Source organism: Melospiza melodia, chromosome 5 (assembly GCF_035770615.1).
Source record: "Melospiza melodia melodia isolate bMelMel2 chromosome 5, bMelMel2.pri, whole genome shotgun sequence".
NCBI lineage: Eukaryota > Metazoa > Chordata > Aves > Passeriformes > Passerellidae > Melospiza > Melospiza melodia.
This window is the reverse complement of record NC_086198.1, coordinates 67,540,157-67,611,372: the sequence shown is the minus strand read 5'-3', so window position 1 is coordinate 67,611,372 and position 71,216 is coordinate 67,540,157.

Below are 71,216 nucleotides of genomic sequence, written 5' to 3'. Positions count from 1 at the left end.
TCTATCAGTTGGCAAGGTGCGCACACAATCCCAGTGTTGTACAGCTTGCTTCTTCACCTTCCCGAAGCTGCCGCTCTCGCCGGCTGCCGGAGCCCAAGAAGCGGCTTCTTCGCGCAAAGACAATTGTGCCACTCACAGGGCTCTCCTTAGCGCGGCTTCTGCCGAAAGACGCCCGGCAGCGGCTCTTACCTCCTGAGAGTGGCAGCTTCGGGAAGGTGAAGAAGCAAGCTGTACAACACTGGGATTGTGTGCGAACCTTGCCAACTGATAGAAAACAGTACCTTTGCACTCCTGACTTTTCCAATCACATGAACATTCGATTGGAAGCTGTTTTGGACAACTTTTCTTTTCTTCCTGCCAAACACTTGGCAGACATCCGTGCAACTTCTAGAACACTATGGGAGATGTTTTCTGTGCTGGCACGGTTTTTCCTAGCCAGACATAGTGGAAAAGCGTTTTGCTAAGATGTAGACTACATAAGACGCGAAAGACGAAGGTAGGATGCTCTCCGGAGGTAAGAGCCGCTGCCGGGCGTCTTTCGGCAGAAGCCGCGCTAAGGAGAGCCCTGTGAGCGGCACAATTGTCTTTGCGCGAAGAAGCCGCTTCTTGGGCTCCGGCAGCCGGCGAGAGCGGCAGCTTCGGGAAGGTGAAGAAGCAAGCTGTACAACACTGGGATTGTGTGCGCACCTTGCCAACTGATAGAAAACAGTACCTTTGCACTCTCCTGACTTTTCCAATCACAGGAACATTCGATTGGAAGCTGTTTTGGACAACTTTTCTTTTCTTCCTGCCAAACACTTGGCAGACATCCGTGCAACTTCTAGAACACGATGGGAGATGTTTTCTGTGCTGGCACAGTTTTTCCTAGCCAGACATAGTGGAAAAGCTTTTTGCCGAGGTGTAGATGAGAAGAGGAGCTAAAGACGAAGGTAGGATGCTCTCCGGAGGTAAGAGCCGCTGCCGGGCGTCTTTCGGCAGAAGCCGCGCTAAGGAGAGCCCTGTGAGCGGCACAATCGTCTTTGCGTGAAGAAGCCGCTTCTTGGGCTCCGGCAGCCGGCGAGAGCGGCAGCTTCGGGAAGGTGAAGAAGCAAGCTGTACAACACTGGGATTGTGTGCGCACCTTGCCAACTGATAGAAAACAGTACCTTTGCACTCTCCTGACTTTTCCAATCACAGGAACATTCGATTGGAAGCTGTTTTGGACAACTTTTCTTTTCTTCCTGCCAAACACTTGGCAGACATCCGTGCAACTTCTAGAACACGATGGGAGATGTTTTCTGTGCTGGCACAGTTTTTCCTAGCCAGACATAGTGGAAAAGCGTTTTGCCGAGGTGTAGATGAGAAGAGGAGCTAAAGACGAAGGTAGGATGCTCTCCGGAGGTAAGAGCCGCTGCCGGGTGTCTTTCGGCAGAAGCCGCGCTAAGGAGAGCACTGTGAGCGGCACAATCGTCTTTGCGCGAAGAAGCCGCTTCTTGGGCTCCGGCAGCCGGCGAGAGCGGCAGCTTCGGGAAGGTGAAGAAGCAAGCTGTACAACACTGGGATTGTGTGCGCACCTTGCCAACTGATAGAAAACAGTACCTTTGCACTCTCCTGACTTTTCCAATCACAGGAACATTCGATTGGAAGCTGTTTTGGACAACTTTTCTTTTCTTCCTGCCAAACACTTGGCAGACATCCGTGCAACTTCTAGAACACGATGGGAGATGTTTTCTGTGCTGGCACAGTTTTTCCTAGCCAGACATAGTGGAAAAGCTTTTTGCCGAGGTGTAGATGAGAAGAGGAGCTAAAGACGAAGGTAGGATGCTCTCCGGAGGTAAGAGCCGCTGCCGGGCGTCTTTCGGCAGAAGCCGCGCTAAGGAGAGCACTGTGAGCGGCACAATCGTCTTTGCGCGAAGAAGCCGCTTCTTGGGCTCCGGCAGCCGGCGAGAGCGGCAGCTTCGGGAAGGTGAAGAAGCAAGCTGTACAACACTGGGATTGTGTGCGCACCTTGCCAACTGATAGAAAACAGTACCTTTGCACTCTCCTGACTTTTCCAATCACATGAACATTCGATTGGAAGCTGTTTTGGACAACTTTTCTTTTCTTCCTGCCAAACACTTGGCAGACATCCGTGCAACTTCTAGAACACGATGGGAGATGTTTTCTGTGCTGGCACAGTTTTTCCTAGCCAGACATAGTGGAAAAGCGTTTTGCTAAGATGTAGACGACAAGAGAGGCTAAAGAGTGGATGTTAGCAAATGACACCCATCTTCAAAAAAGGCAATTAAGAGGACTCGCCATAGTACAAACCAGCCAGCCTCTTTTTTATCCCCAGGAAGTTGATGAAGCAGCTCTTCCTGGAAATCCTTGCCAGGCACATGACAGATGACCAAATAATGTAGTTAGCATGATTTTTCAGGGGAATTTCATGCTGAACATCACTTTAAACTCCTCTGATGAATCAACTTGACTGGTAGATGAAGGGAATATTATCTGCCTGGGCTTCAGGGAGGTTTTTGACATACCTCTACATGGCATCACACATACATATGGAAGCAATAGTGCAAAGGGGAGGGAATCAGTGTCTTTTCAGTGATGCTGAGGGAAAAGACAAGAGGCAGTGGGCACACACTGAAATACAGGAGATTGCCTTTGAACATCAGTAAATGTTTCTTTACTGTCAGGGTGACTGAACCACGGCACAGACTGCCCAGAAAGATTGTGGAGCCTGGATCTTTGAAGACATTAAAAGTACACCCAGATAGAATCCTGGGCAAGAGGCTCTAGGTATCCTGGTTTAGGCAGGGGGGTTGGGCCTGGTTAGCCCCACAAACCCCTTCCACTCTCTTTCATTCTGTGCTAGTGAATTCTCTTCAAGATGCATTTCAAAGCACTGGCATGACAAAGTTCTGTGCAGACAGAGATCCAAATGGACATGGCATCTAAGTTCCTTAAGCAGTGTTCAAGAAGAATGTAAAACTCTGGCACAAGTGTCTCTTCCCTAACTGAATCCCTTTCATGGGAAAATTCCCAGCTCTAGAAAGATCTTCTGATACGCATGCTTAAGACTGACACTGGCTGAGCAAATTTCTCCCTATGTATATCTAAGACCAGTTAGGATCTTCACCCAAAGTGCAGTCAACATAGTCACAGAATGCCTATTGTTAAGAAGTGACAGCTTCCATCAGAATGGCAGCTATTGGTCCACAAAATGGATTAATGGATGGGAATTATCTACGTGGGTTAAAAACAAAAATAAAGAGTTGGTCTTTATTTATCAATTTCATGGCAATATTGATAAGGGAAGAAAAAGATCTAAGTCCTTGACTTTCTGGACTCGAGGAAAGATTTTAAAAATTCCTTGTAAAAATGTATGATCACAATCAGACTATTGAAACCATTTTAGTTGGGAACAAAGTTCCAAAATTGTCTAGATAGTGGCAAAGAAGCCAAGAAAATAGGAAAGAAACAAAAAGAGAGCAAAAGAGTCAGCTTCAGTGTACAAGCTCGTTCTAGAAGTAGTCTGCTGGGAAAAGGAACCCCCAGCTAAATTTCCAATGTATTCCTGCGCTTGATTCAGTAACTGGTCAATGTAAAAACCAATCCTTTTGTACAACTTCTTCCAGCAACAAAAACTCCAACAGGTTGACACTACCATCATGCCTGTTCCAGACATATTTAAAAGAGAAATGATGATTTTCTTGAAAACCTACTTACATAAAAGTTGCAAGATGGTGGAGGGATTCCCACATCCTCCTTCCTCCATCTGGCTTGAAAGTATATTTGATAAAATATGCAACAAAGCACATGATTTATAAGGGAGAGTCAAATGGATGATTTGGGAATCGATCTCTTGTTGATAGTAAACTTCATATCCACTCGGTGTGACCTTTTTAAAACAAAATGTGGAGCTGAGGCATGAATCTGCCACAACAATTGTAAAGCAAACATACACACTCCCCTTCATATGCCCCCCCCTCCACACACACCTAGGCACACACAGAGATCAGCATAGCAGATCATGAACACCTTGGAAAAGACTGAAATGCTAAATGCCTCTCTTGATGGGCAAAAGAGCTGGTGCAGTAATTCAAATGCCTGGTACAAAAATTCTGTTTAATATTTAGCTCCTATTTAAAACACAGCTTTTCATTTCATTCTATTTACAGAATATTTTCATTTCATTTGTTTCTTTAAAATTACTTAGTTCTCACCTGTTGTATGTCTAGGAATATTTTCTTCCAAAAATAGAAAAAAATAGATGATATCTTTTCAGCAGAAAACATTGGTTGATACAATTTTAAACCATCATGATATGGAAGAATTCTTCTGTCCCTCTCGAAGGTGGAAGAAGCATTTGGATCACAGATCATCTACAATGAAATACTTGACATGTTTAAGATGCTTTCAATCAATTTTGATCGTCAATTGCTTATTTGTTGTAAACAGTAATTTTTCAGTGAAGGGAAAGCGTGTGTGGTATATCTACATGATATGTTCAAAGGCAGTTCCTACTAATGGCCAGGCTGAATTCCAGTAAATAATGTCCCGAATGATATTTTGCCGCCTTCTTTGGCACTTCATGAAATCTTACCCCGATGAAGTGCTGAAACACAGAGATTTTCTCTTAGAGAGTGTCTCATGTTGTAACCTATCCCATGGATTTTATGCTGTAATTCTTATCTCTTTTAAAATTTACTATCTTCTGTACAGTTTTCATGAAACTTTCTGTTACAGTAGTGAATAGCACAGATAAATGTCATTTTGTACAACTTTGAATTTACCCCAAGAGCTGAGAGAAAACTTGATCCTATACTTCAATCCGAGTTTCTTCTATAGTCCAACTTTGTTTCTCTACCATCAAGCTTCTCCTTTGTTGCTGCTCCAAGCCCCGTCCAAGGTGACCTTGAATACTTTCAGGGATGGGACACCCACAACTTCTCTGGGCAACCTGTTCCAGTGTTCCAGCACTCCCACAGTAAAAAAGGCCTTCCTTTCATCTAATATGTGTAGGAAATCATAAATCTAGGCATAGAAGCTTGGAGTGCAAATTTGAAATTCTTTGGATTTGAAGCACATTTTATATGAATACTGACTTACAGATGACTAAAAGATGTTGATGGGCATTTGAGCTGACAAGTTTTGAAAAAGTGCACGGAAATTAAAATTGAAACCACTAAAATTAAAAACTCCTTGCCATTTTCTTTTTCCTCTCCTATTCAAAATTGCATATGTCAGATATCAGTGCTTCATGCAAACCTCTCAGATGCTCTCAGAGAAAAAGCTTTTCTTTCAGACTAAGTTGCGGTTGACGTAGAACACTAGCAGGAGTGAAAGATTTTCTGGGCATTGGGGCAGCCCGTTCTCCTTGGATTTGTGTGCAGAATGCATTTTATCCAAACTGGAAAATAGATCCCAGCTCTGTTCTATTCATCATTCTTACTTCATCAGGCCAGAAGATTCTGTGAAAAGTAGCCTGTGGACCTTGAAGACAGCGCATGTGAACCAGATGAGAGGTGATAGAGAAGTTGAGGGAGAGAAGAAAGAGCATATGGCTGAAACCAGAAAGTATTTCTCCACGTGATCATGGAAGATTGCAGGAGCCACTTGGTACTATCAAACCAGCCCAACTTGGCACTGGTGCCACTATGGGTCTGGGAGCCATGTTGCATATCGTGCATTTTAAGGAGCCAGCTGGCCACACCCAGCCATATGCCCCCAAACACAAACCAAGCCCTTTTCTCTGGCAAACAAAACTCAGCTGCCCTGCTTCTGGATGGCAGATTGCAGGAGCCACTTGGTACTATAACCAGCCCAACTTGGCACTGGTGCCACCTTGGCTCTGGGAACCATCCTGCCTATTGTAGCTTTTCAGGAGCCAGCCGGTCACTCCCAGCCATAGGCCCCCAAACAGAAACCTCGGCCCGTTTCCCTGGCAAACAAAAGTAAGCTGCCCCGCTTCTGGATGGCAGATTGCAGGAGCTACTTAGTACTATCAAATCAGCCCGACTTGGCACAGGTGCCACCTTGGATCTGGGAACCATCCTGTGTATCGTGAATTTTCAGGGGCCAGCCGGCCACTCTCAGCCATATGCCCCCAAACACAAACCACGGACCTTTTCTCTGGCAAACAAAACTCAGCTGCCCCACTTCTGGATGGCAGATTGCAGGAGCCACTTGGGACTATCACACCAGCACAACATGGCACTGCTGCCACCTTGGATCTGGGAACAATCCTGCGTATCGTACATATTCAGGAACCAGCCGAACACTCCCAGCCACAGGCCCCCAAACACAAACAACGGCCCATTTCCCTGGCAAACAAAAGTCAGCTGCCCCGCTTCTGGATGGCAGTTTGCAGGAGCCACTTGGGACTATCAAACCAGCCCGACTTGGTAATGGTACCACCTTGGATCTGGGAACCATCCGGCGTATCGTGGATTTTCAGGGGCCAGCCGGTCATTCCCAGCCATATGCTCCCAAACACAAACCTCGGCCCTTTTCTCTGGCAAACAAAACTCAACTGCCCCTCTTCTGGATGGCAAATTGCAGGACGCACTTGGTACTACAAAAAGAGCCCGACTTGGCAGTGGTGCCACCTTGGCTCTGGGAACCATCCTGCGTATCGAGCATTTTAAGGAGCCAGCCGGCAATTCCCAGCCGTATGCCCCAAAAAGAAACCACGGACCTTTTCTCTGGCAAAAAAAACTCAGCTGTCCCGCTTCTGGATGGCAGATTGCAGGAGTCACTTTGAACCATACAACCAGCCTTACTTGGCACTGGTGCCACCTTGGATCTGGGAACCATCCTGCCTATCGTTGATTTTCAGGGGCCAGCCTACCACTCTCGGCCATAGGCCCCCAAACACAAACCACAGCCCTTTTCTCTAGCAAACAAAATTTAGCTGCCCCGCTTCTGGATGGCAAATTGCAGGAGCCACTGGGTACTACAAAAACAGCCCGACTTGGCACTGGTGCCACCTTGCGTCTGGTTAACATGCGGCGTATCGTGCATTTTAAGGAGCCAGGTGGCCACTCCCAGCCATATGCCCCCAAACACAACCCACGGCCCTTTTCTCTGGCAAACAAAACTCAGCTGCCCCGCTTCTGGATGGCAGATTGCAGGAGGCACTTGGTACTATCAAACCAGCCCGACTTGGCACTGGTGCCACCTTTGGTCTGGGAACCATCCTGCGTATTGTGGATTGTCAGGAGACAGCCGACCACTCTCGGCCACAGACCCCAATCAAAAACAAAGGTCCGTTTCCCTGGCAAAAAAAACTCAGCTGCCCCGCTTCTGGATGGGAGATTGCAGGAGGCACTTGACACTGTCAAACGAGCCCCACTTTGTACTGGTGCCACCTTGGGTCTGGGAACCATGCTGCGTATCGTGGATTTTCAGGAGCCAGCCGGCCACTGCCAGCCACAGGCCCCCAAACAAAAACCACAGCCTTTTTCTCTGGCAAACAAAACTCAGCTGCCCCGCTTCTGGATGGCAGATTGCAGGAGCCACTTGGTACTATCAAACCAGCCCGACTTGGCACTGGTGCCACCTTGGGTCTGGGAACCATCCTGCGTATCGTGGATTTTAAGGAGCCAGCCGGCTACTCCCAGCCACAGGCCCCCAACAAAAACCACGGCCCTTTTTTCTCGCAAACAAAACTTAGCTGCCTCACTTCTGGATGGCAGATTGCAGGAGCCACTTGGTGTAATCAAACCAGCCCGACTTGGCACTGGTGCCACCTTGGGTCTGGGAACCATCCTGCGTATCGTGGATTCTAAGGAGCCAGCCGGCCACTCCCAGCCACAGGCCCCCAAACAAAATCAACGGCGCTGTTCCCTGGAAAACAAAACACGCCTGCCAACTTTTTGATGGAGTTTGCAGGAACCACTTGGTATTATCAAACCAGCCCAACTTGGCACTGGTGCCACCTTGGGTCTGGATACCATGCTGCGTATCGTGGATTCTAAGGAGCCAGCCGGCCACTCCCAGCCACAGGCCCCCAAACACAAACAACGGCGCTTTTCCCTGGAAAACAAAACTCGCCTGCCAACTTTTTGATGGCAGATTGCAGGAGACACTTGGTACTATCAAATCAGCCCAACTTGGCACTGGTGCCACCATGGGTCTGGTCACCATCCTGCCTATCGTAGCTTTTCAGGACCTAGCCGGTCACTCCCAGCCATAGGCGCAAAGACACAAAGCTCGGCCTGTTTCCCTGGCAAACAAATGTAAGCTGCCCCGCTTCTGGATGGCAGATTGCAGGAGCCACTTGGTACTATCAAACCAGCCCGACTTGGCACTGGTGCCACCTCTGGTCTGGGAACCATCCTGCGTATGGTGGATTCTAAGGAGCCAGCCGGCCACTCCCACCCACAGGCCCCCAAACACAAACAACGGCGCTTTTCCCTGGAAAACAAAAGTAAGCTGCCCCACTTCTGGATGGCAGATTGCAGGAGCCACTTGGTACTATCAAACCAGCCCGACTAGGCACTGGTGCCACCATGGGTCTGCTCACCATCCTGCCTATCGTAGCTTTTCAGGAGCCAGCCGGTCACTCCAAGCCATAGGCCCCCAGACAAAAACCTCGGCCCGTTTCCCTGGCAAACAAAAGTAAGCTGCCCCGCTTCTGGATGGCAGATTGCAGGACGCACTTGGTACTATCAAACCAGCCCGACTTGGCACTGGTGCCACCTCTGGTCTCGGAACCATCCTGCGTATCGTGGATTCTAAGGAGCCAGCCGGCCACTCCAAGCCACAGGCCCCCAAACACAAACAACGGCGCTTTTCCCTGGAACACAAAACTCGCCTGCCAACTTTTTGATGGCAGATTGCAGGAGCCACTTGGTACTATCAAACCAGCCCAACTTGGCACTGCTGCCACCATGGGTCTGGTCACCATCCTGCCTATCTTAGCTTTTCAGGAGCCAGCCGGTCACCCTCAGCCATAGGCCCCGAGACAAAAACCTCGGCCCGTTTCCCTGGCAAAAAAAAGTAAGCTACCCCGCTTCTGGATGGCAGATTGCAGGACGCACTTGGTACTATCAAACCAGCCCAACTTGGCACTGGTGCCACCTTGGGTCTGGGAACCATCCTGCGTATCGTGGATTCTAAGGAGCCAGCCGGTCACTCCCAGCCACAGGCCCCCAAACAAAATCAACGGCGCTTTTCCCTGGAAAACAAAACTCGCCTGCCAACATTTTGATGGCAGATTGCAGGAGCCACTTGGTACTATCAAATCAGCCCAACTTGGCACTGGTGCCACCATGGGTCTGGTCACCATCCTGCCTATCGTAGCTTTTCAGGAGCCAGCCGGTCACTCCCAGCTATAGGCCCCCAGACAAAAACCTCGGCCCCTTTCCCTGGCATACAAAAGTAAGCTACCCCGCTTCTGGATGGCAGATTGCAGGAGCCACTTTACACCATCAAACTAGCCCGACTTGGCACTGGTGCCACCTCAGGTCTGGGAACCATCCTGCGTATCGTGGATTCTAAGGAGCCAGCCGGCCACTCCAGCCACAGGCCCCCAGACACAATCAACGGCGCTTTTCCCTGGAAAACAAAACTCGCCTGCCGACTTTTTGATGGCAGATTGCAGGAGCCACTTGGTACTATCAAATCAGCCCAACTTGGCACTGGTGCCACCATGGGTCTGGTCACCATCCTGCCTATCGTAGCTTTTCAGGACCTAGCCGGTCACTCCCAGCCATAGGCCCCCAGACACAAACCTCGGCCCGTTTCCCTGGCAAACAAAAGCAAGCTGCCCCGCTTCTGGATGGCAGATTGCAGGAGCCACTTTGCACCATCAAACTAGCCCAAGTCGGCCCTGGTGCCACCTCAGGTCTGGGAACCATGCTGCGTATCGTGGATTCTAATTAGCCATCCGGCCACTCCCTACCACAGGCCCCCAAACAAAAACAACGGCGCTTTTCCCTGGAAAACAAAACTCGCCAACCAACTATTTGATGGCAGATTGCAGGAGCCACTTGGTACTATCAAACCAGCCCAACTTGGCACTGGTGCCACCATGGGTCTGGTCACCATCCTGCCTATCGTAACTTTTCAGGAGCCAGCCGGTCCCTCCCAGCCATAGGTCCCCAGTCACAAACCTCGGCCCGTTTCCCTGGCAAACAAAAGTAAGCTGCCCCGCTTCTGGATGGCAGATTGCAGGAACCACTTGGTACTATCAAACCAGCCCGACTTGGCATTGGTGCCACCTTGGGTCTGGGAACCATCCTGCGTATCGTGGATTCTAATTAGCCATCCGTCCACTCCCAGCCACAGGCCCCCAAACAAAAACAACGGCGCTTTTCCCTGGAAAACAAAACTCGCCTGCCAACATTTTGATGGCAGACTGCCGGAGCCACTTGGTACTATCAAACCAGCCCAACTTGACACTGGTGCCACCATGGGTCTGGTCACCATCCTGCCTATCGTAGCATTTCAGGAGCCAGCCGGTCACTCCCAGCCATAGGCCCCCAGACAAAAACCTTGGCCCGTTTCCCTGGCAAACAAAAGTAAGTTATCCCGCTACTGGATGGCAGATTGCAGGAGCCACTTTTCACCATCAAACCAGCCCGACTTGGCACTGTTGCCACCTTGGTTCTGGGAACCATGCTGCGTATCGTGGATTATAAGGAGCCAGCCGGCCACTCCCAGCCACAGGCCCCCAAACAGAAACAACGGCGCTTTTCCCTGGAAAACATAATTCGCCGGCCAACTATTTGATGGCAGATTGCAGGAGCCACTTGGTACTATCAAATCAGCCCAACTTGGCACTGGTGCCACCTCAGGTCTGGGAACCATACTGCCTATCGTAGCTTTTCAGGAGCCAGCCGGTCACTCCCAGCCATAGGCGCCCAGACACAAAGCTCGGCCCGTTTCCCTGGCAAACCAAAGTAAGCTGCCCCGCTTCTTGATGGCAGATTGCAGGAACCACTTTTCACCATCAAAGTAGCCCGACTTGGAACTGGTGCCACCTCTGGTCTGGGAACCATGCTGCGTATCGTGGATTCTAAGGAGCCAGCCGGCCACTCCCAGCCACAGGCCCCCAAACAGAAACAACGGCGCTTTTCCCTGGAAAACAAAACCCGCCTGCCAACTTTTTGATGGCAGATTGCAGGAGCCACTTGCTACTATCAAATCAGCCCAACTTGGCACTGGTGCCACCATGGGTCTGGTCACCATCCTGCCTATCGTAGCTTTTCAGGAGCCAGCCGGTCACTCCCAGCCATAGGCCCCCAGACAAAAACCTCGGCCCGTTTCCCTGGCAAACAAAAGTAAGCTGCCCCGCTTCTGCATGGCAGATTGCAGGAACCACTTGGTATTATAAAACCAGCCCGACTTGGCACTGGTGCCACCTCTGGTCTGGGAACCATGCTGCGTATCGGGGATTCTAAGGAGCCAGCCGGCCACTCCCAGCCAAAGGCCCCCAAACACAAACAACGGCGCTTTTCCCTGGAAAACAAAACTCGCCTGCCAACTTTTTGATGGCAGATTGCAGGAGCCACTTGGTACTATCAAACCAGCTCAACTTGGCACTGGTGCCACCATGGGTCTGGTAAACATCCTGCCTATCGTAGCTTTTCAGGAGCCAGCCGGTCACTCCCTGCCATAGGCCCCCAGACACAAAGCTCGGCCCGTTTCCCTGGCAAACAAAAGTAAGCTGCCCCGCTTCTGGATGGCAGATTGTAGGACGCACTTGGTACTATCAAACCAGCCCGACTTGGCACTGGTGCCACCTCTGGTCTGGGAACCATCCTGCGTATCGTGGATTCTAAGGAGCCATCCGGCCACTCCCACCCACAGGCACCCAAACACAAACAACGGCGCTTTTCCCTGGAAAACCAAAGTAAGCTGCCCCGCTTCTGGATGGCAGATTGCAGGAGCCACTTGGTACTATCAAACCAGCCCGACTAGGCACTGGTGCCACCTCTGGTCTGGGAACCATCCCGCGTATCGTGGATTCTAAGGAGCCAGTCGGCAACTCCCAGCCACAGGCCCCCAAACACAAACAACGGCCCGTTTCCCTGGCAAACAAAAGTAAGCTGCCCCGCTTCTGGATGGCAGATTGCAGGAGCCACTTGGTAATATCAAACTAGCCCAACTTGGCACTGGTGCCACCTCTGGTCTGGGAACCATCCTGCGTATCATGGGTTCTAAGGAGCCAGTCGGCAACTAACAGCCACAGGCCCCCAAACGCAAACCTCGGCCCGTTTCCCTGGCAAACAAAATTAAGCTGCCCCGCTTCTGGATGGCAGATTGCAGGACGCACTTGGTACTATCAGACCAGCCCGACTTGGCACTGGTGCCACCTCTGGTCTGGGAACCATCCTGCGTATCGTGGATTCTAAGCATGCAGCCGGCCACTCCCAGCCACAGGCCCCCAAACACAAACAACGGCGCTTTTCCCTGGAAAACAAAACTCGCCTGCCAACTTTTTGATGGCAGATTGCAGGAGCCACTTGGTACTATCAAACCAGCCCAACTTGGCACTGGTGTCACCATGGGTCTGGTCACCATCCTGCCTATGGTAGCTTTTCAGGAGCCAGCCGGTCACCCTCAGCCATAGGCCCCAAGACAAAAACCTCGGCCCGTTTCCCTGGCAAAAATAAGTAAGCTACCCCGGTTCTGGATGGCAGATTGCAGGACGCACTTGGTACTATGAAACCAGCCCAACTTGGCACTGGTGCCACCTTGGGTCTGGGAACCATCCTGCGTATCGTGGATTCTAAGGAGCCAGCCGGTCACTCCCAGCCACAGGCCCCCAAACAAAATCAACGGCGCTTTTCCCTGGAAAACAAAACTCGCCTGCCAACATTTTGATGGCAGATTGCAGGAGCCACTTGCTACTATCAAATCAGCCCAACTTGGCACTGGTGCCACCATGGGTCTGGTCACCATCCTGCCTATCGTAGCTTTTCAGGAGCCAGCCGGTCACTCCCAGCCATAGGCCCCCAGACAAAAACCTCGGCCATTTTCCCTGGCAAACAAAAGTAAGCTACCCCGCTTCTGGATGGCAGATTGCAGGAGCCACTTTGCAGCATCAAACTAGCCCGACTTGGCACTGGTGCCACCTTGGGTCTGGGAACCATCCTGCGTATCGTGGATTCCAATTAGCAAGCCGGCCACTCCCAGCCACAGGCCCCCAAACACAAACAACGGCGCTTTTCCCTGGAAATCAAAACTCGCCTGCCAAATTTTTGATGGCAGATTGCAGGAGCCACTTGGTACTATCAAACCAGCCCAACTTGGCACTGGTGCCACCATGGGTCTGGTCACCATCCTGCCTATCGTAGCTTTTCAGGAGCCAGCCAAACACTCCCAGCCATAGGCCCCCAGACAAAAACCTCGGCCCATTTCCCTGGCAAACAAAAGTAAGCTGCCCCGCTTCTGGATGGCAGATTGCAGGAACCACTTGGTACTATCAAACCAGCCCAACTTGGCACTGGTGCCACCTTGGGTCTGGGAACCATCCTGCGTATCGTGGATTCTAAGGAGCCAGCCGGCCACTCCCAGCCACAGGCCCCCAAATACAACAACAGCGCTTTTCCCTGGAAAACAAAACTCGCCTGCCAACATTTTAATGGCAGATTGCAGGAGGCACTTGGTACTATCAAATCAGCCCAACATGGCACTGGTGCCACCATGGGTCTGCTCACCATCCTGCCTATCGTAGCTGTTCAGGCGCCAGCCGGTCACTCGCAGCCATAGGCCCCCAGAGAAAAACCTCGGCCCTTTTCCCTGGAAAACAAAAGTAAGCTGCCCCGCTTCTGGATGGCAGATTGCAGGAGCCACTTTGCACCATCAAACTGGCCCGACTTGTCACTGGTGCCACCTCAGGTCTGGGAACCATGCTGCGTATCGTGGATTCCAATTAGCAAGCCGGCCACTCCCAGCCACAGGCCCCCAAACACAAACAACGGCGCTTTTCCCTGGAAAACAAAACTCGCCTGCCAACTTTTTGATGGCAGATTGCAGGAGCCACTTGGTACTATCAAACCAGCCCAACTTGGCACTGGTGCCACCATGGGTCTGGTCACCATCCTGCCTATCGTAGCTTTTCAGGAGCCAGCCGGTCACTCCCAGCCATAGGCCCCCAGACACAAACCTCGGCCCGTTTCCCTAGCAAACAAAAGTAAGCTGCCCCGCATCTGGACGGCAGATTGCAGGAATCACTTGGTACTATCAAACCAGCCCAACTTGGCAGTGGTTCCACCTTGGGTCTAGGAACCATCCTGCGTATCGTGGATTCTAAGGAGCCAGCCGGTCACTCCCAGCCACAGGCCCCCAAACACAATCAACGGCGCTTTTCCCTGGAAAACAAAACTCGTCTGCCAACATTTTGATGGCAGATTGCAGGAGCCACTTGCTACTATCAAATCAGCCCAACTTGGCACTGGTGCCACCATGGGTCTGGTCACCATCCTGCCTATCGTAGCTTTTCAGGAGCCAGCCGGTCCCTCCCTGCCATAGGACCCCAGAGAAAAACCTCGGCCCGTTTCCCTGGCAAACAAAAGTAAGCTGCCCCGCTTCTGGATGGCAGATTGCAGGAGCCACTTTGCACCATCAAACTAGCCCGACTTGGCACTGGTGCCACCTCAGGTCTGGGAACCATGCTGCGTATCGTGGAGTCTAAGGAACCAGACGGCCACTCCAGCCACAGGCCCCCAAACACAAACAACGGCGCTTTTCCCTAGATAACAAACTCGCCTGCCAACTTTTTGATGGCAGATTGCAGGAGCCACTTGGTACTATCAAACCAGCCCAACTTGGCACTGGTGCCACCATGGGTCTGGTCACCATCCTGCCTATCGTAGCTTTTCAGGAGCCAGCCGGTCACTCCCAGCCATAGGCCCCCAGACACAAACCTCGGCCCGTTTCCCTGGCAAACAAAAGTAAGCTGTCCCGCTTCTGGATGGCAGATTGCAGGACGCACTTGGTACTATCAAACCAGCCCGACTTGGCACTGGTGCCACCTCTGGTCTGGGAACCATCCTGCGTATCGTGGATTCTAATTAGCCAGCCGGCCACTCCCAGCCACAGGCCCCCAAACACAAACAACGGCGCTTTTCCCTGGAAAACAAAACTCGCCTGCCAACATTTTGATGGCAGATTGCAGGAGCCACTTGGTACTATCAAATAAGCCCAACTTGGCACTGGTGCCACCATGGGTCTGGTCACCATCCTGCCTATCGTAGCTTTTCAGTAGCCAGCAGGTCAGCCCCAGCCATAGGCCCCGAGAAAAAAACATCGGCCCGTTTCCCTTGCAAAAAAAAGTAAGCTACCCCGCTTTGGATGGCAGATTGCAGGACGCACTTGGTAGTATCAAACAAGCCCAACTTGGCACTGGTGCCACCTTGGGTCTGGGAACCATCCTGCGTATCGTGGATTCTGAGGAGCCCGCCGGCCACTCCCTGCCACAGGCACCCAAACAGAAACAACGGCGCTTTTCCCTGGAAAACAAAACTCGCCTGCCAACTTTTTGATGGCGGATTGCAGGAGCCACTTGGTACTATCAAACCAGCCCAACTTGGCACTGGTGCCACCATGGATATGGTCACCATCCTGCCTATCGTAGCTTTTCAGGAACTAGCAGGTCACTCCCAGCCATAGGCGCCCAGACAAAAACCTCGGCCCGTTTCCCTGGCACACAAAAGTAAGCTGCCCCGCTTCTGGATGGCAGATTGCAGGAACCACTTGGTACTATAAAACCAGCCCGACTTGGCACTGGTGCCACGTCAGGTCTGGGAACCATCCTGCGTATCGTGGATTCTAAGGAGCCAGCCGGCCACTCCCACCCACAGGCCCCCAAACACAAACAACGGCGCTTTTCCCTGGAAAACAAAACTCGCCTGCCAACTTTTTGATGGCAGATTGCAGGAGCCACTTGGTACTATCAAACCAGCCCAACTTGGCACTGGTGCCACCATGGGTCTGCTCACCATCCTGCCTATCGTAGCTTTTCAGGAGCCAGCCGGTCACTCCCAGCCATAGGCCCCCAGACACAAACCTCGGCCTGTTTCCCTGGCAAACAAAAGTAAGCTGCCCCGCTTCTGGATGGCAGATTGCAGGACGCACTTGGTACTATCAAACCAGCCCGACTTGTCACTGGTGCCACCTCTGGTCTGGGAACCATGCCGCGTATCGTGGATTCTAAGGAGCCAGCCGGCCACTCCCAGCCACAGGCCCCCAAACACAAACAACGGCGCTTTTCCCTGGAAAACAAAACTCGCCTGCCAACTTTTTGATGGCGGATTGCAGGAGCCACTTGGTACTATCAAAGCAGCCCAACTTGTCACTGGTGCCACAATGGATGTGGTCACCATCCTGCCTATCGTAGCTTTTCAGGACCTCGCCGGTCACTCCCAGCCATAGGCGCCCAGACACAAAGCTCGGTCCGTTTCCCTGGCACACAAAAGTAAGCTGCCCCGCTTCTGGATGGCAGATTGCAGGAACCACTTGGTACTATAAAACCAGCCCGACTTGGCGCTGGTGCCACCTCTGGTCTGGGAACCATCCTGCGTATCGTGGATTCTAAGGAGCCAGCCGGTCACTCCAGCCACAGGCCCCCAGACACAAACAACGGCGCTTTTCCCTGGAAAACAAAACTCGCCTGCCAACTTTTTGATGGCAGATTGCAGGAGCCACTTGGTACTATCAAACCAGCCCAACTTGGCACTGGTGCCACCATGGGTCTGGTCACCATCCTGCCTATCGTAGCTTTTCAGGAGCCAGCCGGTCACTCCCAGCCATAGGCCCCCAGTCACAAACCTCGGCCCGTTTCCCTGGCAAACAAAAGTAAGCTACCCCGCTTCTGGATGGCAGATTGCAGGCGCCACTTGGTACTATCAAACCAGCCCAACTTGGAACTGGTGCCACCTTGGGTCTGGGAACCATGCTGCGTATCGCAGATTCTAACGCGCCAGTCGGCCACTCCCAGCCACAAGCCCCCAAACACAAACAACGGCGCTTTTCTCTGGCAAACAAAACTCAACTGCCCCTCTTCTGGATGGCAAATTGCCGGACGCACTTGGTAGTATAAAAACAGCCCGACTTGGCACTGGTGCCACCTTGGGTCTGGGAACCATCGTGCTTATCGATCTTTTTAATGAGACAGTCGGCCACTCCCAGCCATATGCCCCCGAACACAACCCACGGCCCTTTCCTCTGGCAAACAAAACTCAGCTGCACCGCTTCTGGATGGCAGATTGCAGGAGCCACTTGGTACTATCAAACCAGCACGACTTGGCACTGGTGCCACCTTGGGTCTGGGAACCATCCTGCGTATTGTGGATTGTCAGGAGCCAGCTGAACACTCTCGGCCACAGACCCTAATCAAAAACAACGGCCCGTTTCACAGGCAAACAAAACTCAGCTGCCCCGCTTCTGGATGGCAGATTGCAGGAGGCACTTGACACTGTGAAACCAGCCTCACTTGGCACTGGTGCCACCTTGGGTCTGGGAACCATGCTGCGTATCATGGATTTTCAGGAGCCAGCCGGCCACTCCCAGCCATAGGCCCCCAAACAAAAACCAAAGCCTTTTTCTCTGGCAAACAAAATTCAGCTGCCCCACTTCTGGATGGCAGATTGCAGGAGCCACTTGGGACTATCACACCAGCACAACATGGCACTGGTGCCACCTTGGGTCTGGGAACCATTCTGCGTATCGTGGATTCTAAGGAGCCAGCTGGCCATTCCCAGCCACAGGCCCCAAAACACACACAACGGCGCTTTTCCCTGGAAAACAAAACTCGCCTGCCAACTTTTTGATGGCAGATTGCAGGAGCCACTTGGTACTATCAAACCAGCCCAACTTGGCACTGGTGCCACCATGGGTCTGGTCACCATCCTGCCTATCGTAGCTTTTCAGGAGCCAGCCGGTCACTCCCAGCCATAGGCCCCCAGACACAAACCTCGGCCTGTTTCCCTGGCACACAAAAGTAAGCTACCGCACTTCTGGATGGCAGATTGCAGGAGCCACTTTGCACCATCAAACCAGCTCGACTTGGCACTGGTGCCACCTCTGGTCTGGGAACCATTCTGCGTATCGTGGATTCTAAGGAGCCAGCCGGCCACTCCCAGCCACAGGCCCCCAAACACAAACAACGGCGCTTTTCCCTGGAAAACAAAACTCGCCTGCCAACATTTTGATGGCAGAGTGCAGGAGCCACTTGGTACTATCAAACCAGCCCAACTTGGCACTGGTGCCACCATGGGTCTGGTCACCATCCTGCCTATCGTAGCTTTTCAGGAGCCAGCCGGTCACTCCCAGCCATAGGTCCCCAGACAAATACCTCGGCCCGTTTCCCTGGCAAACAAAAGTAAGCTGCCCCGCTTCTGGATGGCAGATTGCAGGAGCCACTTGTTACTATCAAACCAGCCCAACTTGACACTGGTGCCACCTTGGCTCTGGGAACCATGCTGCGTAACCCGGATTCTAAGACGACAGGCAGCCACTGCCAGCCACCGGCCTCCAAACAAAATCAACGGCGCTTTTCCCTGGAAAACAAAACTCGCCTGACATCTTTTAGATGGCAGATTGCAGGAGCCAGTTGGTACTATCAAACCAGCCCAACTTGGCACTGGTGCAACCTTGGGTCTGGGAACCATCCTGCCTATTGTTGCTTTTCAGGAGCCAGCCGGTCACTCCTAGCCCTAGGCCCCCAGTCATAAACCTCGGCCCGTTTCCCTGGTACACAAATGTAAGCTACCCCGCTTCAGGATGGCAGATTGCAGGAGCCACTTTTCACCATCAAACCAGCCCGACGTGGCACTGGTGCCACCTTGGGTCTGGGAACCATCCTGCGTATCGTGTGTTCTAAGGAGCCAGCCGGCCACTCCCACCCACAGACCCCCAAACACAAACAACGGCGCTTTTCCCTGGAAAACAAAACTCGCCTGACAACTTTTTGATGGCAGATTGCAGGAGCCACTTGGTACTATCAAACCAGCCCAACTTGGCACTGGTGCCACCATGGGTCTGGTCACCATCCTGCCTATCGTAGCTTTTCAGGAGCCAGGCGGTCACTCCCAGCCATAGGCCCCCAGACACAAAGCTCGGCCCGTTTCCCTGGCAAACAAAAGTAAGCTGCCCCGCTTCTGGATGGCAGATTGCAGGTGCTATTTAGTACTATCAAACCAGCCCGACTTGGCACTGGTGCCACCTCTGGTCTGGGAACCATCCTGCCTATCGTGGATTTTCAGGGGCCAGACGGCCACTATCAGCCATATGCCCCCAAAAACAAACCACGGCCCTTTTCTCTGGTAAACAAACGTCAACTGACCCTCTTCTGGATGGCAAATTTTAGGACGCACTTTGTACTACGAAAACCGCCCGACTTGGCACTGGTGCCACCTTGGGTCAGGGAACCATCCTGCCTATCGTAGCTTTTTAAGGAGCCAGCAGGCCACGCCCAGCCATATAGCCCCAAAAACAAACCACGGACCATTTCTCTTGGAAACAAAAATCCGCTGCCCCGCGTCAGGATGGCAGATTGCAGGAGCCACTTTGCACCATCAAACCACCCCGACTTGGCACTGGTGCCATCTTGGATCTGGGAACCATCCTGCCTATCGTAGCTTTTCAGGAGCCAGCCGGTCACTCCCAGCCATAGGCCCCCAGACACAAACCTCGGCCCGTTTCCCTGGCAAACAAACTAAGCTGCCCCGCTTTTGGATGGCTGATTGCAGGATGCACTTGGTACTATCAAACCAGCCCGACTTGGCCCTGGTGCCACCTTGGCTCTGGGAACCATGCTGCGTAACGTAGATTCTACGAGGACAGGCGGCCACTCCCTGCCACAGGCCTCTAAAAAAAAGCAACGGCGCTTTTCCCTGGAAAACAAAACTCGCCTGCCAACTTTTTGATGGCAGATTGCAGGAGCCACTTGGTACTATCAAACCAGCCCAACTTGGCACTGGTGCCACCATGGGTCTGGTCACCATCCTGCCTATCGTAGCTTTTCAGGAGCCAGCCGCTCACTCCCAGCCATAGGCCCCCAGACAAATACCTCGGCCCGTTTCCCTGGCAAACAAAAGTAAGCTGCCCCGCTTCTGGATGGCAGATTGCAGGAGCCACATGGTACTATCAAACCAGGCCAACATGGCACTGGTGCCACCTTGGCTCTGGGAACCATCCTGCCTATCTTGGATTTTCAGGGGCCAGCCGGCCACTATCAGCCATATGCCCCCAAACACATACCACGGCCCTTTTCTCTAGCAAACAAAACTCACCTGCCCCTCTTCTGGATGGCAAATTGCAGGACCCACTTGGTACTACGAAAACAGCCCGACTTGGCACTGATGCCACCTTGGGTCAGGGAACAATCCTGCGTATCGAGCTTTTTAAGGAGCCAGCCGGCCCCGCCCAGCCATATACCCCCAAAAAACAACCACGGAACTTTTCTCCAGCAAACAAAAATCCGCTGCCCCGCGTCTGAATGGCAGATTTCAGGAGCTATTTAGTATTATAAACCAGCCCGACTTGGCACTGGTGCTACCATGAGTCTGGTAACCATCCTGCCTATCGTAGCTTTTCAGTAGCCAGCCGGTCACTCCCAGCCATAGGCCCCCAGACAAATACCTCGGCCCGTTTCCCTGGGAAACAAAAGTAAGCTGCCCCGCTTCTGGATGGCAGATTGCAGGAGCCACTTGGTACTATCAAACCAGCCCAATTTTGCACTGGTGCCACCTTGGCTCTGGGAACCATCCTACGTATCCTGGGTTCAAAGGAGGCAGCCGGCCACTCCCAGCCACAGGCCTCTAAACAAAAACAACGGCGCTTTTCCCTGGAAAACAAAACTCGCCTGCCAACTTTTTGATGGCAGATTGCAGGAGCCACTTGGTACTATCAAACCAGCCCAACTTGGCACTGGTGCCACCATGGATCTGGTCACCATCCTGCCTATCGTAGCTTTTCAGGAGCCAGCCGGTCACTCCCAGCCATAGGCCCCCAGACAAAAACCTCGGCCCGTTTCCCTGGCAAACAAAAGTAAGCTGCCCCGCTTCTGGATGGCAGATTGCAGGACGCACTTGGTACTATCAAACCAGCCCAACTTGGCACTGGTGCCACCTCTGGTCTGGGAACCATGCTGCGTATCGTGGATTCTAAGGAGCCAGCCGGCCACTCCCAGCCACAGGCCCCCAAACAAAAACAACGGCGCTTTTCCCTGGAAAACAAAACTCGCCTGCCAACTTTTTGATGGCAGATTGCAGGAGCCACTTGGTACTATCAAACCAGCCCAACTTGGCACTGGTGCCACCATGGGTCTGGTCACCATCCTGCCTATCGTAGCTTTTCAGGACCTAGACGGTCACTCCCAGCCATAGGCCCCCAGACACAAAGCTCGGCCCGTTTCCCTGGCAAACAAAAGTAAGCTGTCCCGCTTCTGGATGGCAGATTCCAGGAGCCACTTGGTACTATCAAATCAGCCCAACTTGGCACTGGTGCCACCTCTGGTCTGGGAACCATCCTGCATATCGTGGATTCTAATTAGCCATCCGTCCACTCCCAGCCACAGGCCCCCAAACGCAAACAACGGCGCTTTACCCTGGAAAACAAAACTCGTCTGCCAACTTTTTGATGGCAGATTGCCGGAGCCACTTGGTACTATCAAACCAGCCCAACTTGGCACTGTTGCCACCTTGGGTCTGGGAACCATGCTGCATATCGTGGAATATAAGGAGCCAGCCGGCCACTCCCTGCCACAGGCCCCCAAACAGAAACAACGGCGCTTTTCCCTGGAAAACATAATTCGCCGGCCAACTATTTGATGGCAGATTGCAGGAGCCACTTGGTACTATCAAATCAGCCCAACTTGGCACTGGTGCCACCTCAGGTCTGGGAACCATCCTGCCTATCGTAGCTTTTCAGGAGCCAGCCGGTCACTCCCAGCCATAGGCGCCCAGACACAAAGCTCGGCCCTTTTCCCTGGCAAACTAAAGTAAGCTGCCCCGCTTCTTGATGGCAGATTGCAGGAACCACTTTTCACCATCAAAGTAGCCCGACTTGGAACTGGTGCCACCTCTGGTCTGGGAACCATGCTGCGTATCGTGGATTCTAAGGAGCCAGCCGGCCACTCCCAGCCACAGGCACCCAAACACAAACAACGGCGCTTTTCCCTGGAAAACAAAACTCGCCTGCCAACTTTTTGATGGCAGATTGCAGGAGCCACTTGCTACTATCAAATCAGCCCAACTTGGCACTGGTGCCACCATGGGTCTGGTCACCATCCTGCCTATCGTAGCTTTTCAGGAGCCAGCCGGTCACTCCCAGCCATAGGCCCCCAGACAAAAACCTCGGCCCGTTTCCCTGGCAAACAAAAGTAAGCTGCCCTGCTTCTGTATGGCAGATTGCAGGAACCACTTGGTACTATCAAACCAGCAATACTTGGCACTGGTGCCACCTTGGGTCTGGATACCATGCTGCGTATCGTGGATTCTAAGGAGCCAGCCGGCCACTCCCAGCCACAGGCCCCCAAACACAACGGCGCTTTTCCCTGGAAAACAAAACTCGCCTGCCAACTTTTTGATGGCAGATTGCAGGAGCCACTTGGTTTTATCAAATCAGCCCAACTTGGCACTGGTGCCACCATGGGTCTGGTCACCATCCTGCCTATCGTAGCTTTTCAGGAGCCAGCCGGTCACTCCCAGCCATAGGCCCCCAGACAAAAAGCTCGGCCCGTTTCCCTGGCAAACAAAAGTAAGCTACCCCGCTTCTGGATGGCAGATTGCAGGAGCCAGTTTGCACCATCAAACTAGCCCGTCTTGGCACTGGTGCCAGCTCTGGTCTGGGAACCATCCTGCGTATCGTGGATACTAATTAGCCAGCCGGCCACTCCCTACCACAGGCCCCCAAACAAAAACAACGGCGCTTTTCCCTGGAAAACAAAACTCGCCTACCAACTATTTGATGGCAGATTACAGGAGCCACTTGGTACTATCAAACCAGCCCAACTTGGCACTGGTGCCACCATGGGTCTGGTCACCATCCTGCCTATCGTAACTTTTCAGGAGCCAGCCGGTCACTCCCAGCCATAGGTCCCCAGTCACAATCCTCGGCCCGTTTCCCTGGCAAACAAAAGTAAGCTGCCCCGCTTCTGGATGGCAGATTGCAGGAGCCACTTGGTACTATCAAACCAGCCCGACTTGGCACTGGTGCCACCTCTGGTCTGGGACCCATCCTGCCTATCGTGGATTCTAAGGAGCCAGTCGGCCACTCCCATCCACAGGCCCCCAAACACAAACAACGGCCCGTTTCCGTGGCAAACAAAAGTAAGCTGCCCCGCTTCTGGGTGGCAGATTGCACGAACCACTTGGTAGTATCAAACCAGCACAACTTGGCACTGGTGGCACCTCTTGTCTGGTAACCATGCTGCGTATCGTGGTTTCTAAGGAGCCAGCCGGGCACTCCCAACCACAGGCCCCCAAACACAAACAATGGCGCTTTTCCCTGGAAAACAAAACTCGCCTGCCAACTTTTTGATGGCAGATTGCAGGAGCCACTTGGTACTATCAAACCAGCCCAACTTGGCACTGGTGCCACCATGGGTCTGGTCACCATCCTGCCTATCGTAGCTTTTCAAGAGCAAGCCGGTCACTCCCTGCCATAGGCCCCGAGACACAAAGCTCGGCCCGTTTCCCTGGCAAACAAAAGTAAGCACCCCCGCTTCTGGATGGCAGATTGCAGGAGCCACTTGGTACTATCAAACCAGCCCGACTTGGCACTGGTGCCACCTCTGGTCTGGGAACCATCCTGCGTATCGTGGATTTTAAGGAGCCAGTCGGCCACTCCCAGCCATACGCCTCCAAACACAAACAACGGTCCTTTTCCCTGGCAAAGAAAAGTAAGCTGCCCCGCTTCTGGATGGCAGATTGCAGGAACCACTTGTTGCTAAGTTGGGGTGGTTTGATAGTACCAAGTGGCTCCTGCAATCTGCCATCAAAAAGTTGGCAAGCGAGTTTTGTTCTCCAGGGAAAATCGCCGTTGTTTGTGTTTGGGGGCCTGTGGCTGGGAGTGGCCAGCTGTCTCCTTAGAATCCACGATACGCAGGATGGGTCCCAGACCAGAGGTGGCACCAGTGCCAAGTCGGGCTGGTTTGATGGTGCAAAGTGACTCCTGCAATCTGCCATCCAGAAGCGGGGTAGCTTACTTTTGTTTGCCAGGGAAACGGGCAGAGCTTTGTGTCTGGGGGCCTATGGCTGGGAGTGACCGGCTGGCTCCTGAAAAGCTACGATAGGCAGGATGGTGACCAGACCCATGGTGGCACCAGTGCCAAGTTGGGCTGGTTTGATAGTACCAAGTGGCTCCTGCAATCTGCCATCAAAAAGTTGGCAGGTGAGTTTTGTTTTCCAGGGAAAAGCGCCGTTGTTTTTGTTTGGGGGCCTGTGGCTGGGAGTGGCCAGCTGGCTCCTTAGAATCCACGATACGCAGGATGGTTCCCAGACCAGAGGTGGCACCAGTGCCAAGTCGGGCTGGTTTGATGGTGCAAAGTGGCTCCTGCAATCTGCCATCCAGAAGCGGGGTAGCTTACTTTTGTTTGCCAGGGAAACGGGCCGAGGTTTGTGACTGGGGGCCAATGGCTGGGAGCACCGGCTGGCGCCTGAAAAGCTACGATAGGCAGGATGGTGACCAGACCCATGGTGGCACCAGTGCCAAGTTGGGCTGGTTTGATAGTACCAAGTGGCTCCTGCAATCTGCCATCCAGAAGCGGGACAGCTTAATTTTGTTTCCCAGGGAAACGGGCCGAGGTATTTGTCTGGGGGCCTATGGCTGGGAGTGACTGGCTGGCTACTGAAAAGCTACGATAGGCAGGATGGTTACCAGACTCATGGTGGCACCAGTGCCAAGTCGGGCTGGTTTGATAATACTAAATAGCTCCTGCAATCTGCCATCCAGACGCGGGGCAGCGGATTTTTGTTTGCTGGAGAAAAGTTCCGTGGTTTTTTTTGGGGGTATATGGCTGGACGTGGCCGGCTGGCTCCTTAAAAAGCTCGATACGCAGGATTGTTCCCTGACCCAAGGTGGCATCAGTGCCAAGTCGGGCTGTTTTCGTAGTACCAAGTGCGTCCTGCAATTTGCCATCCAGAAGAGGGGCAGTTGAGTTTTGTTTGCCAGAGAAAAGGGCCGTGGTATATGTTTGGGGGCATATGGTTGAGAGTGGCCGGCTGGCCCCTGAAAATCCACGATAGGCAGGATGGTTCCCAGAACCAAGGTGGCACCAGTGCCATGTTGGCCTGGTTTGATAGTACCATGTGGCTCCTGCAATCTGCCATCCAGAAGCGGGGCAGCTTACTTTTGTTTGCCAGGGAAACGGGCCGAGATATTTGTCTGGGGGTCTATGGCTGGGAGTGACCGGCTGGCTCCTGAAAAGCTACGATAGGCAGGATGGTGACCAGACCCATGGTGGCACCAGTGCCAAGTTGGGCTGGTTTGATAGTACCAAGTGGCTCCTGCAATCTGCCATCAAAAAGTTGTCAGGCGAGTTTTGTTTTCCAGGGAAAAGCGCCGTTGTTCTTGTTTAGAGGCCTGTGGCTGGGAGTGGCCGGCTGCCTCCTTTGAACCCAGGATACGCAGGATGGTTCCCAGAGCCAAGGTGGCACCAGTGCCAAGTTGGGCTGGTTTGATAATACCAAGTGGCTCCTGCAATCTGCCATCCAGAAGCGGGACAGCTTACTTTTGTTTCCCAGGGAAACGGGCCGAGGTATTTGTCTGGGGGCCTATGGCTGGGAGTGACCGGCTGGCTACTGAAAAGCTACGATAGGCAGGATGGTTACCAGACTCATGGTGGCACCAGTGCCAAGTCGGGCTGGTTTGATAATACTAAATAGCTCCTGAAATCTGCCATTCAGACGCGGGGCAGCGGATTTTTGTTTGCTGGAGAAAAGTTCCGTGGTTTTTTTTTGGGCGTATATGGCTGGACGTGGCCGGCTGGCTCCTTAAAAAGATCGATACGCAGGATTGTTCCCTGACCCAAGGTGGCATCAGTGCCAAGTCGGGCTGTTTTCGTAGTACCAAGTGCGTCCTGCAATTTGCCATCCAGAAGAGGGGCAGTTGAGTTTTGTTTACCAGAGAAAAGGGCCGTGGTTTGTGTCTGGGGGCCTATGGCTGCGAGTGACCGGCTGGCTCCTGAAAAGCTACGATAGGCAGGATGGTGACCAGACCCATGGTGGCACCAGTGCCAAGTTGGGCTGGTTTGATAGTACCAAGTGGCTCCTGCAATCTGCCATCAAAAAGTTGGCAGGTGAGTTTTGTTTTCCAGGGAAAAGCGCCGTTGTTTTTGTTTGGGGGCCTGTGGCTGGGAGTGGCCAGCTGGCTCCTTAGAATCCACGATACGCAGGATGGTTCCCAGACCAGAGGTGGCACCAGTGCCAAGTCGGGCTGGTTTGATGGTGCAAAGTGGCTCCTGCAATCTGCCATCCAGAAGCGGGGTAGCTTACTTTTGTTTGCCAGGGAAACGGGCCGAGGTTTGTGACTGGGGGCCAATGGCTGGGAGCACCGGCTGGCGCCTGAAAAGCTACGATAGGCAGGATGGTGACCAGACCCATGGTGGCACCAGTGCCAAGTTGGGCTGGTTTGATAGTACCAAGTGGCTCCTGCAATCTGCCATCCAGAAGCGGGACAGCTTAATTTTGTTTCCCAGGGAAACGGGCCGAGGTATTTGTCTGGGGGCCTATGGCTGGGAGTGACTGGCTGGCTACTGAAAAGCTACGATAGGCAGGATGGTTACCAGACTCATGGTGGCACCAGTGCCAAGTCGGGCTGGTTTGATAATACTAAATAGCTCCTGCAATCTGCCATCCAGACGCGGGGCAGCGGATTTTTGTTTGCTGGAGAAAAGTTCCGTGGTTTTTTTTTGGGGGTATATGGCTGGACGTGGCCGGCTGGCTCCTTAAAAAGCTCGATACGCAGGATTGTTCCCTGACCCAAGGTGGCATCAGTGCCAAGTCGGGCTGTTTTCGTAGTACCAAGTGCGTCCTGCAATTTGCCATCCAGAAGAGGGGCAGTTGAGTTTTGTTTGCCAGAGAAAAGGGCCGTGGTATATGTTTGGGGGCATATGGTTGAGAGTGGCCGGCTGGCCCCTGAAAATCCACGATAGGCAGGATGGTTCCCAGAACCAAGGTGGCACCAGTGCCATGTTGGCCTGGTTTGATAGTACCATGTGGCTCCTGCAATCTGCCATCCAGAAGCGGGGCAGCTTACTTTTGTTTGCCAGGGAAACGGGCCGAGATATTTGTCTGGGGGTCTATGGCTGGGAGTGACCGGCTGGCTCCTGAAAAGCTACGATAGGCAGGATGGTGACCAGACCCATGGTGGCACCAGTGCCAAGTTGGGCTGGTTTGATAGTACCAAGTGGCTCCTGCAATCTGCCATCAAAAAGTTGTCAGGCGAGTTTTGTTTTCCAGGGAAAAGCGCCGTTGTTCTTGTTTAGAGGCCTGTGGCTGGGAGTGGCCGGCTGCCTCCTTTGAACCCAGGATACGCAGGATGGTTCCCAGAGCCAAGGTGGCACCAGTGCCAAGTTGGGCTGGTTTGATAATACCAAGTGGCTCCTGCAATCTGCCATCCAGAAGCGGGACAGCTTACTTTTGTTTCCCAGGGAAACGGGCCGAGGTATTTGTCTGGGGGCCTATGGCTGGGAGTGACCGGCTGGCTACTGAAAAGCTACGATAGGCAGGATGGTTACCAGACTCATGGTGGCACCAGTGCCAAGTCGGGCTGGTTTGATAATACTAAATAGCTCCTGAAATCTGCCATTCAGACGCGGGGCAGCGGATTTTTGTTTGCTGGAGAAAAGTTCCGTGGTTTTTTTTTGGGCGTATATGGCTGGACGTGGCCGGCTGGCTCCTTAAAAAGCTCGATACGCAGGATTGTTCCCTGACCCAAGGTGGCATCAGTGCCAAGTCGGGCTGTTTTCGTAGTACCAAGTGCGTCCTGCAATTTGCCATCCAGAAGAGGGGCAGTTGAGTTTTGTTTGCCAGAGCAAAGGGCCGTGGTATGTGTTTGGGGGCATATGGCTGAGAGTGGCCGGCTGGCCCCTGAAAATCCACGATAGGCAGGATGGTTCCCAGAGCCAAGGTGGCACCAGTGCCATGTTGGCCTGGTTTGATAGTACCATGTGGCTCCTGCAATCTGCCATCCAGAAGCGGGGCAGCTTACTTTTGTTTGCCAGGGAAACGGGCCGAGATATTTGTCTGGGGGTCTATGGCTGGGAGTGACCGGCTGGCTCCTGAAAAGCTACGATAGGCAGGATGGTGACCAGACCCAAAGTGGAACCAGTACCAAGTTGGGCTGGTTTGATAGTACCAAGTGGTTCCTGCAATCTGCCATCAAAAAGTTGTCAGGCGAGTTTTGTTTTCCAGGGAAAAGCGCCGTTGATTTTGTTTAGAGGCCTGTGGCTGGGAGTGGCCGCCTGTCCTCGTAGAATCTACGTTACGCAGCATGGTTCCCAGAGCCAAGGTGGCACGAGGGCCAAGTCGGGCAGGTTTGATAGTACCAAATCCATCCTGCAATCTGCCATCCAAAAGCGGGGCAGTTTACTTTTGTTTGCCAGGGAAACGGGCCGAGGTTTGTGTCTGGGGGCCTATGGCAGGGAGTGACCGTCTGGCTCCTGAAAAGCTACGATAGGCAGGATGTTTACCAGACCCATGGTGGCACCAGTGCCAAGTTGGGCTGATTTGATAGTACCAAGTGGCTCCTGCAATCTGCCATCCAGAATCGGGGCAGCTTACTTTTGTTTTCCAGGGAAACGGGCCGAGGTTTGTGTCTGGGGGTCTATGGCTGGGAGTGACCGGCTGGCTCCTGAAAAGCTACGATAGGCCGGATGGTGACCAGACCCATGGTGGCACCAGTGCCAAGTTGGGCTGGTTTGATAGCACCAAGTGGCTCCTGCAATCTGCCATCAAAATGTTGGCAGGCGAGTTTTGTTTTCCAGGGAACAGCGCCGTTGTTTGTGTTTGGGCGCCTGTGGCTCAGAGTGGCCGGGTGGCTGCTTAGAATCCACGATAGGCAGGATGGTTCCCAGACCCAAGGTGGCACCAGTGCCAAGTCGGGCTGGTTTGACACTACCAAGTGGCTCCTGCAATCTGCCATCCAGAATCGGGGCAGCTTAATTTTGTTTGCCAGGGAAACGGTCCGAGGTTTTTGTTTGGGGGCCTATGGCTGAGAGTGACCGGCTGGCTCCTGAAATGCTACAATAGGCAGGATGGTTCCCAGACCCATAGTGGCACCAGTGCCAAGTTGGGATGATTTCATAGTACCAAGTGGCTCCTGCAATCTGCCATCAAAAAGCTGGCAGGCGAGTTTTGTTTTCCAGGGAAAAGCGCCGTTGTTTGTGTTTGGGGGCCTGTGGCTGGGAGTGGCCGGCTGGCTCCTTAGAATCCACGATATGCAGGATTGTTCCCAGACCCAAGGTGGCACCAGTGCCAAGTCGGGCTGGTTTGATGGTGCAAAGTGGCTCCTGCAATCTGCCATCCAGACGCGGGGCAGCGGATTTTTGTTTCCATGAGAAATGGTCCGTGGTTTGTTTTTGGGGGTATATGGCTGGGCCTGGCCGGCTGGCTCCTTAAAAAGCTCGATATACAGGATGCCTCCCTGACACAAGGTGGCACCAGTGCCACGTCGGGCGGTTTTCGTAGTACAAAGTGCGTCCTAAAATTTGCCATCCAGAAGAGGGGCAGTTGAGTTTTGTTTGCCAGAGAAAAGGGCCGTGGTTTGTTTTTGGGGGCATATGGCTTAGAGTGGCCGGCTGGCCCCTGAAAATCCACGATAGGCAGGATGGTTCCCAGACCAGAGGTGTCACCAGTGCCAAGTCGGGCTGGTTTGATAGTACTAAATAGCTCCTGCAATCAGCCATGCAGAAGCGGGGCAGCTTACTTTTGTTTGCCAGGGAAACGGGCCGAGGTTTGTGTCTGGGGGCCTATGGCTGCGAGTGACCGGCTGGCTCCTGAAAAGCTACGATAGGCAGGATGGTGACCAGACCCATGGTGGCACCAGTGCCAAGTTGGGCTGGTTTGATAGTACCAAGTGGCTCCGGCAATCTGCCATCAAAATGTTGGCAGGCGAGTTTTGTTTTCCAGGGAAAAGCGCCGTTGTTTGTGTTTGGGGGCCTGTGGCTGGGAGTGGCCAGCTGGCTCCTTAGAATCCACGATACGCAGGATGGTTCCCAGACCAGAGGTGGCACCAGTGCCAAGTTGGGCTGGTTTGATGGTGCAAAGTGGCTCCTGCAATCTGCCATCCAGAAGCGGGGCAGCTTACTTTTGTTTGCCAGGGAAACGGGCCGAAATATTTGTCTAGGGGCCTCTGGCTGGGGGTGGCTGGCTGGCACCTGAAAAGCTACGATAGGCAGGATGGTGACCAGACCCATGGTGGCACCAGTGCCAAGTTGCGCTGGTTTGATAGTACCAAGTGGCTCCTGCAATCTGCCATCAAATGTTTGGCAGGCGAGTTTTGTTTTCCAGGGAAAAGCACCGTTGTGTGTGTTTTGGGGCCTGTGGCTGGGAGTGGCCAGCTGGCTCCTTAGAATCCACGATACGCAGGATGGTTCCCAGAGCCAAGGTGGCACCAGTGCCAAGTTGGGCTGGTTTGATAGCACCAAGTGGCTCCTGCAATCTGCCATCAAAATGTTGGCAGGCGAGTTTTGTTTTCCAGGGAACAGCGCCGTTGTTTGTGTTTGGGCGCCTGTGGCTCAGAGTGGCCGGGTGGCTGCTTAGAATCCACGATACGCAGGATGGTTCCCAGACCCAAGGTGGCACCAGTGCCAAGTCGGGCTGGTTTGACACTACCAAGTGGCTCCTGCAATCTGCCATCCAGAATCGGGGCAGCTTAATATTGTTTGCCAGGGAAACGGTCCGAGGTTTTTGTTTGGGGGCCTATGGCTGAGAGTGACCGGCTGGCTCCTGAAATGCTACAATAGGCAGGATGGTTCCCAGACCCATAGTGGCACCAGTGCCAAGTTGGGATGATTTCATAGTACCAAGTGGCTCCTGCAATCTGCCATCAAAAAGCTGGCAGGCGAGTTTTGTTTTCCAGGGAAAAGCGCCGTTGTTTGTGTTTGGGGGCCTGTGGCTGGGAGTGGCCGGCTGGCTCCTTAGAATCCACGATATGCAGGATTGTTCCCAGACCCAAGGTGGCACCAGTGCCAAGTCGGGCTGGTTTGATGGTGCAAAGTGGCTCCTGCAATCTGTCATCCAGACGCGGGGCAGCGGATTTTTGTTTCCATGAGAAATGGTCCGTGGTTTGTTTTTGGGGGTATATGGCTGGGCCTGGCCGGCTGGCTCCTTAAAAAGCTCGATATACAGGATGCCTCCCTGACACAAGGTGGCACCAGTGCCACGTCGGGCGGTTTTCGTAGTACAAAGTGCGTCCTAAAATTTGCCATCCAGAAGAGGGGCAGTTGAGTTTTGTTTGCCAGAGAAAAGGGCCGTGGTTTGTTTTTGGGGGCATATGGCTGAGAGTGGCCGTCTGGCCCCTGAAAATCCACGATAGGCAGGATGGTTCCCAGACCAGAGGTGTCACCAGTGCCAAGTCGGGCTGGTTTGATAGTACTAAATAGCTCCTGCAATCAGCCATGCAGAAGCGGGGCAGCTTACTTTTGTTTGCCAGGGAAACGGGCCGAGGTTTGTGTCTGGGGGCCTATGGCTGCGAGTGACCGGCTGGCTCCTGAAAAGCTACGATAGGCAGGATGGTGACCAGACCCATGGTGGCACCAGTGCCAAGTTGGGCTGGTTTGATAGTACCAAGTGGCTCCGGCAATCTGCCATCAAAAAGTTGGCAGGCGAGTTTTGTTTTCCAGGGAAAAGCGCCGTTGTTTGTGTTTGGGGGCCTGTGGCTGGGAGTGGCCAGCTGGCTCCTTAGAATCCACGATACGCAGGATGGTTCCCAGACCAGAGGTGGCACCAGTGCCAAGTTGGGCTGGTTTGATGGTGCAAAGTGGCTCCTGCAATCTGCCATCCAGAAGCGGGGAAGCTTACTTTTGTTTGCCAGGGAAACGGGCCGAAATATTTGTCTAGGGGCCTCTGGCTGGGGGTGGCTGGCTGGCACCTGAAAAGCTACGATAGGCAGGATGGTGACCAGACCCATGGTGGCACCAGTGCCAAGTTGCGCTGGATTGATAGTACCAAGTGGCTCCTGCAATCTGCCATCAAATGTTTGGCAGGCGAGTTTTGTTTTCCAGGGAAAAGCACCGTTGTGTGTGTTTTGGGGCCTGTGGCTGGGAGTGGCCAGCTGGCTCCTTAGAATCCACGATACGCAGGATGGTTCCCAGAGCCAAGGTGGCACCAGTGCCAAGTCGGGCTGGTTTGTTAGTACCAAGTGGTTCCTGCAATCTGCCATCCAGAAGCGGGGCAGCTGAATTTTGTTTGCCAGAGAAAAAGGCTGTTGTTTGTGTTTCGGGGCCTGTGGCTGGCAGTGGCCGGCTGGCTCCTGAAAATCCATGATACGCAGCATGGTTCCCAGACCCAAGGATGCACCAGTGCCAAGTAGGGCTGGTTTCATAGTACCCAGTGGCTCCTGCAATCTCCCATCCAGAAGAGGGGCAGTTGAGTTTTGTTTTCCAGAGAAAAGGGCCGTGGTTTGTGTTTGGGGCCTATGGCTGAGAGTGACCAGCTGGCCCCTGAAAATCCACGATAGGAAGGATGATTCCCAGATCCAAGGTGGCACCAGTGCCATGTTGTGCTGGTGTGATAGTCCCAAGTGGCTCCTGCAATCTGCCATCCAGAAGCGGGGCAGCTGAATTTTGTTTGCCAGAGAAAAAAGCTGTGGTTTGTGTTTGGGGGCCTGTGGCTGGGAGTGGCCGGCTGGCTCCTGAAAATCCATGATACGCAGCATGGTTCCCAGACCCAAGGTGGCACCAGTGCCAAGTGGGGCTGGTTTCACAGTGTCAAGTGCCTGCTGCAATCTCCCATCCAGAAGTGGGGCAGCTGAGTTTTGTTTGCCTGTGAAACGGGCCGTTGTTTTTGATTGGGGTCTGTGGCCGAGAGTGTTCAGCTGGCTCCTGACAATCCACAATACGCAGGATGGTTCCCAGACCCAAGGTGGCACCAGTGCCAAGTCGGGCTGGTTTGATAGTACCAAGTGGCTCCTGCAATCTGCCATCCAGAAGCGGGGCAGCTTACTTTTGTTTGCCAGGGAAACGGGCCGAGGTTTGTGACTTGGGACCTATGGCTGGGAGTGACCGGCTGGCTCCTGGAAAGCTACAATAGGCAGGATGGTGACCAGACCCATGGTGGCACCAGTGCCAAGTTGGGATGATTTCATAGTACCAAGTGGCTCCTGCAATCTGCCATCAAAAAGTTGGCAGGCGAGTTTTGTTTTCCAGGGAAAAGCGCCGTTGTTTGTATTTGGGGGCCTGTGGCTGGGAGTGGCCGGCTGGCTCCTTTGAGCCCACGATACGCAGGATGGTTCCCAGACCCAAGGTGGCACCAGTGCCAAGTTGGGCTGGTTTGATACTACCAAGTGCGTCCTGCAATCTGCCATCCAGAAGCGGGGCAGCTTAATTTTGTTTGCCAGGGAAACGGGCCGTGGGTTTTGTATGGGGGCCTATGGCCGAGAGTGGCCGGCTGGCTCCTGAAAATCCACGCTAGGCAGCATGGTTCCCAGATGCAAGGTGGCACCAGTGCCAAGTCGGGCTGGTTTGATGGTGCAAAGTGGCTCCTGCAATCTGCCATCCAGAAGCGGGGCAGCTGATTTTTGTTTGCCAGAGAAAAATTCCGTGGATTGTTTTTGGGGGCATATTGCTTGGAATGGCCGGCTGGCTCCTTAAAATGCTCGATACGCATGATGGTTCCCAGGCCCAAGGTGTCACCACTACCAAGTCGGCCTGCGGTTTTAGTATCAAGTTCATCCTGCAATTTGCCATCCAGAAGAGGGGCAGTTGAGTTTTGTTTGCCAGAGAAACGGGCCGAGGTTTCTGTTTGGGGACATATGGCTGAGAGTGGCCGGGTGGCCCCTGAATATCCACGATACACAGCATGGTTCCCAGATCCAAGGTGGCACCAGTGCAGTTGGGCTGGTTTGATAGTCCCAAGTGTCTCCTGCAATCTGCCATCCAGAAGCGGGGCAGCTTACTTTTGTTTGCCAGAGAAATAGGCCTAGGTTTTTGTCTGGGGGCCTATGGCTAGGAGTGGCCAGCTGGCTCCTAAGAATCCACGATACGCAGGATGTTTACCAGACCCAAGGTGGCACCAGTGCCAAGTCGGGCTGGTTTGATAGTACCAAGTGGCTCCTGCAAACTCCATCAAAATGTTGGCAGACGTGTTTTGTTTTCCAGGGAACAGCGCCGTTGATTTTGTTTGGGGACCTGTGGCTGGGAGTGGCCCCCTGGCTCCTTAGAATCCACGATACGCAGGATGGTTCCCAGACCCAAGGTGGCACCAGTGCCAAGTCGGGCTGGTTTGATTACACCAAGTGGCTCCTGCAATCTGCCATCCAGAAGTGAGGCAGCTAAGTTTTGTTTGCCAGAAAAAAGGGCCGTGGTTTTTGTTGGGGGCCTGTGGCTGGGAGTAGCCGGCGGGCTCCTTAAAATCCACGATAGGCTGGATGGTTCCCAGACCCAAGGTGGCACCAGTGCCAAGTCGGGCTGGTTTGATAGTACCAAGTGGCTCCTGCAATCTGCCATCCAGAAGCGGGGCAGCTTACTTTTGTTTGCCAGAGAAATAGGCCTAGGTTTTTCTTTGGGGGCCTGTGGCTAGGAGTGGCCGGCTGGCTCCTAAGAATCCACGATACGCAGGATGTTTCCCAGACCCAAGGTGGCACCAGTGCCAAGTCGGGCTGGTTTGATAGTACCAAGTGGCTCCTGCAAACTCCATGAAAAAGTTGGCAGGCGTGTTTTGTTTTCCAGGGAACAGCGCCGTTGATTTTGTTTGGGGGCCTGTGGCTGGGAGTGGCCGGCTGGCTCCTTAGAACACACGATACGCAGGATGGTTCCCAGACCCAAGGTGGCACCAGTGCTACGTCGGGCTGGTTTGATGGTGAAAAGTGGCTCCTGCAATCTGCCATCCTGAAGCGGGGTAGCTTACATTTTTGTGCCAGGGAAGCGGGCCGAGGTTTATGACTGGGGGCCTAGGGCTAGGAGTGACCGGCTGGCTCCTGAAAAGCAACAATAGGCAGGATGGTTCCCAGACCCAAGGTGGCACCAGTGCCAAGTTGGGCTGGTTTGATGGTACCAACTGGCTCCTGCAATCTGCCATCTAAAAGTTGTCAGGCGAGTTTTGTTTTCCAGGGAAAAGCACCGTTGATTTTGTTTGGAGGCCTGTGGCTGGCAGTGGCTGCCTGTCGTCTTAGAATCCGGGTTACGCAGCATGGTTCCCAGAGCCAAGGTGGCACCAGTGTCAAGTTGGGCTGGTTTGATAGTACCAAGTGGCTCCTGCAATCTGCCATCCAGAAGCGGGGCAGCTTACTTTTGTTTGCCAGGGAAACGGGCCGAGGTATTTGTCTGGGGACCTATGGCTGGGTGTGACCGGCTGGCTCCTGAAAAGCTACGATAGGCAGGATGGTGACCAGACCCATGGTGGCACCAGTGCCAAGTTGGGCTGGTTTGATAGTACCAAGTGGCTCCTGCAATCTGCCATCAAAACGTTGGCAGGCCAGTTTTGTTTTCCAGGGAAAAGCGCCGTTGTTTGTGTTTGGGGGACTGTGGCTGGGAGTGGCCGGCTGGCTCCTTAGAACACACGATACGCAGGATGGTTCCCAGACCAGAGGTGGCACCAGTGCCAAGTCGGGCTGGTTTGATAGCACCAAGTGGCTCCTGCAATCTGCCATCCAGAAGCGGGGCAGCTTACTTTTGTTTTCCAGGGAAACGGACCGAGGTTTTTTCTGGGGGCCTATGGCTGGGAGTGACCGGCTGGCTCCTGAAAATCCATGATATGCAGCATGGTTCCCAGACCCAAGGTGGCACCAGTGCCAAGTAGGGCTGGTTTCATAGTACCCAGTGGCTCCTGCAATCTGCCATCCAGAAGAGGGGCAGTTGAGTTTTGTTTTCCAGAGAAAAGGGCCGTGGTTTGTGTTTGGGGCCTATGGCTGAGAGTGACCGGCTGGCTCCTGAAAAGCTACGATAGGCAGGATGGTGACCAGACCCATGGTGGCACCAGTGCCAAGTCGGGCTGGTTTGATAATACTAAATAGCTCCTGCAATCTGCCATCCAGACGCGGGGCAGCGGATTTTTGCTTGCTGGAGAAAAGTTCCGTGGGTTTTTTTTGGGGGTATATGGCTGGACGTTGCCGGCTGACTCCTTAAAAACATCGATACGCAGGATGGTTCCCTGACCCAAGGTGGCATCACTGCCAAGTCGGGCTGTTTTCGTAGTACCAAGTGCGTCCTGCAATTTGCCATCCAGAAGAGGGGCAGTTGAGTTTTGTTTACCAGAGAAAAGGGCCGTGGTTTGTGTTTGGGGGCCTAAGGCTGGGAGTGACTGCCTGGCTCCTGAAAAGCTACGATAGGCAGGATGGTGACCAGACCCAGGGTGGTACCAGTGCCAAGTTTGGCTGTTTTGACACTACCAAGTGGCTCCTGCAATCTGCCATCCAGAATCGGGGCAGCTTAATTTTGTTTACCAGGGAAACGGTCCGAGGTTTTTTTCTGGGGGCCTATGGCTGGGAGTGACCGGCTGGCTCCTGAAATGCTACAATAGGCAGGATTGTTCCCAGACCCATAGTGGCACCAGTGCCAAGTTGGGCTGATTTGATAGTACCAAGTGGCTCCTGAATCTGCCATCAAAAAGCTGGCAGGCGAGTTTTGTTTTCCAGGGAAAAGCGCCGTTGTTTGTATTTGGGGGCCTGTGGCTGGGAGTGGCCGCCTGGCGCCTTAGAATCTACGTTACGCAGCATGGTTCCCAGACCCAAAGTGGCACCAGTGTCAAGTTGGGCTGGTTTGATAGTACCAAGTGGCTCCTGCAATCTGCCATCCAGAAGCGGGGTAGCTTACTTTTGTTTGCCAGGGAAACGGGCAGAGATTTCTGTCTGGGGGCCTATGGTTGGGAGTAACCGGCTGGCTCCTGAAAAGCTACGATAGGCAGGATGGTTCCCAGATCCAAGATGGCACCAGTGCCAAGTCGGGGTGGTTTGATGGTGCAAAGTGGCTCCTGCAATCTGCCATCCTGACGCGGGGCAGCGGATTTTTGTTTCCAAGAGAAATGGTCCGTGGTTTGTTTTTGGGGCTATATGGCTGGGCGTGGCCTGCTGGCTCCTTAAAAAGCTACGATAGGCAGGATGGTTCCCTGACCCAAGGTGGCACCAGTGCCAAGTCGGGCGGTTTTCGTAGTACAAAGTGCGTCCTAAAATTTGCCATCCAGAAGAGGGGCAGTTGAGTTTTGTTTACCAGAGAAAAGGGCCGTGGTTTGTTTTTGGGGGCATATGGCTGATAGTGGCCGTCTGGCCCCTGAAAATCCACGATAGGCAGGATGGTTCCCAGACCAGAGGTGTCACCAGTGCCAAGTCGGGCTGGTTTGATAGTACTAAATAGCACCTGCAATCTGCCATGCAGAAGCGGGGCAGCTTACTTTTGTTTGCCAGGGAAACGGGCCGAGGTTTGTGTCTGGGGGCCTATGGCTGGGAGTGACCGGCTGGCTCCTGAAAAGTTACGATAGGCAGGATGGTGACCAGACCCATGGTGGCACCAGTGCCAAGTTGGGCTGGTTTGATAGTACCAAGTGGCTCCTGCAATCTGCCATCAAAAGGTTGGCAGGCGAGTTTTGTTTTCCAGGGAAAAGCGCCGTTGTTTGTGTTTGGGTGCCTGTGGCTGGGAGTGGCCGGCTGGCTCCTTAGAATCCACGATACGCAGCATGGTTCCCAGACCAGAGGTGGCACCAGTGCCAAGTCGGGCTGGTTTGATGGTGCAAAGTGGCTCCTGCAATCTGCCATCCAGAAGTGCGGTAGCTTACTTTTGTGTGCCAGGGAAACCGGCCGATGTTTGTGTCTGGGGGCTATGGCTAGGAGTGACCGGCTGGCTCCTGAAAAGCTACGATAGGCAGGATGGTGACCAGACCCATGGTGGCACCAGTGCCAAGTTGGGCTGGTTTGATAGTACCAAGTGGCTCCTGCAATCTGCCATCAAAAGGTTGTCAGGCGAGTTTTGTTTTCCAGGGAAAAGCGCCGTTTTTTGTGTTTGGGTGCCTGTGGCTGGGAGTGGCAGGCTGGCTCCTTAGAATCCACGATACGCAGCAGGGTTCCCAGACCCAAGGTGGCACCAGTGCCAAGTCGGGCTGGTTTGTTAGTACCAAGTGGTTCCTGCAGTCTGCCATCCAGAAGCGGGGCAGCTGAATTTTGTTTGCCAGAGAAAAAGGCTGTTTGTGTTTCGGGGCCTGTGGCTGGCAGTGGACGGCTGGCTCCTGAAAATCCATGATACGCAGCATGGTTCCCAGACCCAAGGTGGCAACAGTGCCAAGTAGGGCTAGTTTCATAGTACCCAGTGGCTCCTGCAATCTGCCATCCAGAAGAGGGGCAGGTGAGTTTTGTTTTCCAGAGAAAAGGGCCGTGGTTTGTGTTTGGGGCCTATGGCTGAGAGTGACCGGCTGGCCCCTGAAAATCCACGATAGGAAGGATGGTTCCCAGATCCAAGGTGGCACCAGTGCCATGTTGTGCTGGTGTGATAGTCCCAAGTGGCTCCTGCAATCTGCCATCCAGAAGTGGGGCAGCTGAATTTTGTTTGCCAGAGAAAAAGGCTGTGGTTTTTGTTTGGGGGCCTATGGCTGGGAGTGGCCGGCTGGCTCCTGAAAATCCATGATACGCAGCATGGTTCCCAGACCCAAGGTGGCACCAGTGCCAAGTGGGGCTGGTTTCACAGTGTCAAGTGCCTCCTGCAATCTCCCATCCAGAAGCGGGGCAGCTGAGTTTTGTTTGCCTGTGAAACGGGCCGTTGTTTTTGATTGGGGTCTGTGGCCGAGAGTGTTCAGCTGGCTCCTGACAATCCACAATACGCAGGATGGTTCCCAGACCCAAGGTGGCACCAGTGCCAAGTCGTGCTGGTTTGATAGTACCAAGTGCGTCCTGCAATTTGCCATCCAGAAGAGGGGCAGTTGAGTTTTGTTTGCCAGAGAAAAGCGCCGTTGTTTGTGTTTGGGGGCATGTGGCTGGGAGTGGCCGACTGGCGCCTTAGAATCTGCGATACGCAGCATGGTTCCCAGACCCAAGGTGGCACCAGTGCCAAGTCGGGCTGGTTTGATAGTACCAAGTGGCTCCTGCAATCTGCCATCCAGAAGCGGGGCAGCTTACTTTTGTTTGCCAGGGAAACGGGCCGAGGTTTGTGACTGGGGGCCTATGGCTGGGAGTGACCGGCTGGCTCCTGGAAAGCTACAATAGGCAGGATGGTGACCAGACCCATGGTGGCACCAGTGCCAAGTTGGGCTGGTTTGATAGTACCAAGTTGCTCCTGCAATCTGCCATCAAAAAGTTGGCAGGCGAGTTTTGTTTTCCAGGGAAAAGCGCCGTTGTTTGTATTTGGGGGCCTGTGGCTGGGAGTGGCCGGCTGGCTCCTTAGAATCCACGATACGCAGGATGTTTCCCAGACCCAAGGTGGCACCAGTGCCAAGTCGGGCTGGTTTGATAGTACCAAGTGGCTCCTGCAAACTCCATGAAAAAGTTGGCAGGCGTGTTTTGTTTTCCAGGCAACAGCGCCGTTGATTTTGTTTGGGGGCCTGTGGCTGGGAGTGGCCGGCTGGCACCTTAGAACACACGATACGCAGGATGGTTCCCAGACCCAAGGTGGCACCAGTGCTACGTCGGGCTGGTTTGATGGTGAAAAGTGGCTCCTGCAATCTGCCATCCTGAAGCGGGGTAGCTTACATTTGTGTGCCAGGGAAACGGGCCGAGGTTTATGACTGGGGGCCTAGGGCTAGGAGTGACCGGCTGGCTCCTGAAAAGCAACAATAGGCAGGATGGTTCCCAGACCCAAGGTGGCACCAGTGCCAAGTTGGGCTGGTTTGATGGTACCAACTGGCTCCTGCAATCTGCCATCTAAAAGTTGTCAGGCGAGTTTTGTTTTCCAGGGAAAAGCACCGTTGATTTTGTTTGGAGGCCTGTGGCTGGCAGTGGCTGCCTGTCGTCTTAGAATCCGGGTTACGCAGCATGGTTCCCAGAGCCAAGGTGGCACCAGTGTCAAGTTGGGCTGGTTTGATAGTACCAAGTGGCTCCTGCAATCTGCCATCCAGAAGCGGGGCAGCTTACTTTTGTTTGCCAGGGAAACGGGCCGAGGTATTTGTCTGGGGACCTATGGCTGGGTGTGACCGGCTGGCTCCTGAAAAGCTACGATAGGCAGGATGGTGACCAGACCCATGGTGGCACCAGTGCCAAGTTGGGCTGGTTTGATAGTACCAAGTGGCTCCTGCAATCTGCCATCAAAAAGTTGGCAGGCCAGTTTTGTTTTCCAGGGAAAAGCGCCGTTGTTTGTGTTTGGGGGACTGTGGCTGGGAGTGGCCGGCTGGCTCCTTAGAACACACGATACGCAGGATGGTTCCCAGACCAGAGGTGGCACCAGTGCCAAGTCGGGCTGGTTTGATAGCACCAAGTGGCTCCTGCAATCTGCCATCCAGAAGCGGGGCAGCTTACTTTTGTTTTCCAGGGAAACGGACCGAGGTTTTTTCTGGGGGCCTATGGCTGGGAGTGACCGGCTGGCTCCTGAAAATCCATGATATGCAGCATGGTTCCCAGACCCAAGGTGGCACCAGTGCCAAGTAGGGCTGGTTTCATAGTACCCAGTGGCTCCTGCAATCTGCCATCCAGAAGAGGGGCAGTTGAGTTTTGTTTTCCAGAGAAAAGGGCCGTGGTTTGTGTTTGGGGCCTATGGCTGAGAGTGACCGGCTGGCTCCTGAAAAGCTACGATAGGCAGGATGGTGACCAGACCCATGGTGGCACCAGTGCCAAGTCGGGCTGGTTTGATAATACTAAATAGCTCCTGCAATCTGCCATCCAGACGCGGGGCAGCGGATTTTTGCTTGCTGGAGAAAAGTTCCGTGGGTTTTTTTTGGGGGTATATGGCTGGACGTTGCCGGCTGACTCCTTAAAAACATCGATACGCAGGATGGTTCCCTGACCCAAGGTGGCATCACTGCCAAGTCGGGCTGTTTTCGTAGTACCAAGTGCGTCCTGCAATTTGCCATCCAGAAGAGGGGCAGTTGAGTTTTGTTTACCAGAGAAAAGGGCCGTGGTTTGTGTTTGGGGGCCTAAGGCTGGGAGTGACTGCCTGGCTCCTGAAAAGCTACGATAGGCAGGATGGTGACCAGACCCAGGGTGGTACCAGTGCCAAGTTTGGCTGTTTTGACACTACCAAGTGGCTCCTGCAATCTGCCATCCAGAATCGGGGCAGCTTAATTTTGTTTACCAGGGAAACGGTCCGAGGTTTTTTTCTGGGGGTCTATGGCTGGGAGTGACCGGCTGGCTCCTGAAATGCTACAATAGGCAGGATTGTTCCCAGACCCATAGTGGCACCAGTGCCAAGTTGGGCTGATTTGATAGTACCAAGTGGCTCCTGAATCTGCCATCAAAAAGCTGGCAGGCGAGTTTTGTTTTCCAGGGAAAAGCGCCGTTGTTTGTATTTGGGGGCCTGTGGCTGGGAGTGGCCGCCTGGCGCCTTAGAATCTACGTTACGCAGCATGGTTCCCAGACCCAAAGTGGCACCAGTGTCAAGTTGGGCTGGTTTGATAGTACCAAGTGGCTCCTGCAATCTGCCATCCAGAAGCGGGGTAGCTTACTTTTGTTTGCCAGGGAAACGGGCAGAGATTTCTGTCTGGGGGCCTATGGTTGGGAGTAACCGGCTGGCTCCTGAAAAGCTACGATAGGCAGGATGGTTCCCAGATCCAAGATGGCACCAGTGCCAAGTCGGGGTGGTTTGATGGTGCAAAGTGGCTCCTGCAATCTGCCATCCTGACGCGGGGCAGCGGATTTTTGTTTCCAAGAGAAATGGTCCGTGGTTTGTTTTTGGGGCTATATGGCTGGGCGTGGCCTGCTGGCTCCTTAAAAAGCTACGATAGGCAGGATGGTTCCCTGACCCAAGGTGGCACCAGTGCCAAGTCGGGTGGTTTTCGTAGTACAAAGTGCGTCCTAAAATTTGCCATCCAGAAGAGGGGCAGTTGAGTTTTGTTTACCAGAGAAAAGGGCCGTGGTTTGTTTTTGGGGGCATATGGCTGATAGTGGCCGTCTGGCCCCTGAAAATCCACGATAGGCAGGATGGTTCCCAGACCAGAGGTGGCACCAGTGCCAAGTCGGGCTGGTTTGATAGTACTAAATAGCACCTGCAATCTGCCATGCAGAAGCGGGGCAGCTTACTTTTGTTTGCCAGGGAAACGGGCCGAGGTTTGTGTCTGGGGGCCTATGGCTGGGAGTGACCGGCTGGCTCCTGAAAAGTTACGATAGGCAGGATGGTGACCAGACCCATGGTGGCACCAGTGCCAAGTTGGGCTGGTTTGATAGTACCAAGTGGCTCCTGCAATCTGCCATCAAAAGGTTGTCAGGCGAGTTTTGTTTTCCAGGGAAAAGCGCCGTTGTTTGTGTTTGGGTGCCTGTGGCTGGGAGTGGCCGGCTGGCTCCTTAGAATCCACGATACGCAGCAGGGTTCCCAGACCAGAGGTGGCACCAGTGCCAAGTCGGGCTGGTTTGATGGTGCAAAGTGGCTCCTGCAATCTGCCATCCAGAAGTGCGGTAGCTTACTTTTGTGTGCCAGGGAAACCGGCCGATGTTTGTGTCTGGGGGCTATGGCTAGGAGTGACCGGCTGGCTCCTGAAAAGCTACGATAGGCAGGATGGTGACCAGACCCATGGTGGCACCAGTGCCAAGTTGGGCTGGTTTGATAGTACCAAGTGGCTCCTGCAATCTGCCATCAAAAAGTTGGCAGGCGAGTTTTGTTTTCCAGGGAAAAGCGCCGTTGTGTGTGTTTTGGGGCCTGTGGCTGGGAGTGGCCAGCTGGTTCCTTAGAATCCACGATACGCAGGATGGTTCCCAGACCCAAGGTGGCACCAGTGCCAAGTCGGGCTGGTTTGTTAGTACCAAGTGGTTCCTGCAGTCTGCCATCCAGAAGCGGGGCAGCTGAATTTTGTTTGCCAGAGAAAAAGGCTGTTTGTGTTTCGGGGCCTGTGGCTGGCAGTGGACGGCTGGCTCCTGAAAATCCATGATACGCAGCATGGTTCCCAGACCCAAGGTGGCAACAGTGCCAAGTAGGGCTAGTTTCATAGTACCCAGTGGCTCCTGCAATCTGCCATCCAGAAGAGGGGCAGGTGAGTTTTGTTTTCCAGAGAAAAGGGCCGTGGTTTGTGTTTGGGGCCTATGGCTGAGAGTGACCGGCTGGCCCCTGAAAATCCACGATAGGAAGGATGGTTCCCAGATCCAAGGTGGCACCAGTGCCATGTTGTGCTGGTGTGATAGTCCCAAGTGGCTCCTGCAATCTGCCATCCAGAAGTGGGGCAGCTGAATTTTGTTTGCCAGAGAAAAAGGCTGTGGTTTTTGTTTGGGGGCCTATGGCTGGGAGTGGCCGGCTGGCTCCTGAAAATCCATGATACGCAGCATGGTTCCCAGACCCAAGGTGGCACCAGTGCCAAGTGGGGCTGGTTTCACAGTGTCAAGTGCCTCCTGCAATCTCCCATCCAGAAGCGGGGCAGCTGAGTTTTGTTTGCCTGTGAAACGGGCCGTTGTTTTTGATTGGGGTCTGTGGCCGAGAGTGTTCAGCTGGCTCCTGACAATCCACAATACGCAGGATGGTTCCCAGACCCAAGGTGGCACCAGTGCCAAGTCGTGCTGGTTTGATAGTACCAAGTGCGTCCTGCAATTTGCCATCCAGAAGAGGGGCAGTTGAGATTTGTTTGCCAGAGAAAAGCGCCGTTGTTTGTGTTTGGGGGCTTGTGGCTGGGAGTGGCCGACTGGCGCCTTAGAATCTGCGATACGCAGCATGGTTCCCAGACCCAAGGTGGCACCAGTGCCAAGTCGGGCTGGTTTGATAGTACCAAGTGGCTCCTGCAATCTGCCATCCAGAAGCGGGGCAGCTTACTTTTGTTTGCCAGGGAAACGGGCCGAGGTTTGTGACTGGGGGCCTATGGCTGGGAGTGACCGGCTGGCTCCTGGAAAGCTACAATAGGCAGGATGGTTCCCAGACCCATGGTGGCACCAGTGCCAAGTTGGGCTGGTTTGATAGTACCAAGTTGCTCCTGCAATCTGCCATCAAAAAGTTGGCAGGCGAGTTTTGTTTTCCAGGGAAAAGCGCCGTTGTTTGTATTTGGGGGCCTGTGGCTGGGAGTGGCCGGCTGGCTCCTTAGAATCCACGATACGCAGGATGGTTCCCAGACCCAAGGTGGCACCAGTGCCAAGTCGGGCTGGTTTGATACTACCAAGTGGTTCCTGCAATCTGCCATCCAGAAGCGGGGCAGCTTAATTTTGTTTGCCAGGGAAACGGGCCGTGGGTTTTGTTTGGGGGCATATAGCTGAGAGTGGCCGGCTCGCCCCTGAAAATCCACGCTAGGCAGCATGGTTCCAGGATGCAAGTTGGCACCAGTGCCAAGTCGGGCTGGTTTGATGGTGCAAAGTGGCTCCTGCAATCTGCCATCCAGAAGCGGGGCAGCTGATTTTTGTTTGCCAGAGAAAAATTCCGTGGATTGTTTTTGGGGGCATATTGCTGGGAGTGGCCGGCTGGCTCCTTAAAATGCTCGATACGCATGATGGTTCCCAGGCCCAAGGTGTCACCACTACCAAGTCGGCCTGCGGTTTTAGTATCAAGTTCATCCTGCAATTTGCCATCCAGAAGAGGGGCAGTTGAGTTTTGTTTGCCAGAGAAACGGGCCGAGGTTTCTGTTTGGGGACATATGGCTGAGAGTGGCCGGGTGGCCCCTGAAAATCCATGATACACAGCATGGTTCCCAGATCCAAGGTGGCACCAGTGCCAAGTTGGGCTGGTTTGATAGTCCCAAGTGTCTCCTGCAATCTGCCATCCAGAAGCGGGGCAGCTTACTTTTGTTTGCCAGAGAAATAGGCCTAGGTTTTTGTTTGGGGGCCTGAGGCTAGGAGTGGCCGGCTGGCTCCTAAGAATCCACGATACGCAGGATGTTTACCAGACCCATGGTGGCACCAGTGCCATGTTGGGCTGGTTTGATAGTACCAAGTGGCTCCTGCAAACTCCATCAAAAAGTTGGCAGGCGTGTTTTGTTTTCCAGGGAACAGCGCCGTCGATTTTGTTTGGGGGCCTGTGGCTGGGAGTGGCCGGCTGGCTCCTTAGAATCCACGATACGCAGGATGGTTCCCAGACCCAAGGTGGCACCAGTGCCAAGTCGGGCTGGTTTGATTACACCAAGTGGCTCCTGCAATCTGCCATCCAGAAGTGAGGCAGCTAAGTTTTGTTTGCGAGAAAAAAGGGCCGTGGTTTTTGTTGGGGGCCTGTGGCTGGGAGTAGCCGGCTGGCTCCTTAAAATCCACGATAGGCAGGATGGTTCCCAGACCCAAGGTGGCACCAGTGCCAAGTCGGGCTGGTTTGATAGTACCAAGTGGCTCCTGCAATCTGCCATCCAGAAGCGGGGCAGCTTACTTTTGTTTGCCAGGGAAACGGACCCAGGTTTTTTTCTGGGGGCCTATGGCTGGGAGTGACCGGCTGGCTCCTGAAAAGCTACGATAGGCAGGATGGTGACCAGACCCATGGTGGCACCAGTGCCAAGTTGGGCTGGTTTGATAGTACCAAGTGGCTCCTGCACTCTGCCATCAAAATGTTGGCAGGCGAGTTTTGTTTTCCAGGGAAATGCGCCGTTGTTTGTGTTTGGGTGCCTGTGGCTGGGAGTGGCCGGCTGGCTCCTTAGAATCCACGATACGCAGCATGGTTCCCAGACCAGAGGTGGCACCAGTGCCAAGTCGGGCTGGTTTGATGGTGCAAAGTGGCTCCTGCAATCTGCCATCCAGAAGTGCGGTAGCTTACTTTTGTGTGCCAGGGAAACCGGCCGATGTTTGTGTCTGGGGGCCTATGGCTGGGAGTGACCGGCTGGCTCCTGAAAAGCTACGATAGGCAGGATGGTGACCAGACCCATGGTGGCACCAGTGCCAAGTTGGGCTGGTTTGATAGTACCAAGTGGCTCCTGCAATCTGCCATTAAAAAGTTGGCAGGCGAGTTTTGTTTTCCAGGGAAAAGCGCCGTTGTGTGTGTTTTGGGGCCTGTGGCTGGGAGTGGCCAGCTGGCTCCTTAGAATCCACGATACGCAGGATGGTTCCCAGACCCAAGGTGGCAGCAGTGCCAAGTCGGGCTGGTTTGTTAGTACCAAGTGGTTCCTGCAGTCTGCCATCCAGAAGCGGGGCAGCTGAATTTTGTTTGCCAGAGAAAAAGGCTGTTGTTTGTGTTTCGGGGCCTGTGGCTGGCAGTGGACGGCTGGCTCCTGAAAATCCATGATACGCAGCATGGTTCCCAGACCCAAGGTGGCAACAGTGCCAAGTAGGGCTGGTTTGTTAGTACCAAGTGGTTCCTGCAGTCTGCCATCCAGAAGCGGGGCAGCTGAATTTTGTTTGCCAGAGAAAAAGGCTGTTGTTTGTGTTTCGGGGCCTGTGGCTGGCAGTGGACGGCTGGCTCCTGAAAATCCACGATACGCAGCATGGTTCCCAGACCCAAGGTGGCACCAGTGCCAAGTGGGGCTGGTTTCACAGTGTCAAGTGCCTCCTGCAATCTCCCATCCAGAAGCGGGGCAGCTGAGTTTTGTTTGCCTGTGAAACGGGCCGTAGTTTTTGATTGGGGTCTGTGGCCGAGAGTGTTCAGCTGGCTCCTGACAATCCACAATACGCAGGATGGTTCCCAGACCCAAGGTGGCACCAGTGCCAAGTCGTGCTGGTTTGATAGTACCAAGTGGCTCCTGCAATCTGCCATCCAGAAGCGGTGCAGCTGAGTTTTGTTTGCCAGAGGAAAGGGCCGTGGGTTGTGTTTGGGGGCATATGGCTGGGAGTGGCCGGCTGTCTCATTAAAAAGATCGATACGCAGGATGGTTCCCAGACCCAAGGTGGCACCAGTGCCAAGTCGGGCTTTTTTTATAGTACCAAGTGCGTCCTGCAATTTACCATCCAGAAGAGGGGCAGTTGAGTTTTGTTTGCCAGAGAAAAGCGCCGTTGTTTGTGTTTGGGGGCTTGTGGCTGGGAGTGGCGGACTGGCGCCTTAGAATCTGCGATACGCAGCATGGTTCCCAGACCCAAGGTCGCACCAGTTCCAAGTTGGGCTGGTTTGATAGTACCAAGTGGCTCCTGCAATCTGCCATCCAGAAGCGGGGCAGCTTACTTTTGTTTGCCAGGGAAACGGGCCGAGGTTTGTGTTTGGGGGCCTATGGCTGGGAGTGACCGGCTGGCTCCTGGAAAGCTACAATAGGCAGGATGGTGACCAGACCCAAGGTGGCACCAGTGCCAAGTTGGGCTGGTTTGATAGTACCAAGTTGCTCCTGCAATCTGCCATCAAAAAGTTGGCAGGCGAGTTTTGTTTTCCAGGGAAAAGCGCCGTTGTTTGTGTTTGGGGGCCTGTGGCTGGGAGTGGCCCCCTGGCTCCTTAGAATCCACGATACGCAGGATGGTTCCCAGACCCAAGGTGGCACCAGTGCCAAGTCGGGCTGGTTTGATACTACCAAGTGGTTCCTGCAATCTGCCATCCAGAAGCAGGGCAGCTTACTTTTGTTTGCCAGGGAAACGGGCCGTGGGTTTTGTTTGGGGGCATATAGCTGAGAGTGGCCGGCTGGCCCCTGAAAATCCACGCTAGGCAGCATGGTTCCCAGATGCAAGGTGGCACCAGTGCCAAGTCGGGCTGGTTTGATGGTGCAAAGTGGCTCCTGCAATCTGCCATCCAGAAGCGGGGCAGCTGATTTTTGTTTGCCAGAGAAAAATTCCGTGGATTGTTTTTGGGGGCATATTGCTGGGAGTGGCCGGCTGGCTCCTTAAAATGCTCGATACGCATGATGGTTCCCAGGTCCAAGGTGTCACCACTACCAAGTCGGCCTGCGGTTTTAGTATCAAGTTCATCCTGCAATTTGCCATCCAGAAGAGGGGCAGTTGAGTTTTGTTTGCCAGAGAAACGGGCCGAGGTTTCTGTTTGGGGGCATATGGCTGAGAGTGGCCGGCTGGCCCCTGAAAATCCACGATACACAACATGGTTCCCAGATCCAAGGTGGCACCAGTGCCAAGTTGGGCTGGTTTGATAGTCCCAAGTGTCTCCTGCAATCTGCCATCCAGAAGCGGGGCAGCTTACTTTTGTTTGCCAGAGAAATAGGCCTAGGTTTTTGTTTGGGGGCCTGTGGCTAGGAGTGGCCTGCTGGCTCCTAAGAATCCACGATACGCAGGATGTTTACCAGACCCATGGTGGCACCAGTGCCAAGTTGGGCTGGTTTGATAGTACCAAGTGGCTCCTGCAAACTCCATCACAAAGTTGGCAGGCGTGTTTTGTTTTCCAGGGAACAGCGCCGTTGATTTTGTTTGGGGGCCTGTGGCTGGGAGTGGCCGGCTGGCTCCTTAGAATCCACGATACGCAGGATGGTTCCCAGACCCAAGGTGACACCAGTGCCAAGTCGGGCTGGTTTGATTACACCAAGTGGCTCCTGCAATCTGCCATCCATAAGTGAGGCAGCTAAGTTTTGTTTGCCAGAAAAAAGGGCCGTGGTTTTTGTTGGGGGCCTGTGGCTGGGAGTAGCCGGCTGGCTCCTTAAAATCCACGATACGCAGGATGGTTCCCAGACCCAAGGTGGTACCAGTGCCAAGTCGGGCTGGTTTGATAGTAACAAGTGGCTCCTGCAATCTGCCATCCAGAAGCGGGGCAGCTTACTTTTGTTTGCCAGGGAAACGGGCCGAGCTTTGTGTCTCGGGGCCTATGGCAGGGAGTGACCGGCTGGCTCCTGAAAAGCTACGATAGGCAGGATGGTGACCAGACCCATGGTGGCACCAGTGCCAAGTTGGGCTGGTTTGATAGTACCAAGTGGCTCCTGCAATCTGCCATCAAAAAGTTGGCAGGCGAGTTTTGTTTTCCAGGGAAAAGCGCCGTTGTGTGTGTTTTGGGGCCTGTGGCTGGGAGTGGCCAGCTGGCTCCTTAGAATCCACGATACGCAGGATGGTTCCCAGACCCAAGGTGGCACCAGTGCCAAGTCGGGCTGCTTTGTTAGTACCAAGTGGTTCCTGCAATCTCCCATCCAGAAGCGGGGCAGCTGAATTTTTTTTGCCAGAGAAAAAGGCTGTTTCTGTTTCGGGGCCTGTGGCTGGGAGTGGCCGGCTGGCTCCTGAAAATCCATGATACGCAGCATGGTTCCCAGACCCAAGGTGGCACCAGTGCCAAGTAGGGCTGGTTTCATAGTACCCAGTGGCTCCTGCAATCTGCCATCCAGAAGAGGGGCAGTTGAGTTTTGTTTTCCAGAGAAAAGGGCCGTGGTTTGTGTTTGGGGCCTATGGCTGAGAGTGACCGGCTGGCCCCTGAAAATCCACGATAGGAAGGATGGTTCCCAGATCCAAGGTGGCACCAGTGCCATGTTGTGCTGGTGTGATAGTCCCAAGTGGCTCCTACAATCTGCCATCCAGAAGTGGGGCAGCTGAATTTTGTTTGCCAGAGAAAAAGGCTGTGGTTTTTGTTTGGGGGCCTATGGCTGGGAGTGGCCGGCTGGCTCCTGAAAATCCATGATACGCAGCATGGTTCCCAGACCCAAGGTGGCACCAGTGCCAAGTGGGGCTGGTTTCACAGTGTCAAGTGCCTCCTGCAATCTCCCATCCAGAAGCGGGGCAGCTGAGTTTTGTTTGCCTGTGAAACGGGCCGTTGTTTTTGATTGGGGTCTGTGGCCGAGAGTGTTCAGCTGGCTCCTGACAATCCACAATACGCAGGATGGTTCCCAGACCCAAGGTGGCACCAGTGCCAAGTCGTGCTGGTTTGATAGTACCAAGTGCGTCCTGCAATTTGCCATCCAGAAGAGGGGCAGTTGAGATTTGTTTGCCAGAGAAAAGCGCCGTTGTTTGTGTTTGGGGGCTTGTGGCTGGGAGTGGCCGACTGGCGCCTTAGAATCTGCGATACGCAGCATGGTTCCCAGACCCAAGGTGGCACCAGTGCCAAGTCGGGCTGGTTTGATAGTACCAAGTGGCTCCTGCAATCTGCCATCCAGAAGCGGGGCAGCTTACTTTTGTTTGCCAGGGAAACGGGCCGAGGTTTGTGACTGGGGGCCTATGGCTGGGAGTGACCGGCTGGCTCCTGGAAAGCTACAATAGGCAGGATGGTTCCCAGACCCATGGTGGCACCAGTGCCAAGTTGGGCTGGTTTGATAGTACCAAGTTGCTCCTGCAATCTGCCATCAAAAAGTTGGCAGGCGAGTTTTGTTTTCCAGGGAAAAGCGCCGTTGTTTGTATTTGGGGGCCTGTGGCTGGGAGTGGCCGGCTGGCTCCTTAGAATCCACGATACGCAGGATGGTTCCCAGACCCAAGGTGGCACCAGTGCCAAGTCGGGCTGGTTTGATACTACCAAGTGGTTCCTGCAATCTGCCATCCAGAAGCGGGGCAGCTTAATTTTGTTTGCCAGGGAAACGGACCGTGGGTTTTGTTTGGGGGCATATAGCTGAGAGTGGCCGGCCGGCCCCTGAAAATCCACGCTAGGCAGCATGGTTCCAGGATGCAAGTTGGCACCAGTGCCAAGTCGGGCTGGTTTGATGGTGCAAAGTGGCTCCTGCAATCTGCCATCCAGAAGCGGGGCAGCTGATTTTTGTTTGCCAGAGAAAAATTCCGTGGATTGTTTTTGGGGGCATATTGCTGGGAGTGGCCGGCTGGCTCCTTAAAATGCTCGATACGCATGATGGTTCCCAGGCCCAAGGTGTCACCACTACCAAGTCGGCCTGCGGTTTTAGTATCAAGTTCATCCTGCAATTTGCCATCCAGAAGAGGGGCAGTTGAGTTTTGTTTGCCAGAGAAACGGGCCGAGGTTTCTGTTTGGGGGCATATGGCTGAGAGTGGCCGGCTGGCCCCTGAAAATCCACGATACACAGCATGGTTCCCAGATCCAAGGTGGCACCAGTGCCAAGTTGGGCTGGTTTGATAGTCCCAAGTGTCTCCTGCAATCTGCCATCCAGAAGCGGGGCAGCTTACTTTTGTTTGCCAGAGAAATAGGCCTAGGTTTTTGTTTGGGGGCCTGTGGCTAGGAGTGGCCGGCTGGCTCCTAAGAATCCACGATACGCAGGATGTTTACCAGACCCATGGTGGCACCAGTGCCAAGTTGGGCTGGTTTGATAGTACCAAGTGGCTCCTGCAAACTCCATCAAAAAGTTGGCAGGCGTGTTTTGTTTTCCAGGGAACAGCGCCGTCGATTTTGTTTGGGGGCCTGTGGCTGGGAGTGGCCGGCTGGCTGCTTAGAATCCACGATACGCAGGATGGTTCCCAGACCCAAGGTGGCACCAGTGCCAAGTAGGGCTGGTTTGATTACACCAAGTGGCTCCTGCAATCTGCCATCCAGAAGTGAGGCAGCTAAGTTTTGTTTGCGAGAAAAAAGGGCCGTGGTTTTTGTTGGGGGCCTGTGGCTGGGAGTAGCCGGCTGGCTCCTTAAAATCCACGATAGGCAGGATGGTTCCCAGACCCAAGGTGGCACCAGTGCCAAGTTGGGCTGGTTTGATAGTACCAAGTGGCTCCTGCAATCTGCCATCCCGAAGCGGGGCAGCTGAGTTTTGTTTGCCAGAGAAAAAGGCTGTGGTTTTTGTTTGGGGGCCTGTGGCTGGCAGTGGCCGGCTGGCTCCTGAAAATCCACGATACGCAGCATGGTTCCCAGACCCAAGGTGGCACCAGTACAAAGTGGGGCTCGTTTGACAGTGTCAAGTGCCTCCTGCAATCTCCCATCCAGAAGCGGGGCAGCTGAGTTTTTTTTGCCAGGGAAACGGACCTTTGTTTTTGATTGGGGTCTGTGGCCGAGAGTGGTCGGCTGTCTCCTGACAATCCACAATACGCAGGATGGTTCCCAGACCAAAGGTGGCACCAGTGCCAAGTCGGGCTGGTTTGATAGTACCCAGTGGCTCCTGCAATTTGCCATCCAGAAGCGGGGCAGCTAAATTTTGTTTGCTAGAGATAAGGGCTGTGGTTTGTGTTTGGGGGCCTATGGCCGAGAGTGGTAGGCTGGCCCCTGAAAATCAACGATAGGCAGGATGGTTCCCAGATCCAAGGTGGCACCAGTGCCAAGTAAGGCTGGTTGTATGGTTCAAAGTGACTCCTGCAATCTGCCATCCAGAAGCGGGACAGCTGAGTTTTTTTTGCCAGAGAAAAGGCCCGTGGTTTCTTTTTGGGGCATACGGCTGGGAATTGCCGGCTGGCTCCTTAAAATGCTCGATACGCAGGATGGTTCCCAGACCCAAGGTGGCACCACTGCCAAGTCGGGCTCTTTTTGTAGTACCAAGTGCGTCCTGCAATTTGCCATCCAGAAGAGGGGCAGTTGAGTTTTGTTTGCCAGAGAAAAGGGCCGAGGTTTGTGTTTGGGAGCATATGGCTGGGAATGACCGGCTGGCCCCTGAAAATCCACGATACGCCGGATGGTTCCCAGATCCAAGGTTGGTACCATTACCAAGTCGGGCTGGTTTGATAGTCCCAAGTGGCTCCTGCAAACTGCCATCCAGAAGCGGGGCAGCTGAGTTTTGTTTGCCAGGGAAATGGGCCGTTGTTTGTGTTTGGGGGCCTGTGGCTGGGAGTGTTCGGCTGGTTCCTGAATATGTACGATACGCAGGATTGTTCCCAGATCCAAGGTGGCAGCAGTGCCATGTTGTGCTGGTGTGATAGTCCCAAGTGGCTCCTGCAATCTGCCATCCAGAAGTGGGGCAGCTGAGTTTTGTTTGCCAGAGAAAAGGTCCGTGGTTTGTGTTTGGGGGCATATGGCTGAGAGTGGCCGGCTGGCCCCTGAAAATCCACGATACACAGGATGGTTCCCAGATCCAAGGTGGCACCTGTGCCAAGTCGGGCTGATTTGATAGTACTAAGTAGCTCCTGCAATCTGCCATCCAGAAGCGGGGCAGCTTACTTTTGTTTGCCAGGGAAACGGGCCCAGGTTTCTGTTTGGGGGCCTATGGCTGGGAGTGACCGGCTGGCTCCTGAAAAGCTACAATAGGCAGGATGGTTCCCAGAGCCAAGGTGGCACCAGTGCCAAGTTGGGCTGGTTTGATAGTACCAAGTGGCTCCTGCAATCTGCCATCCAGAAGCAGGGCAGCTGAGTTTTGTTTGCCAGAGAAAAGGGCCTTGGTTTGTGTTTGGGGGCATATGGCTGGGTGTGGCCAGCTGGCTCCTTAAAATGCACGATATGCAACATGGCTCCCAGACCCATAGTGGCACCAGTGCCAAGTCGGGCTGGTTTGATAGTACCAAGTGGCTTCTGCAATCTTCCATGATCACGTGGAGAAATACTTTCTGGTTTCAGCCATATGCTCTTTCTTCTCTCCCTCAACTTCTCTATCACCTCTCATCTGGTTCACATGCGCTGTCTTCAAGGTCCGCAGGCTACTTTTCACAGAATCTTCTGGCCTGATGAAGTAAGAATGATGAATAGAACAGAGCTGGGATCTATTTTCCAGTTTGGATAAAATGCATTCTGCACACAAATCCAAGGAGAACGTGCTGCCCCAATGCCCAGAAAATCTTTCACTCCTGCTAGTGTTCTACGTCAACCGCAACTTAGTCTGAAAGAAAAGCTTTTTCTCTGAGAGCATCTGAGAGGTTTGCATGAAGCACTGATATCTGACATATGCAATTTTGAATAGGAGAGGAAAAAGAAAATGGCAAGGAGTTTTTAATTTTAGTGGTTTCAATTTTAATTTCCGTGCACTTTTTCAAAACTTGTCAGCTCAAATGCCCATCAACATCTTTTAGTCATCTGTAAGTCAGTATTCATATAAAATGTGCTTCAAATCCAAAGAATTTCAAATTTGCACTCCAAGCTTCTATGCCTAGATTTATGATTTCCTACACATATTAGATGAAAGGAAGGCCTTTTTTACTGTGGGAGTGCTGGAACACTGGAACAGGTTGCCCAGAGAAGTTGTGGGTGTCCCATCCCTGAAAGTATTCAAGGTCACCTTGGACGGGGCTTGGAGCAGCAACAAAGGAGAAGCTTGATGGTAGAGAAACAAAGTTGGACTATAGAAGAAACTCGGATTGAAGTATAGGATCAAGTTTTCTCTCAGCTCTTGGGGTAAATTCAAAGTTGTACAAAATGACATTTATCTGTGCTATTCACTACTGTAACAGAAAGTTTCATGAAAACTGTACAGAAGATAGTAAATTTTAAAAGAGATAAGAATTACAGCATAAAATCCATGGGATAGGTTACAACATGAGACACTCTCTAAGAGAAAATCTCTGTGTTTCAGCACTTCATCGGGGTAAGATTTCATGAAGTGCCAAAGAAGGCGGCAAAATATCATTCGGGACATTATTTACTGGAATTCAGCCTGGCCATTAGTAGGAACTGCCTTTGAACATATCATGTAGATATACCACACACGCTTTCCCTTCACTGAAAAATTACTGTTTACAACAAATAAGCAATTGACGATCAAAATTGATTGAAAGCATCTTAAACATGTCAAGTATTTCATTGTAGATGATCTGTGATCCAAATGCTTCTTCCACCTTCGAGAGGGACAGAAGAATTCTTCCATATCATGATGGTTTAAAATTGTATCAACCAATGTTTTCTGCTGAAAAGATATCATCTATTTTTTTCTATTTTTGGAAGAAAATATTCCTAGACATACAACAGGTGAGAACTAAGTAATTTTAAAGAAACAAATGAAATGAAAATATTCTGTAAATAGAATGAAATGAAAAGCTGTGTTTTAAATAGGAGCTAAATATTAAACAGAATTTTTGTACCAGGCATTTGAATTACTGCACCAGCTCTTTTGCCCATCAAGAGAGGCATTTAGCATTTCAGTCTTTTCCAAGGTGTTCATGATCTGCTATGCTGATCTCTGTGTGTGCCTAGGTGTGTGTGGAGGGGGGGGCATATGAAGGGGAGTGTGTATGTTTGCTTTACAATTGTTGTGGCAGATTCATGCCTCAGCTCCACATTTTGTTTTAAAAAGGTCACACCGAGTGGATATGAAGTTTACTATCAACAAGAGATCGATTCCCAAATCATCCATTTGACTCTCCCTTATAAATCATGTGCTTTGTTGCATATTTTATCAAATATACTTTCAAGCCAGATGGAGGAAGGAGGATGTGGGAATCCCTCCACCATCTTGCAACTTTTATGTAAGTAGGTTTTCAAGAAAATCATCATTTCTCTTTTAAATATGTCTGGAACAGGCATGATGGTAGTGTCAACCTGTTGGAGTTTTTGTTGCTGGAAGAAGTTGTACAAAAGGATTGGTTTTTACATTGACCAGTTACTGAATCAAGCGCAGGAATACATTGGAAATTTAGCTGGGGGTTTCTTTTCCCAGCAGACTACTTCTAGAACGAGCTTGTACACTGAAGCTGACTCTTTTGCTCTCTTTTTGTTTCTTTCCTATTTTCTTGGCTTCTTTGCCACTATCTAGACAATTTTGGAACTTTGTTCCCAACTAAAATGGTTTCAATAGTCTGATTGTGATCATACATTTTTACAAGGAATTTTTAAAATCTTTCCTCGAGTCCAGAAAGTCAAGGACTTAGATCTTTTTCTTCCCTTATCAATATTGCCATGAAATTGATAAATAAAGACCAACTCTTTATTTTTGTTTTTAACCCACGTAGATAATTCCCATCCATTAATCCATTTTGTGGACCAATAGCTGCCATTCTGATGGAAGCTGTCACTTCTTAACAATAGGCATTCTGTGACTATGTTGACTGCACTTTGGGTGAAGATCCTAACTGGTCTTAGATATACATAGGGAGAAATTTGCTCAGCCAGTGTCAGTCTTAAGCATGCGTATCAGAAGATCTTTCTAGAGCTGGGAATTTTCCCATGAAAGGGATTCAGTTAGGGAAGAGACACTTGTGCCAGAGTTTTACATTCTTCTTGAACACTGCTTAAGGAACTTAGATGCCATGTCCATTTGGATCTCTGTCTGCACAGAACTTTGTCATGCCAGCGCTTTGAAATGCATCTTGAAGAGAATTCACTAGCACAGAATGAAAGAGAGTGGAAGGGGTTGGTGGGGCTAACCAGGCCCAACCCCCCTGCCTAAACGAGGATACCTAGAGCCTCTTGCCCAGGATTCTATCTGGGTGTACTTTTAATGTCTTCAAAGATCCAGGCTCCACAATCTTTCTGGGCAGTCTGTGCCGTGGTTCAGTCACCCTGACAGTAAAGAAACATTTACTGATGTTCAAAGGCAATCTCCTGTATTTCAGTGTGTGCCCACTGCCTCTTGTCTTCTCCCTCAGCATCACTGAAAAGACACTGATTCCCTCCCCTTTGCACTATTGCTTCCATATGTATGTGTGATGCCATGTAGAGGTATGTCAAAAACCTCCCTGAAGCCCAGGCAGATAATATTCCCTTCATCTACCAGTCAAGTTGATTCATCAGAGGAGTTTAAAGTGATGTTCAGCATGAAATTCCCCTGAAAACTCATGCTAACTACATTATTTGGTCATCTTTCATGTGCCTGGCAAGGATTTCCAGGAAGACCTGCTTCATCAACTTCCTGGGGATAAAAAAGAGGCTGGCTGGTTTGTACTATGGTGAGTCCGCTTAATTGCCTTTTTTGAAGATGGGTGTCATTTGCTAACATCCACTCTTTAGCCTCTCTTGTCGTCTACATCTTAGCAAAACGCTTTTCCACTATGTCTGGCTAGGAAAAACTGTGCCAGCACAGAAAACATCTCCCATCGTGTTCTAGAAGTTGCACGGATGTCTGCCAAGTGTTTGGCAGGAAGAGAAGAAAAGTTGTCCAAAACAGCTTCCAATCGAATGTTCCTGTGATTGGAAAAGTCAGGAGAGTGCTAAGGTACTGTTTTCTATCAGTTGGCAAGGTGCGCACACAATCCCAGTGTTGTACAGCTTGCTTCTTCACCTTCCCGAAGCTGCCGCTCTCGCCGGCTGCCGGAGCCCAAGAAGCGGCTTCTTCGCGCAAAGACGATTGTGCCGCTCACAGGGCTCTCCTTAGCGCGGCTTCTGCCGAAAGACGCCCGGCAGCGGCTCTTACCTCCGGAGAGCATCCTACCTTCGTCTTTAGCTCCTCTTCTCATCTACACCTCGGCAAAAAGCTTTTCCACTATGTCTGGCTAGGAAAAACTGTGCCAGCACAGAAAACATCTCCCATCGTGTTCTAGAAGTTGCACGGATGTCTGCCAAGTGTTTGGCAGGAAGAAAAGAAAAGTTGTCCAAAACAGCTTCCAATCGAATGTTCCTGTGATTGGAAAAGTCAGGAGAGTGCAAAGGTACTGTTTTCTATCAGTTGGCAAGGTGCGCACACAATCCCAGTGTTGTACAGCTTGCTTCTTCACCTTCCCAAAGCTGCCGCTCTCGCCGGCTGCCGGAGCCCAAGAAGCGGCTTCTTCGCGCAAAGACGATTGTGCCGCTCACAGTGCTCTCCTTAGCGCGGCTTCTGCCGAAAGACGCCCGGCAGCGGCTCTTACCTCCGGAGAGCATCCTACCTTCGTCTTTCGCGTCTTTTGTAGTCTACATCTTAGCAAAACGCTTTGCCACTATGTCTGGCTAGGAAAAACTGTGCCAGCACAGAAAACATCTCCCATCGTGTTCTAGAAGTTGCACGGATGTCTGCCAAGTGTTTGGCAGGAAGAAAAGAAAAGTTGTCCAAAACAGCTTCCAATCGAATGTTCCTGTGATTGGAAAAGTCAGGAGAGTGCAAAGGTACTGTTTTCTATCAGTTGGCAAGGTGCGCACACAATCCCAGTGTTGTACAGCTTGCTTCTTCACCTTCCCGAAGCTGCCACTCTCAGGAGGTAAGAGCCGCTGCCGGGCGTCTTTCGGCAGAAGCCGCGCTAAGGGGAGCACTGTGAGCGGCACAATCGTCTTTGCGCGAAGAAGCCGCTTCTTGGGCTCCGGCAGCCGGCGAGAGCGGCAGCTTCGGGAAGGTGAAGAAGCAAGCTGTACAACACTGGGATTGTGTGCGCACCTTGCCAACTGATAGAAAACAGTACCTTTGCACTCTCCTGACTTTTCCAATCACAGGAACATTCGATTGGAAGCTGTTTTGGACAACTTTTCTTTTCTTCCTGCCAAACACTTGGCAGACATCCGTGCATCAACTTCTAGAACACGATGGGAGATGTTTTCTGTGCTGGCACAGTTTTTCCTAGCCAGACATAGTGGAAAAGCGTTTTGCTAAGATGTAGACTACAAAAGACGCGAAAGACGAAGGTAGGATGCTCTCCGGAGGTAAGAGCCGCTGCCGGGCGTCTTTCGGCAGAAGCCGCGCTAGGAGAGCCCTGTGAGCGGCACAATCGTCTTTGCGCGAAGAAGCCGCTTCTTCGGTTCCGGGAGCCGGCGAGAGCGGCAGCTTCGGGAAGGTGAAGAAGCAAGCTGTACAACACTGGATTGTGTGCGCACCTTGCCAACTGATAGAAAACAGTACCTTTGCACTCTCCTGACTTTTCCAATCACAGGAACATTCGATTGGAAGCTGTTTTGGACAACTTTTCTTTTCTTCCTGCCAAACACTTGGCAGACATCCGTGCAACTTCTAGAACACGATGGGAGATGTTTTCTGTGCTGGCACAGTTTTTCCTAGCCAGACATAGTGAAAAGCGTTTTGCTAAGATGTAGACTACAAAAGACGCGAAAGACGAAGGTAGGATGCTCTCCGGAGGTAAGAGCCGCTGCCGGGCGTCTTTCGGCAGAAGCCGCGCTAAGGAGAGCACTGTGAGCGGCACAATCGTCTTTGCGCGAAGAAGCCGCTCTTGGGCTCCGGCAGCCGGCGAGAGCGGCAGCTTCGGGAAGGTGAAGAAGCAAGCTGTACAAACACTGGGATTGTGTGCGCACCTTGCCAACTGATAGAAAACAGTACCTTTGCACTCTCCTGACTTTTCCAATCACAGGAACATTCGATTGGAAGCTGTTTTGGACAACTTTTCTTTTCTTCCTGCCAAACACTTGGCAGACATCCGTGCAACTTCTAGAACACGATGGAGATGTTTTCTGTGCTGGCACAGTTTTCCTAGCCAGACATAGTGGAAAAGCGTTTTGCTAAGATGTAGACTACAAAAGACGCGAAAGACGAAGGTAGGATGCTCTCCGGAGGTAAGAGCCGCTGCCGGGCGTCTTTCGGCAGAAGCCGCGCTAAGGAGAGCACTGTGAGCGGCACAATCGTCTTTGCGCGAAGAAAGCCGCTTCTTGGGCTCCGGCAGCCGGCTGAGAGCGGCAGCTTCGGGAAGGTGAAGAAGCAAGCTGTACAACACTGGGATTGTGTGCGCACCTTGCCAACTGATAGAAAACAGTACCTTTGCACTCTCCTGACTTTTCCAATCACAGGAACATTCGATTGGAAGCTGTTTTGGACAACTTTTCTTTTCTTCCTGCCAAACACTTGGCAGACATCCGTGCAACTTCTAGAACACGATGGGAGATGTTTTCTGTGCTGGCACAGTTTTTCCTAGCCAGACATAGTGGAAAAGCGTTTTGCTAAGATGTAGACTACAAAAGACGCGAAAGACGAAGGTAGGATGCTCTCCGGAGGTAAGAGCCGCTGCCGGGCGTCTTTCGGCAGAAGCCGCGCTAAGGAGAGCACTGTGAGCGGCACAATCGTCTTTGCGCGAAGAAGCCGCTTCTTGGGCTCCGGCAGCCGGCGAGAGCGGCAGCTTCGGGAAGGTGAAGAAGCAAGCTGTACAACACTGGGATTGTGTGCGCACCTTGCCAACTGATAGAAAACAGTACCTTTGCACTCTCCTGACTTTTCCAATCACAGGAACATTCGATTGGAAGCTGTTTTGGACAACTTTTCTTTTCTTCCTGCCAAACACTTGGCAGACATCCGTGCAACTTCTAGAACACGATGGGAGATGTTTTCTGTGCTGGCACAGTTTTTCCTAGCCAGACATAGTGGAAAAGCGTTTTGCTAAGATGTAGACTACATAAGACGTGAAAGACGAAGGTAGGATGCTCTCCGGAGGTAAGAGCCGCTGCCGGGCGTCTTTCGGCAGAAGCCGCGCTAAGGAGAGCCCTGTGAGCGGCACAATCGTCTTTGCGCGAAGAAGCCGCTTCTTCGGTTCCGGGAGCCGGCGAGAGCGGCAGCTTGGGGAAGGTGAAGAAGCAAGCTGTACAACACTGGGATTGTGTGCGCACCTTGCCAACTGATAAAAAACAGTACCTTTGCACTCTCCTGACTTTTCCAATCACAGGAACATTCGATTGGAAGCTGTTTTGGACAACTTTTCTTTTCTTCCTGCCAAACACTTGGCAGACATCCGTGCAACTTCTAGAACACGATGGGAGATGTTTTCTGTGCTGGCACAGTTTTTCCTAGCCAGACATAGTGGCAAAGCGGTTTGCCGAGGTGTAGATGAGAAGAGGAGCTAAAGATGAAGGTAGGATGCTCTCCGGAGGTAAGAGCCGCTGCCGGGCGTCTTTCGGCAGAAGCCGCGCTAAGGAGAGCACTGTGAGCGGCACAATCGTCTTTGCGCGAAGAAGCCGCTTCTTCGGTTCCGGGAGCCGGCGAGAGCGGCAGCTTCGGGAAGGTGAAGAAGCAAGCTGTACAACACTGGGATTGTGTGCGCACCTTGCCAACTGATAGAAAACAGTACCTTTGCACTCTCCTGACTTTTCCAATCACAGGAACATTCGATTGGAAGCTGTTTTGGACAACTTTTCTTTTCTTCCTGCCAAACACTTGGCAGACATCCGTGCAACTTCTAGAACACGATGGGAGATGTTTTCTGTGCTGGCACAGTTTTTCCTAGCCAGACATAGTGGAAAAGCGTTTTGCTAAGATGTAGACTACAAAAGACGCGAAAGACGAAGGTAGGATGCTCTCCGGAGGTAAGAGCCGCTGCCGGGCGTCTTTCGGCAGAAGCCGCGCTAAGGAGAGCACTGTGAGCGGCACAATCGTCTTTGCGCGAAGAAGCCGCTTCTTGGGCTCCGGCAGCCGGCGAGAGCGGCAGCTTCGGGAAGGTGAAGAAGCAAGCTGTACAACACTGGGATTGTGTGCGCACCTTGCCAACTGATAGAAAACAGTACCTTTGCACTCTCCTGACTTTTCCAATCACAGGAACATTCGATTGGAAGCTGTTTTGGACAACTTTTCTTTTCTTCCTGCCAAACACTTGGCAGACATCCGTGCAACTTCTAGAACACGATGGGAGATGTTTTCTGTGCTGGCACAGTTTTTCCTAGCCAGACATAGTGGAAAAGCGTTTTGCTAAGATGTAGACTACAAAAGACGCGAAAGACGAAGGTAGGATGCTCTCCGGAGGTAAGAGCCGCTGCCGGGCGTCTTTCGGCAGAAGCCGCGCTAAGGAGAGCACTGTGAGCGGCACAATCGTCTTTGCGCGAAGAAGCCGCTTCTTGGGCTCCGGCAGCCGGCGAGAGCGGCAGCTTCGGGAAGGTGAAGAAGCAAGCTGTACAACACTGGGATTGTGTGCGCACCTTGCCAACTGATAGAAAACAGTACCTTTGCACTCTCCTGACTTTTCCAATCACAGGAACATTCGATTGGAAGCTGTTTTGGACAACTTTTCTTTTCTTCCTGCCAAACACTTGGCAGACATCCGTGCAACTTCTAGAACACGATGGGAGATGTTTTCTGTGCTGGCACAGTTTTTCCTAGCCAGACATAGTGGAAAAGCGTTTTGCTAAGATGTAGACTACAAAAGACGCGAAAGACGAAGGTAGGATGCTCTCCGGAGGTAAGAGCCGCTGCCGGGCGTCTTTCGGCAGAAGCCGCGCTAAGGAGAGCACTGTGAGCGGCACAATCGTCTTTGCGCGAAGAAGCCGCTTCTTGGGCTCCGGCAGCCGGCGAGAGCGGCAGCTTCGGGAAGGTGAAGAAGCAAGCTGTACAACACTGGGATTGTGTGCGCACCTTGCCAACTGATAGAAAACAGTACCTTTGCACTCTCCTGACTTTTCCAATCACAGGAACATTCGATTGGAAGCTGTTTTGGACAACTTTTCTTTTCTTCCTGCCAAACACTTGGCAGACATCCGTGCAACTTCTAGAACACGATGGGAGATGTTTTCTGTGCTGGCACAGTTTTTCCTAGCCAGACATAGTGGAAAAGCGTTTTGCTAAGATGTAGACTACATAAGACGTGAAAGACGAAGGTAGGATGCTCTCCGGAGGTAAGAGCCGCTGCCGGGCGTCTTTCGGCAGAAGCCGCGCTAAGGAGAGCCCTGTGAGCGGCACAATCGTCTTTGCGCGAAGAAGCCGCTTCTTCGGTTCCGGGAGCCGGCGAGAGCGGCAGCTTGGGGAAGGTGAAGAAGCAAGCTGTACAACACTGGGATTGTGTGCGCACCTTGCCAACTGATAGAAAACAGTACCTTTGCACTCTCCTGACTTTTCCAATCACAGGAACATTCGATTGGAAGCTGTTTTGGACAACTTTTCTTTTCTTCCTGCCAAACACTTGGCAGACATCCGTGCAACTTCTAGAACACGATGGGAGATGTTTTCTGTGCTGGCACAGTTTTTCCTAGCCAGACATAGTGGCAAAGCGGTTTGCCGAGGTGTAGATGAGAAGAGGAGCTAAAGATGAAGGTAGGATGCTCTCCGGAGGTAAGAGCCGCTGCCGGGCGTCTTTCGGCAGAAGCCGCGCTAAGGAGAGCCCTGTGAGCGGCACAATCGTCTTTGCGCGAAGAAGCCGCTTCTTGGGCTCCGGCAGCCGACGAGAGCGGCAGCTTCGGGAAGGTGAAGAAGCAAGCTGTACAACACTGGGATTGTGTGCGCACCTTGCCAACTGATAGAAAACAGTACCTTTGCACTCTCCTGACTTTTCCAATCACAGGAACATTCGATTGGAAGCTGTTTTGGACAACTTTTCTTTTCTTCCTGCCAAACACTTGGCAGACATCCGTGCAACTTCTAGAACACGATGGGAGATGTTTTCTGTGCTGGCACAGTTTTTCCTAGCCAGACATAGTGGAAAAGCGTTTTGCTAAGATGTAGACTACAAAAGACGCGAAAGACGAAGGTAGGATGCTCTCCGGAGGTAAGAGCCGCTGCCGGGCGTCTTTCGGCAGAAGCCGCGCTAAGGAGAGCACTGTGAGCGGCACAATCGTCTTTGCGCGAAGAAGCCGCTTCTTGGGCTCCGGCAGCCGGCGAGAGCGGCAGCTTCGGGAAGGTGAAGAAGCAAGCTGTACAACACTGGGATTGTGTGCGCACCTTGCCAACTGATAGAAAACAGTACCTTTGCACTCTCCTGACTTTTCCAATCACAGGAACATTCGATTGGAAGCTGTTTTGGACAACTTTTCTTTTCTTCCTGCCAAACACTTGGCAGACATCCGTGCAACTTCTAGAACACGATGGGAGATGTTTTCTGTGCTGGCACAGTTTTTCCTAGCCAGACATAGTGGAAAAGCGTTTTGCTAAGATGTAGACTACAAAAGACGCGAAAGACGAAGGTAGGATGCTCTCCGGAGGTAAGAGCCGCTGCCGGGCGTCTTTCGGCAGAAGCCGCGCTAAGGAGAGCACTGTGAGCGGCACAATCGTCTTTGCGCGAAGAAGCCGCTTCTTGGGCTCCGGCAGCCGGCGAGAGCGGCAGCTTCGGGAAGGTGAAGAAGCAAGCTGTACAACACTGGGATTGTGTGCGCACCTTGCCAACTGATAGAAAACAGTACCTTTGCACTCTCCTGACTTTTCCAATCACAGGAACATTCGATTGGAAGCTGTTTTGGACAACTTTTCTTTTCTTCCTGCCAAACACTTGGCAGACATCCGTGCAACTTCTAGAACACGATGGGAGATGTTTTCTGTGCTGGCACAGTTTTTCCTAGCCAGACATAGTGGAAAAGCGTTTTGCTAAGATGTAGACTACAAAAGACGCGAAAGACGAAGGTAGGATGCTCTCCGGAGGTAAGAGCCGCTGCCGGGCGTCTTTCGGCAGAAGCCGCGCTAAGGAGAGCACTGTGAGCGGCACAATCGTCTTTGCGCGAAGAAGCCGCTTCTTGGGCTCCGGCAGCCGGCGAGAGCGGCAGCTTCGGGAAGGTGAAGAAGCAAGCTGTACAACACTGGGATTGTGTGCGCACCTTGCCAACTGATAGAAAACAGTACCTTTGCACTCTCCTGACTTTTCCAATCACAGGAACATTCGATTGGAAGCTGTTTTGGACAACTTTTCTTTTCTTCCTGCCAAACACTTGGCAGACATCCGTGCAACTTCTAGAACACGATGGGAGATGTTTTCTGTGCTGGCACAGTTTTTCCTAGCCAGACATAGTGGAAAAGCGTTTTGCTAAGATGTAGACTACATAAGACGTGAAAGACGAAGGTAGGATGCTCTCCGGAGGTAAGAGCCGCTGCCGGGCGTCTTTCGGCAGAAGCCGCGCTAAGGAGAGCCCTGTGAGCGGCACAATCGTCTTTGCGCGAAGAAGCCGCTTCTTCGGTTCCGGGAGCCGGCGAGAGCGGCAGCTTGGGGAAGGTGAAGAAGCAAGCTGTACAACACTGGGATTGTGTGCGCACCTTGCCAACTGATAGAAAACAGTACCTTTGCACTCTCCTGACTTTTCCAATCACAGGAACATTCGATTGGAAGCTGTTTTGGACAACTTTTCTTTTCTTCCTGCCAAACACTTGGCAGACATCCGTGCAACTTCTAGAACACGATGGGAGATGTTTTCTGTGCTGGCACAGTTTTTCCTAGCCAGACATAGTGGCAAAGCGGTTTGCCGAGGTGTAGATGAGAAGAGGAGCTAAAGACGAAGGTAGGATGCTCTCCGGAGGTAAGAGCCGCTGCCGGGCGTCTTTCGGCAGAAGCCGCGCTAAGGAGAGCCCTGTGAGCGGCACAATCGTCTTTGCGCGAAGAAGCCGCTTCTTGGGCTCCGGCAGCCGACGAGAGCGGCAGCTTCGGGAAGGTGAAGAAGCAAGCTGTACAACACTGGGATTGTGTGCGCACCTTGCCAACTGATAGAAAACAGTACCTTTGCACTCTCCTGACTTTTCCAATCACAGGAACATTCGATTGGAAGCTGTTTTGGACAACTTTTCTTTTCTTCCTGCCAAACACTTGGCAGACATCCGTGCAACTTCTAGAACACGATGGGAGATGTTTTCTGTGCTGGCACAGTTTTTCCTAGCCAGACATAGTGGAAAAGCGTTTTGCCGAGGTGTAGATGAGAAGAGGAGCTAAAGACGAAGGTAGGATGCTCTCCGGAGGTAAGAGCCGCTGCCGGGCGTCTTTCGGCAGAAGCCGCGCTAAGGAGAGCACTGTGAGCGGCACAATCGTCTTTGCGCGAAGAAGCCGCTTCTTGGGCTCCGGCAGCCGGCGAGAGCGGCAGCTTCGGGAAGGTGAAGAAGCAAGCTGTACAACACTGGGATTGTGTGCGCACCTTGCCAACTGATAGAAAACAGTACCTTTGCACTCTCCTGACTTTTTCAATCACAGGAACATTCGATTGGAAGCTGTTTTGGACAACTTTTCTTTTCTTCCTGCCAAACACTTGGCAGACATCCGTGCAACTTCTAGAACACGATGGGAGATGTTTTCTGTGCTGGCACAGTTTTTCCTAGCCAGACATAGTGGAAAAGCTTTTTGCCGAGGTGTAGATGAGAAGAGGAGCTAAAGAGTGGATGTTAGCAAATGACACCCATCTTCAAAAAAGGCAATTAAGAGGACTCGCCATAGTACAAACCAGCCAGCCTCTTTTTTATCCCCAGGAAGTTGATGAAGCAGCTCTTCCTGGAAATCCTTGCCAGGCACATGGCAGATGACCAAATAATGTAGTTAGCATGATTTTTCAGGGGAATTTCATGCTGAACATCACTTTAAACTCCTCTGATGAATCAACTTGACTGGTAGATGAAGGGAATATTATCTGCCTGGGCTTCAGGGAGGTGTTTGACATACCTCTACATGGCATCACACATACATATGGAAGCAATAGTGCAAAGGGGAGGGAATCAGTGTCTTTTCAGTGATGCTGAGGGAAAAGACAAGAGGCAGTGGGCACACACTGAAATACAGGAGATTGCCTTTGAACATCAGTAAATGTTTCTTTACTGTCAGGGTGACTGAACCACGGCACAGACTGCCCAGAAAGATTGTGGAGCCTGGATCTTTGAAGACATTAAAAGTACACCCAGATAGAATCCTGGGCAAGAGGCTCTAGGTATCCTGGTTTAGGCAGGGGGGTTGGGCCTGGTTAGCCCCACCAACCCCTTCCACTCTCTTTCATTCTGTGCTAGTGAATTCTCTTCAAGATGCATTTCAAAGCACTGGCATGACAAAGTTCTGTGCAGACAGAGATCCAAATGGACATGGCATCTAAGTTCCTTAAGCAGTGTTCAAGAAGAATGTAAAACTCTGGCACAAGTGTCTCTTCCCTAACTGAATCCCTTTCATGGGAAAATTCCCAGCTCTAGAAAGATCTTCTGATACGCATGCTTAAGACTGACACTGGCTGAGCAAATTTCTCCCTATGTATATCTAAGACCAGTTAGGATCTTCACCCAAAGTGCAGTCAACATAGTCACAGAATGCCTATTGTTAAGAAGTGACAGCTTCCATCAGAATGGCAGCTATTGGTCCACAAAATGGATTAATGGATGGGAATTATCTACGTGGGTTAAAAACAAAAATAAAGAGTTGGTCTTTATTTATCAATTTCATGGCAATATTGATAAGGGAAGAAAAAGATCTAAGTCCTTGACTTTCTGGACTCGAGGAAAGATTTTTAAAATTCCTTGTAAAAATGTATGATCACAATCAGACTATTGAAACCATTTTAGTTGGGAACAAAGTTCCAAAATTGTCTAGATAGTGGCAAAGAAGCCAAGAAAATAGGAAAGAAACAAAAAGAGAGCAAAAGAGTCAGCTTCAGTGTACAAGCTCGTTCTAGAAGTAGTCTGCTGGGAAAAGGAACCCCCAGCTAAATTTCCAATGTATTCCTGCGCTTGATTCAGTAACTGGTCAATGTAAAAACCAATCCTTTTGTACAACTTCTTCCAGCAACAAAAACTCCAACAGGTTGACACTACCATCATGCCTGTTCCAGACATATTTAAAAGAGAAATGATGATTTTCTTGAAAACCTACTTACATAAAAGTTGCAAGATGGTGGAGGGATTCCCACATCCTCCTTCCTCCATCTGGCTTGAAAGTATATTTGATAAAATATGCAACAAAGCACATGATTTATAAGGGAGAGTCAAATGGATGATTTGGGAATCGATCTCTTGTTGATAGTAAACTTCATATCCACTCGGTGTGACCTTTTTAAAACAAAATGTGGAGCTGAGGCATGAATCTGCCACAACAATTGTAAAGCAAACATACACACTCCCCTTCATATGCCCCCCCCTCCACACACACCTAGGCACACACAGAGATCAGCATAGCAGATCATGAACACCTTGGAAAAGACTGAAATGCTAAATGCCTCTCTTGATGGGCAAAAGAGCTGGTGCAGTAATTCAAATGCCTGGTACAAAAATTCTGTTTAATATTTAGCTCCTATTTAAAACACAGCTTTTCATTTCATTCTATTTACAGAATATTTTCATTTCATTTGTTTCTTTAAAATTACTTAGTTCTCACCTGTTGTATGTCTAGGAATATTTTCTTCCAAAAATAGAAAAAAATAGATGATATCTTTTCAGCAGAAAACATTGGTTGATACAATTTTAAACCATCATGATATGGAAGAATTCTTCTGTCCCTCTCGAAGGTGGAAGAAGCATTTGGATCACAGATCATCTACAATGAAATACTTGACATGTTTAAGATGCTTTCAATCAATTTTGATCGTCAATTGCTTATTTGTTGTAAACAGTAATTTTTCAGTGAAGGGAAAGCGTGTGTGGTATATCTACATGATATGTTCAAAGGCAGTTCCTACTAATGGCCAGGCTGAATTCCAGTAAATAATGTCCCGAATGATATTTTGCCGCCTTCTTTGGCACTTCATGAAATCTTACCCCGATGAAGTGCTGAAACAAAGAGATTTTCTCTTAGAGAGTGTCTCATGTTGTAACCTATCCCATGGATTTTATGCTGTAATTCTTATCTCTTTTAAAATTTACTATCTTCTGTACAGTTTTCATGAAACTTTCTGTTACAGTAGTGAATAGCACAGATAAATGTCATTTTGTACAACTTTGAATTTACCCCAAGAGCTGAGAGAAAACTTGATCCTATACTTCAATCCGAGTTTCTTCTATAGTCCAACTTTGTTTCTCTACCATCAAGCTTCTCCTTTGTTGCTGCTCCAAGCCCCGTCCAAGGTGACCTTGAATACTTTCAGGGATGGGACACCCACAACTTCTCTGGGCAACCTGTTCCAGTGTTCCAGCACTCCCACAGTAAAAAAGGCCTTCCTTTCATCTAATATGTGTAGGAAATCATAAATCTAGGCATAGAAGCTTGGAGTGCAAATTTGAAATTCTTTGGATTTGAAGCACATTTTATATGAATACTGACTTACAGATGACTAAAAGATGTTGATGGGCATTTGAGCTGACAAGTTTTGAAAAAGTGCACGGAAATTAAAATTGAAACCACTAAAATTAAAAACTCCTTGCCATTTTCTTTTTCCTCTCCTATTCAAAATTGCATATGTCAGATATCAGTGCTTCATGCAAACCTCTCAGATGCTCTCAGAGAAAAAGCTTTTCTTTCAGACTAAGTTGCGGTTGACGTAGAACACTAGCAGGAGTGAAAGATTTTCTGGGCATCGGGGCAGCCCGTTCTCCTTGGATTTGTGTGCAGAATGCATTTTATCCAAACTGGAAAATAGATCCCAGCTCTGTTCTATTCATCATTCTTACTTCATCAGGCCAGAAGATTCTGTGAAAAGTAGCCTGTGGACCTTGAAGACAGCGCATGTGAACCAGATGAGAGGTGATAGAGAAGTTGAGGGAGAGAAGAAAGAGCATGAGGCTGAAACCAGAAAGTATTTCTCCACGTGATCATGGAAGATTGCAGAGCCACTTGGTACTATCAAACCAGCCCAACTTGGCACTGGTGCCACCTTGGGTCTGGGAGCCATGTTGCATATCGTGCATTTTAAGGAGCCAGCTGGCCACACCCAGCCATATGCCCCCAAACACAAACCAAGGCCCTTTTCTCTGGCAAACAAAACTCAGCTGCCCTGCTTCTGGATGGCAGATTGCAGGAACCACTTGGTACTATCAAACCAGCCCAACTTGGCACTGGTGCCACCATGGGTCTGGTCACCATCCTGCCTATTGTAGCTTTTCAGGAGCCAGCCGGTCACTCTCAGCCATAGGCCCCCAAACACAAACCTCGGCCCGTTTCCCTGGCAAACAAAAGTAAGCTGCCCCGCTTCTGGATGGCAGATTGCAGGAGCTACTTAGTACTATCAAATCAGCCCGACTTGGCACAGGTGCCACCTTGGATCTGGGAACCATCCTGTGTATCGTGGATTTTCAGGGGCCAGCCAGCCACTCTCAGCCATATGCCCCCAAAAACAAACCACGGACCTTTTCTCTGGCAAACAAAACTCAACTGCCCCTCTTCTGGATGGCAAATTTTAGGACGCACTTTGTACTACGAAAACCGCCCGACGTGGCACTGGTGCCACCTTGTGTCAGGGAACCATCCTGCATATCGAGCTTTTTAAGGAGCCAGCCGGCCAGGCCCAGCCATATACCCCCAAAAACAAACCACGGACCATTTCTCATGGAAACAAAAATCCGCTGCCCCGCGTCTGGATGGCAGATTGCAGGAGCCACTTTGCACCATCAAACCAGCCCGACTTGGCACTGGTGCCACCTTGGGTCTGGGAACAATCCTGCGTATCGTACATATTCAGGAACCAGCCGAACACTCCCAGCCACAGGCCCCCAAACACAAACAACGGCCCATTTCCCTGGCAAACAAAAGTCAGCTGCCCCGCTTCTGGATGGCAGTTTGCAGGAGTCACTTGGGACTATCAAACCAGCCCGACTTGGCACTGGTGCCACCTTGGGTCTGGGAACCATCCTGCGTATGGTGGATTCTAAGGAGCCAGCCGGCCACTCCCAGCCACAGGCCCCCAACAAAAACCACGGCCCTTTTCTCTGGCAAACAAAACTTAGCTGCCTCACTTCTGGATGGCAGATTGCAGGAGCCACTTGGTGTAATCAAACCAGCCCGACTTGGCACTGGTGCCACCTTGGGTCTGGGAACCATCCTGCGTATCGTGGATTCTAAGGAGCCAGCCGGCCACTCCCAGCCACAGGCCCCCAAACAAAATCAATGGCGCTGTTCCCTGGAAAACAAAACACGCCTGCCAACTTTTTGATGGAGTTTGCAGGAGCCACTTGGTACTATCAAACCAGCCCGACTTGGCACTGGTGCCACCTTGGGTCTGGGAAACATCCTGCGTATCGTGGATTCTTAGGAGCCAGCCGGCCACTCCTAGCCACAGGCCCCCAAACAAAAACCTAGGCCTATTTCTCTGGCAAACAAAAGTAAGCTGCCCCGCTTCTGGATGGCAGATTGCAGGAGACACTTGGTACTATCAAACCAGCCCAACTTGGCACTGGTGCCACCTTGGATCTGGGAACCATGCTGTGTATCGTGGATATTCAGGGGCCACCCGGCCACTCTCAGCCATATGTCCCCAAACAGAAACCTCGGCCCGTTTCTCTGGCAAACAAAACTCAACTGCCCCTCTTCTGGATGGCAAATTGCAGGATGAACTTGATACTAAAACCGCAGGCCGACTTGGTAGTGGTGACACCTTGGGCCTGGGAACAATCATGCGTATCGAGCATTTTAAGGAGCCAGCCGGCCACTCCCAGCAATATGCCCCCAAAAACAATCCACGGAATTTTTCTCTGGCAAACAAAAATCAGCTGCCCCGCTTCTGGATGGCAGATTGCAGGAGCCACTTTGCACCATCAAACCAGCCCGACTTGGCACTGGTGCCACCTTGCATCTGGGAACCATGCTGCCTAGCGTGGATTTTCAGGAGCCAGCCGGCCACTCTCAGCCATAGGCCCCCAAACAAAACCCACGGCCCGTTTCCCTGGCAAACAAAATTAAGCTGCCCCGCTTCTGGATGGCAGATTGCAGGACGCACTTGGTAGTATCAAACCAGCCCGACTTGGCACTGGTGCCACCTTGGGTCTGGGAACCATCCTGCGTATTGTGGGTTCAAAGGATCCAGCCGGCCACTCCCAGCCACAGGCCCCCAAATACAAACAACGGCGCTTTTCCCTGGAAAACAAAACTCGCCTGCCAACATTTTGATGGCAGATTGCAGGAGCCACTTGGTACTATCAAACCAGCCCAAC